Source organism: Patella vulgata, chromosome 3 (assembly GCF_932274485.2).
Source record: "Patella vulgata chromosome 3, xgPatVulg1.2, whole genome shotgun sequence".
NCBI lineage: Eukaryota > Metazoa > Mollusca > Gastropoda > Patellidae > Patella > Patella vulgata.
Genome location: NC_065881.2, coordinates 11,841,868 through 11,913,956, shown reverse-complemented (window position 1 = coordinate 11,913,956; position 72,089 = coordinate 11,841,868). Strand labels below are relative to the sequence as shown.

Genomic DNA, 72,089 nt, shown 5'->3' with positions numbered 1-72,089 from the left:
TAAACACTGTGTATAAAAATTTAAAGTCAATCGGATATTAACTTTGACCTCTAGAGCGTCCACAAGATTTTTTGAAGTGATCAAGGGCCATAACTCTGGCAGTAATTACCGAAAATCGTTGAAAGTCAATAGGCTTCTTTGTCTCATGACCTTAAACACTGTGTATAAATTTAAAGTCAATCGGATATTAACTTTGACCTTTAGAGCGTCCACAAGATATTTTGAAGTGATCAAGAGCCATAACTCTGGCAGTAATTATCGAAAATCGCTGAAAATCAATAGGCTTCTTTGTCTCATGACCTTAAACACTGTGTATAAATTTAAAGTCAATCAGATATTAACTTTAGCCTATAGAGCGTTCACAAGCAATTGTGGACACCGGACCGACGGACGGGGCGACAACAATATACGACGACATTTCAATGTGGGCGTATAAAAACAGAAACAATTGAATCTAATTCAGTTTATGTACATTCATATTACATTATTATATGCGTTGCGACCCATTTGTATCCATTTCTACATATAGGTGCTAAAGAATAGCGATTTACCTCCTTTAATCAGAAATAGTTTCAATTAACTTGTAAATCAAGTGTCCTTATAATTCGCTTAGTGAAACCAAATGAAAAGAGAGAGGAATCCCAAACTAACATTAAACATACATTATACAAGAGCTAAATCTGCCTATTGCAGGTCTTTCTTTAGACCTGAAATGTTATCTAAAGTATTAATTAGATATTAATTAACTTATACAGACCATAATCAACTCACGATGGCATCGCTAGCCTGCGATATTTACTGGATTATGATCCCTTTTGCTGCTCGACTTCCATTTATAATTTAATCATGAAATGGATGATCAAGACTATGTTTTTATCGTACAGACTTTAGTAATGATGATCGAGGCTAGGCCAATATTTCAATCGCTTAATTCTCTGTTCATAGTGGATCAATTTGACTGAAATTTTCAGCAAATTGCCTTTACATTATCTAGTTTTTAACTATTATAGTGAGAACTGCCAGCTCTTTATCTAATCTCCCATAATGTATCTTTAATCAGGAGTCTGTATACTCGTAGTTATGATTAGGATAAATTATTTCCAATGAGTATTAGCATGTTGCACTAATTCTCGTTTCACAAAAAATCGCATCTCACATATGTCACATTTATGGGGTTTCATATTCGTATGTCTTAAAACATGTTTATGTAAAGATGAGATGCACCGAAACGATTTACTGCATATGTCACATTTGTGTGGTCTTAATCCGGTATGGATAAATGCATGAGCCGTTAAATTAGACACGTGTTTGAATCTTTTAAAGCATATATCACATTCGTAGGGACGTTCTTCTGAATGTACGCGTAGATGTCTTTTTAACTGAAAAAGCGTGCGAAAACAACAACCGCAAACATCGCATTTATGATTTTTTTCACCTGTATGAATAAGTCTATGTGTGATGATACCACCTAGTAGGTGAAAGTTCTTACCACATGTTTCACAAGTATGAACTTTTTTCCCTTTGTATAAAGTCAAATGCTTCTGAAAATCTTCATCGCATTTAAATATTTTCGTGCAAACGTCACATTTATAAGCATGAGTCTTTAAATGATGTCGTAAATTGGCATCTGTTGGAAAACAATTACCGCAAATATGACATTTGTAATTTTTGCGTCCCAGTACAAGACACGTTAAAACATGTGTCTGTAAAATTTCTGATGTTTCAAAAGAAGCCTCACAATATTCACACATAAAAATTTTATCATCACTATGAGCTTGCATGTGCTTTAATAATAGTTGTGTATTTTCAAATGACAGATTGCATATTCCGCAAACCAATGCATTATTGTCAGTTTGAAATCCTTCAAGTCCTGTAGACGTGTTTGAAACTTCTCCGCCTTGATTATCCAGTAAACTCAGTTCATAATTTGTGTTAGCTGATTCTGCATCCTCTGTTTCAACATCTTGTGGAAATTCTTCCTTAATGGATAGTACTGAACAATGATTACTTCCTTCACTAACTTCATCATCATTATCTGACAAAGGTTCAGCAAAGTCCACCATTTCTTCTTTGATTGTCGTGACAACAGAATTATTCGTTATCGGACCTCCTACATTATTACTGGAGAAAGACAAAGGTTGGTTGATGGTTGTTATTGGACTTGGATCTGTAATGTGCTGGTTCAGTGGAGTAATGGAACTTACATCTTGTCGGCCTGTCGGATATAAGTATGTCCTTGCTACTTTCATTTTATTTTCCCTCCTTTGTTTATGACTTCCAACTGCAGAACAACTCTGACCTGGTTTACTGGGGTTTTGCGGAGCATGGGAGGATACGAATAGCGTATTCGTTTGCTGATTTGCTGAGAGCTCTGATTGGTTTACATGGCAAGATTGAGGCAGCGATGTAATAACTTGTCCTGTCCGATACCGTAAACTTGACATACCATCATCATTAAACTGTGATCTGGTATTTATTTCCTCTGATCTTGATATCAATGGACCTGATGACGGGATCATTATAACTTGTCCCGTTTGTTTTGGTAGCAGCGAACGTTGGAAAACCTTTGTTCCAGATGAATTTTGACCAATAGTGATCTGGTTTGATGGAGCTTGAGAAGATAATGATACAAGTTTTTCTGGCGATTTCTGTGCTGTCTTGTCCAAATTATCTTGATTGATGGATGGCACCAATAACAATTTCCCATCAGATGTTCGGATAATGTTACACTGTATTAAACTATTCGAGCTAGAATTAGGTTTGGAAGTGGTCGACTGCGTTATAAATTGTCCTGTATGGTTTTGTGACGGTGTGGGTGTTATAATTTTTGTATCGGTGCAAGATGCATTCTGGTCCATGTCAGTTTCGTTCAGTGTGATCTGATAATCCATTGGCTCACCTTTAGTATTTTCTGAAATATTTTCCTCAACTTCGGAGTGCATAGCTTTTCCTTCTAGAATTTTCAGACTAAAGGTGGACCGAGGTGGTTTGGGCTGGACTGTCTGGTCTTGTAATGTTAGTTCTGTACTAAGACTGTCCATCTCTGAGGGCTGGCCTGACGGAGTAGTCTGACACCCTGGATTTGTATTATCGCTAGGATTAGCTGACGGCACTGGTACCGAATCTTCAGACTTTTTTTCGATGTGGTGAGCTAACAAACTAATCAAATCAGCTGCGGTCCGTCCTTTGGTTTGGTCACACAGATTCTGGGCAGGCCTAAATGAAATATTTCCTGTCTTTTGCTGGATGGTCAACGCACTGGGTGTTACTACCAGCTTTCCATCTTGCTTAACGACCCCCAGTGATTGAACCGTACTGTACATGGCCTTAACTTTTAGTCGTCTTTCTACTAAAACCATCTTAAACACCGTTAATTTTTCCTCAATTTTCAAATAGCTTTCGATATCTTTATAACAATCTGTACAGACACTGTTGTTTTTCAGCTCCTCTTTGGCAATCGTAGGATCAAGGGGTGCCATAACCTCCTTTATGTTATTTAACCGATGTTCTGTCAGATGGAGTCTGTATGCGTTGTTGATAACAGGTATGCTGTTCGACTCCTGCCTCAGGAACGAAAATCCACACAGAACACATAAATGGTTTGGTAAAAACAATTTCTCCTTAGTAGCCATCTTGTCAATCAATATCTCATAGCTCCTACATGTATGGAAATTTCAGTGATAATCCTTATGTAATGAATAAGATATAGGCCTTGATATGCCTTGATATTTAAGCAATAAGATGTAGACCTTGATATGTTTTTATTCTGAAAAAAAAAAACAAAATTAAAATAATTAAATCAGTAATACTTATGAATAATATAGGCTACATAACAGTACAGAAATTGTTTTGGTTTTGTTTGGCGTAACCTTAAACAGGCATCATGCAAGAGCTAAATCTACCTATTGCAGGTCTGAAATGTTATATAAACTATTGATTAGACATTACATGTAATTAACTTATCCAAACCATAATTAACTCTCGATGCCATCTGATGGGTCCGATTGTTAACAGATTTGAATAAGACCCGCAGTTCTACGGCTGTTGATGATTAACCATGAAAATGGTTAATAATCAAGACTTTGTTTATTATCATAACAACGATAACAATGAAAATCAAGGTTACAGTGTTATTGAAATGACACTTCCTCGGCTCAGGGTGAAGTACATGTAATTAGACTGCAATTTTCTGCATACTTCCTTTACATATAATCTATTTTTTAGCTACATGTATATAGCAAGAACTGTACGCTTTTTATCTAGATATTCCATAATACCCTTTTAATTTATCTAATTATGATATATAAATCAGTAATGAATAATGTAGGCCACATAACAGTATAGAAATTGTTTTGGTTTTGTTTGGTATAAGCTTAATATCTAATTAGGATGGACGTTAAGAAGTCAGACCTATTCCGTTTCAAAATGTCGGGCAAAATCAGCTTTAAACACTTCAATTTAAAAGAGATAATTTGTACCCGTGTCAGGTAGAAGAATTACATGTATATGCTTCATTGTGGCATAAATGTAATAAATGACAATAATCAATTGTTGGTTTGAAAAATAATTTAGTTTTGCTTATTGAAGTACAATGATGATAATGTGAATGTGAATCACATCACAGTTCTTCAAGAGAATAGAGAATGAAATGAAATGGGGTTTAACGTCCTACTGTTCTGCTCCGACTAGGCTAATGAAGATGGGCATACGCCATATAGTGTGCTATGAGTGAAATTTTGCCTGGACAACGGCACTACAACCTACTCTTATATCGAATTCCATCTGTCAAGGGATCTTTTACATGCACGCCATTGTGTAAGCGGGGCCTCGGTTTTCATACCATCCGAACGACTAGACAGCTATCCTTGTCAGGCCCTCCGTTATGCATCACTGACAAGGGGGAACGACGCCGGAAAATCTGGATGAACTTTGATTGTTCTTTCTCAGCCAATGGAATACTGAATAGAGAAGGAACTACATTTTATTTTTTGTACACTCACAGGGTCGAGAGATGAGGTTTGTTATCTACGGCTATTCATTAGCCCTGTTGGTGCTGGAAAGTAAGACGTTACTACCCATTTCAGTCATCAGTCATTACAAAACAAAACAAACAAAAAAAAAACCGTGCATGGGTCGCGGATGCGTGAAATGGTTAGCCTTCAAAAAAAAATATCCAAGTAGAGTCTAGACTAATTTACCCAGAACACAAATATTATAATCAACGTGTGTACAATTCCGGTATAAAATAAAACCATCTGCTAGATTTTGTAAAGCTGGGAATTAATCTGCATATTCTTACTTTTGTTTAACCAAAATGGGAGAGAATTTTTGTAGACGCCATTTTCATTTGGTTCGGGCGGAATGGTGTCACAACTGGGTGAATATAAGATTTGGACGAGGATCTTGTCTACCCGAGTAACTTTTTTAAAAACCCCCACACAAAACCACACATGGGTAGATGAATATATGAAGTTTATTATGGCCTAAAAATTAATGGAAACACCAAAAAAATGATATTCATCTCATTTAAAGTATCTATAAGTCTCTCTAACTCAATATCATCCAAAACCTTCGACAATGAAAACACGAATTATTTGTCAGTTTTAATCAACATTGGTGTTGTGATTTATCTTATCTGGAGAGCATGCACAATAAATACTATCGATGTAGACTGGAATAACCAGACGCTAGAGACTACCATTGGATTGAGACTTCTGGCGTATTTCGCCGAACATAACTGATTTGAAATTAGAGTAAAAATGGAAAAGATTGAATGTAAAAATGAGTTTATTTACACTCATATTACATTATTATATACGTTGAGACCCATTTGTGTCAATTTCTAGGTCCCAAATATTACCGATTTAGCTCCTTTAAATGTAATTTATGAAACAAACTTGTTTTTGTTTTTTTGTTTTTTTTCGCTTGATATTAAAGATGGGTATTTTGCCCGGGCAGCGGCACTATCGCCTACTCTTATATCGAATTCCAACTGCCAAGGGATCCTTTACGTGCATTCCAATGTATACAGGGGACCTCGGTTTTTCGTCTCATCCGAAGGACTAGACAGCTGTCCTTGTCAGGACCTACGTTCTGCACCATTGACAAGGGGGAAACCACGTCGGAAAATCCAGATGAACTTTCTCGGCCAATGCAGGGATCGAACACCCGACCTCCAGGCTAGCGAGCCAGCGTCTTAACCACCTAGCCACCATGGCTCCCTTTTACCATTGGTACACGAATCATGTACCATAATGCATTTCAGCGCAATTTGTAACAAGGGACTAGATTTTAATACTGAAGTTGTTAGTTTTTATGGACTGAGTTTATTTGCGTACAACATTCACACATAATATATATCTATTTCAGGGCCCTGTTTCACGAAATTTTAACTAAAGATAAAATCCAAATTTTAGTAGATACTTCAACTTTGATTGGCTAAGCACTAAAATCAATCTAATATTATCCAATCAAATTACTAAAATTTGGATTTTATCTTAGTTAAAATTTCGTGAAACAGGCCCCAGGTTGTTAGGTTGATTAGCTAAACTAACTGAGTATTTAAAACCCTACTTGGGGTAAGTTAGTTTAGAGTGTTAGTGTAAATATAGAGTATTTTAGTTAAAGTACCGGTACCATGTATATTATGTGTTGCAAATAGTTATTCACTTTGTAGCTGAGATTTATTTCTATGCTATAGTAATGATGTTAGTTAATGATCTTTGCATTTAGATATTGCCTTTTGTATTGTAAAACTATATATTGAATTGTATATTTGCAGGGTTTTTATTGCTTGCCTAGTTTATTTGAATTGAACCCGTTCTGGATTGTGTCTTACAACAACCCACAGATACCCGCTACAACATAATACAAAGAGACAAAATAAGGTATATCATGCGCCTTAAAATACAAGGTCCATAGCTATATCAAAAGATGCGCGTGCTTTTGTCATTCAAGGGAGACTAATCTGTTTCCAGCACCTTTAAATTGTTTTTTTTTTTAATTTTTTGACTGGTCTTTATAACAGTCCATTCAATTTATGGTGCTATTTATACAGCGAGGTCTGCTGTTTCAACTTTAATTTTTAATGAGGTTCCGTTTACATATTGGCGTGCACGTAAAAGATCCCTTAGCATTTGGAATTCGATATAAGAATAACCGTAGCGCCGCAGCCCTGGAACACTTTCACTTATGCACACTGTGTGGCGTTAATAAACTGGTCTTCATTAGCCCGGCCGCAGCAGAACATTAAGACGTTATCCCCATTCCGTGTACACATTGGCGTGCATGTAAAAGATCCCTTGGCATTTGGAAGTCGATATAAGAGTAGGCCGTAGCGCCGCAGCCTGGACACACTTTCACTAATAGCACACTGTGTGGCGTTAATAAACCTGTCTTCGTTATCCCAGTCGGAACAGAACAGTAAGACGTTAACCCCATTTCATTTAATTTCCCTACTGATTTCCACTGATGGCTTCCAGATTAAATTTCACAACCAGATTAATATTTCTATAATAATCAGAATCAATTTTAGCTGTCTTTGTTTTATTTCGTTAAATGAATTTAGGGAAAATAAAAAAAAAACAATCGAGAATTGCAACACGAGTGACCGGAGCGTTTGTCGCTGTTAGCATACTCAAGGCCAATACGCTAACCATTACTAGGAACCCTATTGACATAGTAACTTAAAGTTAAGCTTAAAATAAACTTTTTAGACTGGTGCCACGGCTGGTGTTTAAACCTTGATCATCTTTTTGCTGGAGGGATGGCGCCAGTTCTTAATTGCTATACCTTCCGGTTTAGCGAACTGGATCGAATGAAACTTAGTGAACAGAATCGAATGAAACTTGGCATATACCCGTTGTAAGGAATACATGTACCAGTCCCTTTTGATACCTTACTCGTAGGTCGCTTAGTTCTTGGTCGTGGCTATGTTCATGTTCGAGAATTAATCATAAGCTTTCCTACCCTTCCTGCACGTTTCTGCACCACCACCACCCTTTGTAACGAAGACCGACCGCCCGACCAAAATGAAGGACGTGGGGTGCGAATACACCCAACTACAATGAAGTAAAAATGAAACAACATAAGTTCTAGCTATACAACAATTGCTAAATTTATGCGATTCTAGACAGGCTAGACTCGAGCTGGTCAATCATTGTGTTCTACCACTTGTGGTGTGGGTAGGATTAGAATCCAGTTCTGTCAGTCCTCCTTTTCTTGAAAACTAAGCCACCTGTCCGGCCTTCGCGTCATGGGATCCCAGCCCGTCCTTGTTCTGTTTGAGGATCCTGTGACAGTCAGGGTATTCGACCCCCCAGCTGTTATTTGGGGCCTAGTCCGGGCCTCTAGAATGCCACAGTGATCATACTTGCGATTATTTGCCAATCTCTGTTTCTGTGTTTGAGCAACGTGATCTCCAGTTACCTCACATATTCACCAAAATGACGCTAGATAGAGGAATGGACAGAGGGACTGGGGAGACGGGCGTATGGACTCACCCGAGTTCAGCCGCTGCCTAGCGTGCCCCTCATCTGAATTCAGCACAGGATCTCGTGGTCTTAAACACCATAAATCAGACCCAGGTTTTTACCCGGTCTAAACAAACCAATATCAATACACAGGTTTTAAACACACAACATGTTGTCTCCACTGTGGACAGCCCCCGCCCCCACCCCACCCCTGCTCGAGGCTCGGAGATTGCAAGGGAGTAGCCTGAGGTATATCTTCATCTAAATTTGGCACTGAATATATCTTAGGATCTTCATCACCCAAGATCAATACCAGGGTTTTAAAAACACAACACACATGTTGTCTCCACCGTGGACACCCCCCTGCCCCCTCCCCCTTCTCGAGGCTCGAAGATTGCAAGGGAATAGTCTAGGGCATCGATCTCTCCATCGAACTTTGACACTGTATATATTCCAGCATCTAAACCACTCAAGATCAATACCTGGGGCCCGTTTCACGCAATTTTAACTAAGATAAAATCCAAATTTTAGTAATTTGATTGGATAATATTAGATTGATTTTAGTGCTTATCCAATCAAAATTGAAGTATCTACTAAAATTGGATTTTATCTTTCGTTAAGATTTCGAGAAACAGGGCCCAGGGTTTTAAACAGAACACGCATATCAAGAAATAGTTTTAAGTACAGAATCATACAATTTTACAAATCAACAAATGCACACTAGCGTATATGTCTACACATATAATAAGGACTTGTTTAAATTAAAGATGCAGTATGTAAGACCTAAATCTGCCTATTGAAGGTCTGTCCTTTGGTCTTGAATGTTATATAAATTATTAATTAGACATTTGTCTACACGCCAAGCCCATACTCAACTCTCAAGATCATAAGATGGTTGTGATTTTTAATGAAATGAAACACGATGGCCATTTAATAGTTTAATTTACAAATGGATAACCAAGACTATGTTTATTATCGTAACAATGGTAGCAATGAAAATCAGCTATTCTCATAAAAACTTCAAATATCGATAACTTTATTCCGAATAAAGTAATTTGACTAAACTTTTCAAAATATTCTCTTTTCATTATCTGTTTTTCAACTATAATAGTGAGAACTGTTAGCTCTTTATGTAAATCTTACATAATGCATCTTTAATAATATTGAAGCCCGGAACACTTATTTATTTTATGGACAATTTTAACTGAACTTAAATTAAGTCCATGATAGAGTATTGGAGATAGAGAAATGGGATTTAATGCTCGTTTGACACAAACTAGGTCATTTTGGGACTGACGTATGGTTCAATGTTATTTCAATAATTCGCTTGCACGTAGGGGTCTTTAGCAGTTGGAGGAAACTGGAGGACCTAGAAAAAGTCCACGAGATTTGGCAGGCGACCCTACTCCTTGTCACATACCAGCGGGGAATCAAAACCACTCCATTTGACTCAATGACAGACCTTCTGATCCAAAGCGCACGTGTTAACCATTCGGCCACCAATCCCCCAGGCATGCAGGATATATAAGTATAACATATTATACTTACAGTATAAATGAAATGAAATGGGGTTTAACGTCCTACTGTTCTGCTCCTAATCTGGGCTAATGAAGACGGACATACGCCATACAGTGTGCTATGGGGGAAATTTTTTCCCAGGCAGCGGCGCTACGGCCTACTCTTATATCGAATTCCAACTGCCAAAGGATCTTTTACGTGCACGCCAATGTGTACACGGGACCTCGGTTTTTCGTCTCATCCGAACGACTAGACAGCTGTCCTTGTCAGGCCCTCCATCCTGCATCACTGACGAGAGGAAACCACGGCGGAAAATCTGAAAGAACTTTCTCGGCCAATGCAGGGATCAAACACCCGACCTCCAGGCTAGCGAGCCAGCGTCTTACTCACTTAGCCACGTGATCCCCCATATTTACAGTATAAAGGAGATATTAAAATAAAATACAAACAAGATACTGAACTATCACTCAGATCAGTATAAAATATAATAATGTATAAAAACAATATTTAGAATTAGAATCTGATCTGTTACTTAAAGATGCATTATGTAAGATTTAAATAAAGAGCTGACAGTCCGCGCTATGTTCAAACCAGATAATGAAAAATGAATATATGGAAAATTTTCTTCAAATTACTGTATTCAGAGCGAACTTATGAGTGATTGAAAATTTGACTAGAAGTAACGCAGATTTTTCATTATCTCCAAATATCTCGACAATTACACCACAATATCTATATATACACCAAGCCTTAAATCAGTTTCAAACATTTATAGTCACTAATCATCCATAAATATTACACTGAAAGATGGTTCCGAATGTCGGCCATAACATCCTAGCACATGTGAGTAAAAAATAGGCTACGTGCCCTTGTTTTGAAAGTAGTCTCGCTTATCCAGTCTACCGACCATTCTATGTTTGATTAACAGGCCGGGATAATCCAGACTACTTTTTTACGAAACATAACAGAAAGCTGGACCAATAAATTGAATTTAGAAACACGCACGTTGGGCAACTCAACAATTGTTATAAGAACCTTGTAAAAGTAAAATGAAACTACTGCTAGTATCATGTTCTTGCCAAACGCAAGTATTTCATAGATATTATTTGTACTAAACCAAAAGATGCCACTCCTAATGGTACAGTTAATGATAAAGCAATTTAAAAAAATAAAACAAACGTAATTTCTAAAGCTGCTGTAATAGCCAATAAGCTAAATATTACTGGTATTCAGAATCGTCAACAATAGATATTTTACAGCTGTAATAGTTGATAGATGTGCATCCCCCCACCCTATATGTATTTTATCTATATCTAATTTATTTTATCTCTTTTTTATTTTATCTATCTTTTAAAATATTTTATCTCTTTTTTTATTTTATCTATCTTTTAAAATATTTTATCTGGTTTTTTTTTTAAATATCAGAGGTGCAGGGCAAGGGCAGCTGTCTAGTCGTTCAGATGGGACGAAAAACCGAGGTCCCGTGTACATATTGGCATGCACGTAAAAGATCCACAGGTAGTTATCACTGTAGGACGTTAAACCCCATTTGATTTCCGCTCATCTAAATCCTGCGCCGATTCCAAGGAATTTTCTCAGCAAACCCTGAGATTGAACCAACAACCCCGCCCTCGCCCCCACCGCGGTTACTTAGTCAGTGCCTTCCTCATACGGTATTATATTTTTTTTTATTCAGTCAACCCTGGTCAAAACCTTCTGATGACTTCAAAGACAAAGTCTGTGGAATATTTCCTTGTGATCTGTTAAAAGATGATATATTTGGAACGAGTTACTTCCCCTTGTTTGATGTCATCACAACAAGTTTGTGTATGGAAGTTGCTGCTCCAGATGTAGGCACGTACGGAACGATTGCCAAGAAAATATCCAAATATCTTAAAGTTGGTGGACATTTGGTTATTGTTGGTGTACTGGCCGAAAACTATTATTTTGTCGGGGAATATAAATTCTTTAACTTAGCTATTACAGAAGAGGAAGTGAAATCATGTTGGGAAGGTGCTGGGTTTTCAATACACAGCTGGAATCTTATGAAACGACCAGACCCAAGTCAATACTCTGATTTTGGTGGCGCTTTTGTTATGCATTGTTTTAAGGAATTTTAATTGGTAAGCATCAATCTGATTAAATCACAGATCCTATTTTGTTTCGTTTTTTTATACATGTAGTTCAAAATTTCTTGTCTTTACTACACTAAGATCTGGAAGTTGTGTTATATTACCAGCGTTCTGGTTTCGATTCCCCGGTTGTACGTGACAAGGTGTAAGGTCGCCTGTCCAACCTCTGGTTTCCCCCCACTGCTAAAGACCCCTATGCCCAAGCGAATTATTGAAATAAAATTGAACCATATGTTAGTCCCGGAATGACCTGGTTTGTGTTGAGTGGAGGTTAAGCCTCATTTCTCTCTCTCTTCCTCCTCCAGAATACCCACAAGAATATTAATTAATATATTATGTTTTTATTGAATAAGAATTAAAATATAAACACATAATTTTAAAAACTTTTATATATCATGCTAGATCTACATAAAATATTTATATCGGTAATATAATAAATTTTATATACAATATATACATACAGTTTATTTATTTGTTTAGTTTTAAAATTCTTACTTGAATTCTTACATCATTTCAAGCTATTTATTCACTGCACATGAAACATTGTTATATTTACAAATTGAAATAAATGTTTGCATGTAAATTCTCAAGACAAAACAAACATTAAAACAGTTTAATAACATTAATAGGTCCCAATTGAAAAAAAAGTAATTTAATAATATTGTATAGAGCGGCAATACTATAGACTGGAAAACAACCCGAAAACACCGGAAAACAACCCGAAAACACCATTTTATACTGAATACCGGAAAACGCTGGAAAAACACTAAATACCGGAAAACACACTAAAAACACTGGAAAATATCCTAAATAGGTAACCCGGAGACTGGCACCCTAAATAGATAACCGGGGGCCTGGTCCTCTGTGTGCCTGGGTTAGGGTTAGGGTTAGTTTCCGGTTTATAGTATAGCCCTTCTCCGGGTTACCTATTTAGGGTGGTTTCCGGTATTTAGTGTGTTTTCCGGTATTTAGTGTTTTTCCTGTGTTTTCCGGTATTCAGTATAACATGGTGTTTTCCGGTTGTTTTCCAGTATATTGTATAGCCTGTATAGAGTAATAAACCAATTTTGCTATTTCAAAAATTTTCTTATCAGACATTTTTACCAAAAGTTAAGAGGCATAACTCTTATTGTTATTTAAGCAGGCGGTTTCAGATCACAATTAAAATTCATGTGTCAACAAAATATTCAAATTCGTATGTAGTAAACTATATACATACTTAACGTAAAATCAGTAGAGGTTTTCATAAACATGTGTTCTAGTTCTTTAAGTAATTTAATATTCCTATCAACTGCCAAGTTCAGGGCAGAAGTTATTCACAATTCAATATCTTTTGTTGAAGATAAAATACTAGTAGGCCTAGCTACTGATAAGCAATTAAAATATTTTCAAAGCCTTTGAAAAGATTTAGAAAAATTTTCTGTACAGCAAATTTTGATTGGTAGGTTAATTTACAGACGACCAATCATAAGCTGTGCATTTCTGATTGTGTACCCTAAAGAAATGTTTGAATAATTTTAATTTAAAAAATGTTTGAATAATATATTTATTTAAAAAAAAAATCTTTGTATAATTTTAATTAAAAGAATATTTGAACAATTGTAATTAGGCAGATTTTGATTGGTAGGTCAATCTACTAATGACCAATCATAATCTGCGTATTTCTGATTGTGTACCCTAAATAAATCTTTAAATTATTTTAATTAGACTGTAAGAGTATAAACATAGTAATTAAGGTGATTATTTGGTATTGTAAAACATCTAATAAATAATAATTGGATTAAATATTGCACAAATATCAAAAAGAGAAAATAATCATCACAAGAGACATTGTAGGGTTTTTTATATACAGGGTGTCTCCACAAAAATATGTCCCCAGACACCTGTTCAACGGTAGGTGGGTATGTGGGGGTGGGGGTGGAGGCATTCATTGAGATAGCGTCAAACAAACAAATGTGGGAATCATTCCGGACATTTTGGCTTCACTCCACGCTAATACTACATGCACCTGAATGAGCAGAAATATTGTCCCAAGAACTTCTCACTTTATATAATTCTCGGGTTTATACTCCCAGACCACACGCCAAATATGATGTCTTCATCTTGGACCCTATATTTCCCAGGTCTTTAGATTCCTTATAAAAATCCCTGCATCAGCCCCATCTTATATGTGACATAATTATTTTTGGGGGATACCCTATATGTATAATTACACAGCAGATATACAATATATATTTATACAACATACAATGTTAACAGAATATAGGTCCAATATATATAGAAATTAAAACCAAATTCAGAAGATACGGGGGGAAGACAGGTGAATAAACTAATACATTGTGTTTTTAGTTTAAAAAATGCCATGGGTATATGCCTTCGTGGTCCCAGTTTTTGCCTTGGTTTCTTAATCATATTTAGAGCTTTAATTATGATAGTTCAAAAGAATAGTCCTGTTTTTGCACAGTGTATCCCCTCAAACTATTCCCAAACTTAAACAGTACTTGCATTTAATAATTGTGATTGATTAATTGGTTTGAATACTAGTATACTGGGCCCTTTTCAAGAATTATTTCAAATTATAAGAATACAGGCTTTTCCATTGGCCTAGCCCTAGAGCTAAAACTTGAGTTTATTTTTCAGTTTTCAGCGAATGAAGCAACAGTAATCTTACTTTAAGGTTTTATGAATAGGGCTCTTGGTATTGGTTATACTCATTTTCATTTAAATAAAACTGGCCTCAAATCCTTCTCGATTAACAGTTCTACTGTTAACCCTACTATATTCCACTATAAATAAAATGCAATCTGATTAAAATACAAATCTAGAATTTGTTTCATTTATTTATACTTTCGATGGCCTCCACAGAAGCAAAACAAAATTTTGGACTATAAAAAACGAAACGAAATAGATTGAAATAAATGCTAAATTCTCTCAAGCATATAATTAGGTCATTTATTTGACTCTTGACTCACTAAAATTATTTCTTAACTATTATTTCTAATGAACAGGAAAAATTAAATTAAAAATTCAAATTGCCTAAAACTTTGACATTTTAAATGACCTGGAAAAATCAAATAATACAATCAAATTGCCAAAAGTATGACATTTTTAATGAATAGAAGACATCAAATCACAAACTCAAATTGCCAAATGTATGTCATTTTTAGTGAATAGAAGAATCAAATCATAAACTCAAATTATCTAAAGGTATGACATTTCAAATGAACAAGAAAAATCAAATAATACACTTAAATATTTCTTAAAATTCCAACCCTCATTGATTTTCATGAAAGATCTTTTTCAAATACAAAACAATTTGATTAAAACACAGATCTTATTTCGTTTCTTTTTTTTTTATAGTTCAAAATTTCTTTTTTTACTTGTCTTGACTACACTAGGACCTTGAAGAGTTGTTATATAACCTGCGTTCTGATTGTTGTGAGGGATCAGCCAATGAAACGGTCTGTTACGACGAAATCTTGGTGTGTTGTGCACGGAACTGTGGGTAAACCATTAGAAACATCAATGCTGATTGATTAATCAATGTCTGACGTCATAGGGTCAAGAGCCGCTCGTATAAACCCTGACGCGACCTTCCACTACAACTGGTCAGATCTTCATGTAGTAGAGGCCATCGAAAGCATAAAAAAACGAAACAAAATATAGATTTGTATTTTAATCAGATGGAATACAAAATAGCACATAATATGATGCAGAGTTTTTGGGGGTTTTCTTTAAAAAAAAACAACATAAATCAAAATGCAACAAAGTAGGTAATGCTCAGAATATACAATGTATATCAAATCTTACGAAGAGATCGTAAATTACAATAAGCAAAGAAAAAAAGACAGGAATACAGAGTTAAGAAAAGAAGCCTAGTTAATGCTGAGAACTTGTATTAAATCTTAGAAAGAGATCGGAAAATACAATAAGGAAAGGAAAGAAAAGGGGGCAGGAATAAGGAGTGATGGAAAGAAAGATTTGAAAGAAATGAAAGAAGAGGGTAAAGCAGGAGATTATATTTCATAATTAATCATATTGAGAATTAGCATTGATTATATATCTTTAAGGTGGCTGGATGTCAACATTACATCTCTCTGCTAAACAGGCTCTTAGAACTCAACTCGCTGATAACCATGCTCTTAGAACTCAACTCTTTGATAAATGAGCTCGTCCAACTCAACTAGCTGATAAACATGCTCTTAGAACTCATCTCGTTGATAAACATGCTCTTCCAACTCAACTCACTGATAAACAAGCTCTTCCAACGCAACTAGCTGATAAACATGCTCTTCCAACTCAACTCGTTGATAAACATGCTCTTCCAACTTAACTAGCTGATAAACATGCTCTTAGAACTCAACTCGCTGATAAACGAGCCCGTCCAACTTAACTAGCTGATAAACAGGCTCTTAGAACTCAACTTGTTGATAAACGAGCTCATCCAACTCAACTCGCTGATAAACATGCTCTTTGAACTCAACTCGTTGATAAACATGCTCTTCCAACTCAACTCGCTGATAAACGAGCTCTTCCAACTCAACTCGCTGATAAACATGCTCTTAGAACTCAACTCACTGATAACCATGCTCTTAGAACTTAACTCGTTGATAAACGAGCTCTTCCAACTCAACTCGCTGATAAACGAGCTCTTCCAACTCAACTCACTGATAAACATGTTTTTCCTACTCAACTCAAATTCTCTGATAACAAATGTCAACAAACATCCTCTTACAAATCAACTCAATAACTGTTTAAAGGGTGTGTGGCTCTATTCTTTGTGACCCCAAAATAGATGAAAACCTAAAACATTCTACTGATGTCGTCTTAAAGGGCGTACAGTTTTATTCTTTAGAACATTAATATAGACGATAATGTGTATGAAAGCACATATTAATGTAATATGAATTATTATTTTGTTGTTTCTGAATTGGGCAGTACTTCCGTTTGGTCTTGTAGGATATGTTTTTATTTCTAAATTACAAATGGCACCCGGAACCATAGAATACACCACAAATGTACTGATTATTAGGATCCCATATTTTTATGGCAAGATAATTAATATTGATTGAAATGGACCAATATTGAATTCTAATCCATGTATTTTAATTTCGAATATTATAGATATAAGATATTAGGATTCTATAGTTTCACGACAAGATAACAACATCAAAACTGATTGAAATTGACCAATATTGAATTCTAATCCATGTTTTTTAATTTCGAATATTATGGATAATATTGAATTAGAGGTTAAGCTCCTTTAAAACTGGCATCATGTTAAAGGTTATAGTGTGTCAGATCATAACCATTTGTTACATTGAGTTGTAAGGATGACAAACTGCCACCTTTAAACTTATTAAAATAATATATTTTATACATATCACAATACATAGATAGACATTAAAAATAACAATATAATATAGTCATTTGTAAAAGTTTAAAACCACCGAGCATTGGTTTTTGGCAGGGGTGGTGGGGGTGTCATACATTGTATTGCGTCAGTTAAGATCAAGCAACAGAAGTGATTGCATCAGACGAACAAGGTATTATGTATACGCTCATTCTACACAATGTACACTGACAACAATCTACTCTGCTTTGAGAATAGATCTCTGCTCTAAATGGCCGCCATATCCAACAATTATTATACTGTTTTGTAATGCGGACCTACTCCGATTCACATCTGAAATGAAATGAAATGGGGTTTAACGTCCTGGGCTAATGAAGACGGGCATACGCCATACAGTGTGCTATGAGGGAAATTTTGCCCGGACAGCGGCACTACGGCCTACTCTTATATCGAATTCCAACTGCCAAGGGATCTTTTACGTGCACGCCAATGTGTACACGGGACCTCGGTTTTTCGTCCCATCCGAACGACTAGACAGCTTTCCTTGTCAGCCCCTCCGTCCTGCATCACTGACAAGGGAGAACCACGCCGGAAAATCTGGATGAACTTTCTCGGCCAATGCAGGGATCGAACACCCGACCTCCAGGCTAGCGAGCTAGCGTCTTACCCACTTAGCCACGTGATCCCCCCGATTCACATCTGTTATATAAAAAATTCTAATTAAAACTTTTCAATTTTATTAAAGGAAAGCAGAATATATACTTCTCAAAATTCTCAAATTATACTTAAGAGTTTTTGACTAAAATCGCTGATATAGGACTTAAAATGTCGGTTATCTAGCTTAGTGTCTGTTCTCAAGCGGAGCTAATTGTAGACAAACAGCATACGTTTAGTATGAAATGCGATTTCAGGCCCATAGTGTGTTTCACTTGCTTATTGTTTTTCTGTGAGCAAGACGATTTTTTCAAAATTTAAGCAATCAAAAAAATGAGCAAAAAACTGACGAAATAGGGGAAAAACCCCAATAAAAAACCTTGTTGGTGATATTAAAACTTTCGCAAATGACTAAGTTAACATAATAAGATTTGAACATATATCACAAACTAATTATGACTATGTAATTAAAAATATATAGGTAAAATTACCATAGGCCAAACCAATCTAATATTTAGTTTATTGAGGTCTTATTTAATTAATAACCCACTGGTTCTTGTCTATGAGGTTTTGTTAAAAACTTTTGAACAGCACAACAAAGTACTTTGGGTTTTTAAATTCATCTCCCCCCAACATCCCCCATCCCACCCTCCTCCAAATAAAATGCAAAATTTTAACAGGTGCTCCCAAAGAACGGGAAATCGAATTGGTGGCCTTAAATAACATTTTATATATATACATATGTACAATGATGTTATACCCTTCTCTATCCATTCTCAAAACATCCAACGTCACTCAAGTACTCTGGGTTCAATAACAACAAAATCATTTGTTTTTGGTAATTTGTTTGACAATCTATCAACTAGTCAAACTGATCTGCAGTTAATATTTGTTTACAGTTTGTCAATTCCAATGTCTTAGTTAAAGACATGTTTATCCAGACACTTGTTGATTGCTAGTCAAGATCAAGATGCATGTATCCAACTCCACATGATAACCGGATGTTGGTATTCCCTTGAAAACATATCACAGTGGTTCTGATAGTTGCTTGGGAATAGTTTAAAGGCCTTTCACACAGAAATAAGCATTTAAAGTAATTCGGATCTGTCAAAAAGTTCTCGGAACTTTATCCACAATAAATGATTTTGTTGGCATTATCCCAGAGGTTGAATGTTTTTTTGATGATATTATATATCAACTACTTCAAACCTCTTGACTTTATCTTAGAACCATATCCACAATCACAACAAAGTTCTCAGAACTTTATTCACAATAAATGATTTTGTTGGTATTATCCCAGAGGTTGAATGTTTTTTTGATGATATTATATATCAACTACTTCAAACTTCTCAACTTTATCTTAGAACCATATCCACAATCACAACAAACTTCTTACCCCTTAACGAGCTAGGATTCATCCATCAAAAATTCAATCATTGCAATTATTCATCTTTTGACAGAAAGAATATTTCTAGCCCTTTCCTTAAAAGCTAACTTTAAATCAAAGAAATCAATCTTTTCATGTATTATTCTCCTCGATAAATTTCCGTCACATATTAAATAGCTTTGAATTAAGTGTAAAATTTTCTTAATAAATAAACCGTCTTCATTAGCCCAGTTCGAAGCAGAACAGTAGGACGTTAAACCCCATTTCATTTCATTTCATTTCTTAATAAATAAACAAATGGAATGACGGCAAACTGAGCACAAAAAATTTTATACCTAGATCAAAAATCCAGTTATTTTGATAGTTTTCTTCAAATAGCAATTTTATCATAAAGTCTGTCATTGAGTCGACTGGTGTGGTTTCGAATCCCCGGTTGTACATGACAAGGCGTAGGGTCGCCTGTCCAACCTCGTGAGTTTTCTCTGGGTCCTCCGGTTTCCTCCCACTGCTAAAGATTCCCTATGCGCAAGCGAATTAGTGAAATAAAATTAAACCATATGTTAGTCCCGAAATGACCTAGTTTGTGTCGAGTGGACTTAATCTCTCTCTCTCTCTCTCTCTCAAATAGCAATTTATCCCAATGCCTCTCTCAAATAGCAATTTATCCCAATGCAGTTTTTTTTGGATTTCAGTTTTCATTTTAATTCAGAAGAAACATTCCTGGAATCAAAGTAAAACCTAATTGACCTTTCTATATATATAGAGAGAGAAATGAGGTTTAACATCCACTCGACACAAACTAGGTCATTTCGGGACTAACATATGGTTCAATTTTATTTCAACAGCGGGATTTAACAGGAGGACCCAGAGAAAACCCACGAGGTTGGACAGGCGACTCTACTCCTTGTCACGTACAACTTATGAGTGATTGAAAATTTGACTAGAAGTAACGCAGATTTTTCATTATCGTAGCAATTATATTCAACATACGATTATCCATTTTATCGATAAATGTTTAAATTTCGCGGATATTCTAATTCAATTAAATTGGGGTCGTGCGATGATCTAGAGAGTGGATTATAGGTTTGCCATATGAATTACTGTCTAAATAATAGTTTATTTAATAAAGGCCGGCAATGGGCCGATTTTGCTCATACATAATGCATCTTTAAACTCTAATTTAATATAAAAGAGATATTATTAATATAATAAAATATCAATTAGAATCTAACCTCTAACTTAATATAAAAGAGATATCATTAATATAATATAAAACCCCATTTCAAATTAGAATCTCAACTCTCACTTAATATAAAAGAGATATCATTAATATAATGTAAAACCCAATTTGCAATTATTAGAATCTAAACTCTCACTTAACATAAAAGAGATATCATTAATATAATATAAAAACAATTTACAATTAGAATTTAAACTCTTCACTTAATATAAAAGAGATATCATTAATATAATATAAAACCCAATTTGCAATTATTAGAATATAAACTCTCACTTAATATAGAAGATATATCATTAATATAAAATACAACCCCATTTACAATTAGAATCTAACCTCTAACTTAATATAAAAGAGATATCATTAATATAATATAAAACCCCATTTTAAATTAGAATCTCAACTCTCACTTAATATAAAAGAGATATCATTAATATAATGTAAAACCCAATTTGCAATTAGAATCTAAACTCTCACTTAATATAGAAGATATATCATTAATATAAAATACAACCCCATTTACAATTAGAATCTAACCTCTAACTTAATATAAAAGAGATATCATTAATATAATATAAAACCCCATTTTAAATTAGAATCTCAACTCTCACTTAATATAAAAGAGATATCATTAATATAATGTAAAACCCAATTTGCAATTAGAATCTAAACTCTCACTTAATATAAAAGAGATATCATTAATATAATATAACCCCCGATTTACAATTAGAATCGAAACTCTAACTTAAAACAAAAGAGATATCATAAATATAATATAAAACCCCATTTACAATTAGAATCTAAACTCTAACTCAATATAAAAAAGATATTATTAAAATATAATGGAAAAACTATTAAAGATACTCGTGATCTTCACAAAAGTGCTTCACATTACAATCAAGGGCTTAAATATTTTAGGAATCCAGCTGTTTCACTGGATAAGGACTAACAATTTTACACCATCCATCTTCAATACAAGCCAAAATTATCGTATTTGATTGTAACAACATCAAGACGAATCATTTCTCACTCTTGCGTTATTATACCGCTGACGAATATGATATTTCTGTTACTATGTCAACTTTATTTACTTAATGTTTGTTTTAAAATATATATTTCCTCGACGGTCGAGATTGTATGTTCATCACCGTCGATAGAAAAAATATATTCAGCCAAAGGGAAACATATTTTGTCACCAAGATATTGTATAAGACACTTAAATTCAAACGAAGTGGCATTTAGTAGCTTCCAGTTTTCAAAGTTTTCCACGGGAACCGCCTGGACCCCTAGTTGACCATTGCGCTTTCTGCGCGCACGACATGCGACTTCGTCTCCCGTGCAAAACCCTTATCCATGTTCTCTGGATCCGCCCCTGTTGAGCAATGGCTGTTTTATCATTTTAATCGGTTTTCACTTATTATAAATGTTTATAGTTTTTATTAAAATAATCTTGTCTTTTTAGATTCCTGCTAATATCAATACTCTGTATAATTGCAGAAATACCAGCTGGGTGTGTGTGTGTTATACCTGATGGTACCTGTACAAGGAAAGCTGTATAGTCATTCGAATGGGACGAAATACTGAGTTCCTGTGTACACATTCGCACGCATATAAAAGACCCCTTGGTAGCTGGAATTCGATATAAGAGTAGGCCGTAGCACCGCGGTCCGGGCAAAATTTCCCTCATATCACACTGTATGGCGAGTGTCCGTCATCATTAGCTCAGTTGGAGCAGAACAGTAGGGCGATAATCCTCATTTCATTTCATTTCACACGGCTGTATGTTTAGGGTAACGATCATAGCTTTTAAAATGATTACGGTATCAAAATTCCTTATAATTCTGTAGTCGTAAAACCAAATCAATAGTTAGCAACAAGGAAATTGTTCACACCATCTCCGATTTCGATCAAACTTTATGTATATGGCTTCTGTACGTGCAAAAATTCAAATTTCAAAGTTTCAGCTATATCGAATTCACGGTTTCTTAGACATGGATATATCAGGGAAAGGGGGTAGGACAGTGTGGATGACAAGTAGTGAACTGGATGTGGGCGTGGCCTGCCTCTGTTTTTGTATGCCGTACCATCGCCATGATTGCTCTACAACTTGAAAACAAGTATGGCGATTATTTTGGGCGTTAATTATTTTTTATTTAATTATTTCTGTAGTTTTGTAATCGGAGTTCAGCTTTAAATCTTTATTAAAATCAATGAACTTTTGACCTTGATGTTGACCACCTGAATGAGGTGACCTTGACTTGACCTTCACCTCACCAACTAAAACATGCATGGAAACGAAAGGCAATACTTCTAATTGACTTCCCATACTCTTCCAGATATTATGGGTTAATTGATATAGAATGACCCTCCTTCAAAAAGATCACTGACTATATGTTTTCAAAAACTCACGCAAATCACTTACAAAACTTTTCTTAATCATTTTTTTCCGGAATTTAATTTTAGCACCGGCTTCTAAAAGCAATTTTACCTTTTCAACAGGATCAAAAAACGTTTTACAGCAATAATAAATAGGTTTATAGCCCTTTTTATCCTTTACCTTTACCTTGGCTCCTGCCTCAATCAGAATTTTAACATATTTTACATCGCCGAATTCAACACTATGATGTAATATGCTCTGTCCTTTCCTGTCCCTAGCATTTACATCTGCTCCTGCCTTAATCAGAATCTCAGTTATTTCTACACATATTATTCTATCAACAATTGAGCTTATACAAAACAATAATGGCGTCTCACCGTAACGATCTCTATCATTAACATGTAACCCCCCTTCTTTAATCAGCCACTTGACACATGGTATATCACCCAAATTACAGCTGATATGTAACAAACTTCTCCGTTTTTTATCCTTTACATTGATATCGGCTCCTTTTGAAATCAAGAATTGCATCTTTTCTATTCTATCAACAGCTGACTGTATACAATAAAATAAGGGCGTTTGACCGAAAACAGCTCTATCATTGACACCTAACCCTTCTTTAATCAGAATCTTGACACATGCTATATCACCCGACTGACAGCTAACATGTAAAGAACTGTTCTTGTCTTTATTCTTTACGTTAATATCGGCTCCGACTGAAATCAAGAATCGCATTTTTTCTATTCTATCAACTTTTGACTGTATACAACTAAATAAGGGCGTTTGACCGTAATCATCTCTATCATTGACACCTAACCCTTCTTTAATCAGCAACTTGACACATGCTATATCACCCCACTGACAGCTAGCATGTAACAAACTCCTCATGTCATGATCCTTTAAATTGATATCGGCTCCGACTGAAATTAAGAATCGCATCTTTTCTATTCTATCAACATTTGACTGTATACATTCAAATAAGGGCGTTTTACCGTAAAAATCTCTACCATTAACATTTATTCCTTGTTTAATCAGCAACTTGACACATGCTATATCACCCCACTGACAGCTAGCATGTAACAAACTCCTCATTTCATGATCCTTTAAATTGATATCGGCTCCGACTGAAATTAAGAATCGCATCTTTTCTATTCTATCAACATTTGACTGTATACAACTAAATAAGGGCGTTTGACCCTTAGCATATCTATCATTGACTTGTAACCCTTCTTTAATCAGCAACTTGACAAATGCTACATCACCCCACTGACAGCTAGCATGTAACAAACTCCTCATGTCATGATCCTTTAAATTGATATCGGCTCCGACTGAAATTAAGAATCGCATCTTTTCTATTCTATCAACATTTGACTGTATACATTCAAATAAGGGCGTTTTACCGTAAAAATCTCTACCATTAACATTTATTCCTTGTTTAATCAGCAACTTGACACATGCTATATCACCCCAAACACAACTTTCGTGTAACAAACTCCTCCATTCATCACCCTTTACATTGGTATCTGCTCCGACTGAAAGTAAGAATTGTATCTTTTCTATTCTATCAACATTTGACTGTATACAATAATATAAGGGCCTATAACCTTTATCATCTCTATCATTGACACCTAACCCTTCTTTAATCAGCAACTTGACACATGCTATATCACCCCACTGATAGCTTTCACGTAAAAAACTTCTCCCTTTATTATCCTTTACATTGATATCTGCTCCTTTTGAAATCAAGAATTGCATCTTTTCTATTCTATCAACATTTGACTGTATACAACTAAATAAGGGTGTTTGACCCTTAGCATCTCTATCATTGACTTGTAACCCTTCTTTAATCAGCAACTTGACGGATGCTACGTGACTATAGAGGCAGCTGTAATGTAAAGCATCTTTTCCTTCATAATCTTTAGCATTAAGATCAGCATGGTTTGTCAGAATGAGTTGTACCTTTTCAACCTGGTCTACAACTGATTGACAACAGTACATTAACGATGTTTTACCTCTATAATCAGTAATATCAAATTTAAAATTTATGTCAAATAAAAACTTAATAACCGACACAGGAGAATAAAGACAAACAGTAGAGAGAAATAAACTGACATTTGGATGAACGCTTAAATTTGTATGTGCCCCCTTATAGAATAATAATTCTGCCTTTTCTCTGGGTTTATAGATTGATATACATGCTTTATGCAAGGGCAATTCCCCTTCATCATTTAGTGTGTTGATCTTATCAAAATTCGTATCTAGAAATTTATCAAGTTCATGTACATCATCAAACCAAAGAACTGCTTCGTGAACTGGGAAGTCAACAACTTGTAATAAATTATTTATTAAAAAAACATGTTGTTTCATGTTAGTACAGGCTTCCTGTATGACCGACGTCCCTTTATTGTCTTTTATATTCACATTACACCCTTTTGATAACAAATATTCTGCAGTTTCTTTCTGACAGTTTGACAAGGCTTCAAGAATCGGAGTTCTTCCATTAGTATCTTTGTGGTTTATATCAGAACCATCATTAACCAATAAAGTAACAATATTCGCCTTATCAACATCTGAGCGACTGGCATTAGAACAACAACCCAAATGAATTGGTAAGCTACCTGAATTGTCCTCGATGTTGACATCAGATTTTAGTTTTAGTAGTAGAGCTGTGGTATTTGTTTTACCCTTTTTTACAGCATAATGAAGTGGTGTGAGGCCATCTTTATCCTTGACATTTATATCAATCCCTTCTTCATTTACTAGATATTTAACAATATCCGGTGCATCATATTCTGAGAGGCAGGCAGAATGAAGAACAGTTTGTAGATTTCTATTCAAAGATTTGATGTCAAATCTGTCATATTTGAGAACATGTGTTACGATATCAAGCTGTTTAGATTGAACGGCCATATGTAACACAGTATTTTTAAACAGATGTTTATATTTTACGACAAAAAGATCTAGTTTAGCAATAGCATCTACATCAGATATTGCTACAAGATCACATATGTTATAGCCATTTTGCGTTTCACTTTCTACATACGTTTCTGTGGCTGTCGATAGAACACGTTCAAGGCATGTCAAACTTCCATGCAAACAAATAAAATGCAAAAAGTTCCCAGCATCATTAAAATCTCCAACTATTCCAAATGGAATAGATGTACAGTGATTCGTGAGGTCATTATATTGTTCTAATTTAACAAGCATTGAAAGAAAACATTCATCTAAGAATGCTTGATGAAATACAACTTCGAAATTGCAATTTTTAAATTCATTAATAAAACGATCAGCAAGGTTTGGGTAGAAATCGATTGTTATTAAATCACATTGTTTACTTGTTACAGTTCGCTTGTTCGTTTCCGTTCTCATCATTTCCATTAAAAGTTGAAAAGGTGCGAATTTTATGGCAAGATCAGTAAACTTTGGAAACATGTGAATGAAAAATGCCTCATCAACAAACTTGCGAAAAATAAAACAGCTATTTTCATCACGTTTATAAAATGATTCTGACCAATTTTCAAAGACCTCCAAAGCTTCAATTAATCTGAAATTCCCCAAAACATCTTTTTGTATTCTACTCACTAGAGACTGAACATCCGATGATGAGCCTGATTGTAATGTTTTAACACTTAAAGGTCGAAGACTAAAAGCCAACAGAAAACATGCATATTTATCTTTATATTCTTTCCAAAACATCTCAAAGTTAGACAACAGAAAGTCATTGAGACTTGTAAATGCAAATATCTCAACTTGTTTGCATGTACTTAATAATTTGCTTAATAATTTAGCAATGCTTGGAAAACCAAAGGTAGTGGCACAAATTTCATTAATTGTTTGAATATCAGAATCTTGCAATTGTTTTGAGTGGTATTTAATAATTTTTTCCCTTTCTTGTCTATTTAAACAAATACTTTCTCTGTGCAAAAATATACAATATTCATTGGAAAAAATATCATAAATATTTCGGACATGTTTACAGTCATTATATATATAATCTCTTATGACATATATCAAGGCGGCGCGTCGCCTTTTAATATTTAAGTAAAGATTGTCGAAATTAACCTGAAATTGAGATATATTTACATTGGAGCGATCGAATCGTCCTAAAATATCGTCCATTATCAACAGCAAATTTCTCTTTTCGGAAAAAGAAATCTCATCAATATCACCGAGTTTTATCACCAAGGGTGCAAAGTCACAGTGATTTTCTAAAAAGTTGGCAGCTACCATGGAACTTAAAACAGATTTACCATCTCCTGTTGCACCGATAACTCCTAAGATGAAGTTGTTATTAAGTACTTTACAGCCTTCGCTGTAAGCTCTTGTCTCTGGATAACTATCTTCTTTAATTCCCTCTAACATAATTTTGGCAGTTTCTGTAAAAATGAAAAAAAGACAGGTTGCTAGGCAACGAAACATATACACACGGCAACAAGGGTTATCGCATATTTTTTATACGCCCACATTTTCATGTGGAAGTATATTGTCGTCGCCCCTGTCCGTCCGTCCGGACATCCACAATTATTTGTGAACACTCTACAGGTCACAATTTTTATCCGATTTCAATGAAACTTGAAATATGGATTTGTCACCCTACGATCTCGGATCATTTTGATATTGGCATGCATCGGACTGTAACTCCATGGATTATGGATTATGGCCTCTGATTGTACGAAAAATCACAATTATTTGTGAACACTCTACAGGTCACAATTTTTATCCGATTTCAATGAAACTTGAAATATGGATTTGTCACCCTACGATCTCGGATCATTTTGATATTGGCATGCATCGGACTGTAACTCCATGGATTATGGCCTCTGATTGTACGAAAAATCACGTTTGTAGCTTGTGAACATTGTAGAGATCACAATTTTTATCCAAACTTGAAATGTATGTTTATAACCCACAGATCTCGCTTCCTTTCGATATTCGTGCATATCGGACCATAACTTCCTGAATTATGGTCCCTGATTGTAAGGAAAATCGCATTTTTAGCTTGTAAACCCTATAAAGGTCACAATTTTTATCCGATTTAAACAAAACGTTCGAATATATCACCGTTACATCCTGAGTTCGAGTTCGAATTTCGTGAAAATCGGACCGAAACTGCTGGACAAAATGGCCGCCACTCGTTCGCAAATAGTGTCAAAATATTGTTTATCAGGGTTGTGGATCCTCTAAAGATCACAATTTTGATCCCATTTAATACAGGTTTATAGCCCAAAGATCTTGGTTCCTGTCGATATTCGTGCATATCGGACTGTAACTTCCTGAATTATGGCACGTTTTTAGCTTGTTCCTCTAGAGGTCACAATTTTTATCCGATTTAAAAAAACGACTGAATATATCATCTTTACACCCTACTGGTGGTTGACTTCAAATTTGGTGAAAAACGGACCGAAACTGCTGGACAAAATGGCCGTTGCTCGATCGCAAATAGTATAACCAGCGGCTGCCAGGCAGAATACGCCTACATTTTGCAAGAGATGCATAGAGAACAAGCTAAAACAAACAGGATTTTTTGTACAATTAGGGGCAATAATCCAGAAAGTTATGGTCTGAAATGTGCAAATATCAAAAGGCACTGCATGAGATCTTTGGGATATAAAGATATACTTTAAGTTTCATAAGAATCGGATAAAAATTGTGACCTCGAGAGGGTCGACATATTCCTGAAGCAATGGCCCGAGAAATCCCGTTCAATCAAACATAACAGCCCCTAAAACTTTGGACAGTGATTTAAGGTATTAAAAACGGTGAAAGTGTTGTTCGGCCCAAAACAGTATTGTTTACATTATATCCGTATGATAGCCTCGTTTGTCACACAATTAGTTTTTCTGCAATAGTCTGCTATGCACTGGTTAATTGGGCATATTAAAATCGTGAGTCATGATGTAACGTTATGTAAACATATTTGGTCCAATTTGGAGCTCTGTTTGGTATTGTTACGCAGTTAGCTATTGGTTGTTAATGGGACTATTGACCAGTCATAATTTAGAACAAGAATTTGCCTTCTTTACAGCAGTGAGAAGTGGGATTAGCTCTAATCAAACGAAACACTGCGAGGAGTATGGAGGGTCGACAACCTTCGTATTTTTACACAATTTGTGTACAAATGGCGCCCATTTTGTTGGGCAGTTTCATTTCGATTTTCCCGAAATTCAAATTCAATCTTCATTATGGTGAAATATTTAACGGTTTTTAAATCGGAAATTTTTTTTTTTTGACCTCTAGAGAATCCGCAAGCTAAAAGTGCCATTTTTCGAACAATCAGGGGCCATAATCCAGGAAGTTAAGTTCGGGTATCCGCGATTATCAAAAGGATCCAAGATCTTATTGTGTAATTGTTTTTAAATCGGATAAAAATTATGACCGCTATAGAGTCCACAAGCTAAAAACGTGATTTTTCGCAAAATCAGGGGCCATAATTCAGGAAGTTACGGTCCGATATGCACGAATATCGAACGGAACCGAGATCTTTGGGTTATAAACTTGCATTTCAAGTTTCAACAAAATCGGATAAAAATTGTGACCTCTATAGGGTCCACAAACTACATTTCAAGTTTCATCAAAATCAGAAGAAAATTGGGACTTCTAGAGGGTCCACAACCTTGATATACCATATTTTTACGCTATTTGAGAACGAGAGGAGGCCATTTTGTCTGTCAGTATTGGGCCGATTTTCACGAAATTCGAACTCAACCATTCTTAGGGTGACAGTGATATATTAAAACTTTTTTTTTTAAATCGGATAAAAAATTTGACCTCTATAGGGTCTACAAGCCAAAAACGTGATTTTTCGTACAATCGGGGGCATAATTCAGGAAGTTACGGTCCGATATGCAACCGAGATCTTTGGGCTGTAAACTCACATCTCAAGTTTCAACTAAATGGGATAAAAATTGCGACGTCAATAGGGTCCACAAGCTAAAAACGCGATTTTTCATACAATCAGGGGCCATAATCCATGGAGTTACGGAGATAAACCTATATTTCAAGTTTCATTGAAATCGGATAAAAATTGTGACCTGTAGAGTGTCCACAAACAATTGTGGACAGACGGACATCCGAGCGGACAGACGACAATATACGTCCACATGAAAATGTGGGCGTATAAAAATATATGGTATGTCAGGGTTGTGGAGCCTCTAGATTTCATGATTTTGATCCGATTTTGATGGAACTGGAAACATATCTTTATGTCCCAAAGATTTTGGTTCCTTTCGCTATTTGCGCATATCAGATCGTAACTTCCTGGATTATGGCCCCAATTGTACGAAAAATCGCGTTTTTAGCTATTTGACCCTCTAGAGGTCATAATTTTTATCTGATTTTAAAACCCGTTTCAATATATCACCGTTGCACCATAATGATGGTTGAGTTTGAATTTCGTAAAAATTAGATTGAAACGGCCTGACAAAATGGTCGCTCTATGGAAGATTAGATAAAGAGGTGACAGTTCTCGCTATAATAGGTAAACACACCGTTGTCATGCAAAATACGCCCACATGTTGCACGAGATGGACAGAGAACAAGTTAAAAAAAAGCGATATTTCGTACAACCAGGGGAAATAATCCAATATGTTAGCGTATGACATGCGACATTATGGAAAGGAACCAAAATCTATGAGATATACACATATCTTTCAAGTTTAATCGAAATCAGATAATTATTGTGATCTCTAGAGGATTTACAAGCTAAGAGGGTGAATTTTTGTACAATCGGGGGCCAATATTGAAGGAATCGATGTTAACCCGCACACTGTTAGTTTAATAATTTAAACGAAACTAGAAAAATGGGAAGTGAAAAAGACTTTAGTAAAATTGCAAAAACAGATCATACATAAGCTTTGGTAGGGGATGGAGAAGCCAAATCCAGATGTAAGTGGTTAAGGGACGATTGTGGTCGTCTCTAACTATTTAATTATTGAACAATTACAAAACGCTTTCCCCAAAGCTGTTCACATTCTTCAAAAAACGCTTCCTGAGTCATGAGAGAGAGAGAGAGAGAGAGAGAGAGAGAGATGGGGTTTAACACTAACATATGCTTTATACAATTCGCTTGCGCGTAGGGGTCTTTAGCAGTGGGAGGAAACCGGAGGACCCGGAGAAAACCCACGAGTTTGGACAGGCGACCCTACTCCTTGTCACTTCCTACCAGGGATTCGAAATCACGCCAGTTGACTCAATGAAAGACCTTATGATACAGCGCTCACATGCTAACCATTTTCCTGGCATTATGAACAAATAGTATAACATTTTTTTGGTCAGTTTTAAAGTTTTAATATCCTACCTTCTGCTTTCAAGAGCTTTGGATTCTTGAATACAGCTTGTTTTGGGGATTTTGATTCTTGACGTGGGGCGCTACCTGGAATGAATATTATAAAAAGGAGAATTATTGTCACATTTTATTCTCACAGATTATTACCACATGTTAATATGGATTACTATCACATGTTAATATGGATTACTATCACATGTCAATATGGATTACTATCACATGTCAATATGGATTACTATCACATGTCAATATGGATTACTATCACATGTCAATATGGATTACTATCACATGTCAATATGGATTACTATCACATGTTAATATAATAGCAATCTGATTAAAACACAGATCCTATTTCGTTTCGTGTTTTATAGTTCAAAATTTCGTATGAAAAGTAAAAAATGTATAAAAGTATAAAAAAACGAAATATAGATCAGTATTCTAATCAGATTGATGTAATAGATTATTATCACATGTTAATATAATAGATTGTTATCACATGTTATTATAATGTTAATATAATAGATTATTTTCACGTGATTTTCTCCCATGATTCTAGCAATAGTGGACATTGAATCTATGTGTTTAAATTTCCACTGGGCCTTGTGACTAACCGAGCAATCCCCCCAAAAAGTATCGGACTGCAAGATTTGACAAGGGCAATCCCAAATGAATTGTGGGTACTTAAAACTGGAATACCAGAACTTTTAACAATATATCACCAACCTGATTCTAGTTGATCTGCAATGTCTGTACAATCTTCTTCCCTTAATGACTGCATCAATTTATACAATGTCCCTGGACCACAAAATAATAATATGTGAAGTAATTTACGGGTTGCAGTTTGTTTTTCTTCCGTACTTTCAATTTGTTCAAATTCCTCATCATCAATAACCTTTTTATTGTAAAGTCTGATTATTAAGGTCCAGGGATTTGTTATTGTATTAATCAGGTACGTAAAGTTTAGCTGAATTCGGTTGTACTCGATAGGAGGAACCTTCCCTCTAACACTTCCTTCATGAGTCTGAGGCACTAAAATGTAAAATAATTCTGTATTAGAATGTAATTAGTTGGTTTGAAAGATTTTTCTGTTTTACCATGAATTTAAATGTTATTCCCCGCTATCATATGGATTACGAATGCCACGAATCCAAACTTTTTCCGATTCGATGATAAATCATAGACGGTTTGTAAATGATGGGTTCTTTGTTTGTATGCCACCCTGACACTTGTACGATTTTTTTCACGGCAATACAGCGTAATGCGTTGTGGCAGGGCGTGCCATTTCGGTGGTAGCCGTGATTGTGCTCTGTTCGGCATTGTACACGCATTGTTCATCTTTGTCGCACAGATAGAGAATAATCAGATGAACAGAATTGGGTCCAGTAAAAATTACTGTATGAAACTATTTTAACAAACCATAAATACAGTATTTACTATTATAATCATACTACCCAGATTATAACATAGTAAATACAGTATATACCATTTTATTTTATGATCAGTAGAGGAATACCGCGTTTTATCAGTGAAATAAAAGTGTTATTCCACTGGCTAGCAGTAGGCCATGTTGTTTTTACCTACGCATTCGTGAAAATATAAGTTTTCTTGCTTCTCGATGAAATAAAATATGTTATTCACTCTAAAACGACAAATAATTATATCCTCTATATAATCATACTGCCCAGATTATAAAAAAAATAAATACAGTATATACTATTATAATCATACTGCCCAGATTATAAAAAAAATAAATACAGTATTTACCATTATAATCATACTGCCCAGATTATAAAATAATAAATACAGTATTTACCATTATAATCATACTGCCCAGATTATAAAATAATATATGTATAAAGTATAAATAAAGTATATAAACAGTTTCTTTACCATTTTCAAGTATTTCTACAGCTCTTGTAAATCCCTCTTCTTGTAAAGATTCTATAAATAGCCTATACGCATGCTCTCCACAGTGTAACAGAATCATTAACATTTTACGCACCACAGCGCTTCTGCCATTTTCTTTCTGCTTGTTGATTGTCTCTATGTCGTCATCGTTGAATACACCTTTACTAAACAGGCGGTCTATCAGCTTATCTGGTATTAAGTTGCGAACCAGAAAGGGTAAGTTTTCCCTGATGTTGGTGTAATCATTCTCGAGCATTGGGCCACCTTGTCTAACCAGATATGAACACCCTCTGACCGACTCTACAATAAAATAAATAATAAATTGGACGCGTTCGAAATTAAATTTATATACGCTCCTATAAAAAAGATATAATAATTTGCTGGTGAATATGTCCTTTTCTAAAGATTCTAGTCCAGCATAGCGTGAAATACGCCCACACAACAACTTTGTCGCAACTGCAGCATATCAGAAAGGAAAACTTGGATGTTGAGCAAATTTGATAAGGATCAGGGAATGAAAAAAAAAAACCCTGTTAAACCCTACATGTATAGCCTCTTTTCAAGTTCACACGGCTTTCGGATATGTGGGAGTAGGGGAGCCAAATATGAAAAAAAATCCATTAAAAAAATGAAATGGGTTTTAAGGACCTGCTGTTCTGTTCAACTCGGCTATAAGTAAGACGAACATACGCCATAATATGTGCTTTTCGGGATAGTTTGCCTACTCTTATATGGAATTCTAAATGCCATGGGATCTTTTACGTGCATGCTAATGTGTGCACGTGTTCTCGGATTTTTTTGATCCCATCCAAACAACTATACATTGCCCCTTGCCAGACCTTCTGTTTTGCACCACTGACAAGAGTGAACCCCGCCAAAAAATTGAGATGAACTTCAACTGCCCAAACTAGAATCGAACACGGGACCTCCAGATTAGCGAGCCAACATTTTACTCACTGAGACACTGCAGCTTCCATCCATTAAAAACTATAGCATGTATCGATCGCGTCACAAGGTTTTTCGGAAAAGGGGCATAACTCCCGAATATAAAGTAGAAGAACGTTGAATCACGACACGGTTCATCCTCTTATAACCCCAATGCTTTACAGTTTTACACCATATTTTAAAAGAATCTGTCAAAAACTATAACGTCTATCTCGTTCACATCGAAGGATGACCCAGGAACAGAGAGACGCAGAACGCTTAATAAATCTGATAAAAATTTGTTAAAAAATAAAGCCTTTATCTAGTTCCCAATGGTTACGATCAAAGGAGATAACTCTGGGACGTCACGGAATGGAGAAAATCAATAGGATTCACCCTCCCATCCCTCCCTCTCAAGACCTCAATGCTTTCCACCAAATTTGTAAAACACCTGTTCAAAACTACATCCTGTTAACAAGTTTTTCGGAAAAGGGGGGATAACTCAGGAACGGAAAGTCAGGGGTTTTCCTTTCATGACCACAATGCTTCACATCAAATTTGAAAAATATCTGCCCAAAACTCTATCGCATTTGGATATCGATAGGGTTTGGTTTGTACTCTCATACCCACAGATAAAAAAAAATATATCTGAAACTACAGCCCCTATCGCGTTCACAAGGTTTTCGGCAAAGGGGAAAGGAATAACTCCGGAACAGAAAGTCATAGAATGCTGAATTTAGGGTATGGCTTCTCATGATCACAATGCTTCACACCAGATTGAACACCAAACTGTCGAACCCTACAGCCTCTATAGTGATCACAAGGTTTTCGACAAAGGGGGGAGTGGGTAAGTCTGGAACGGTGACAATCGATAAGGCTCGTTCACTCATTACCACAATGCTTCACACCAAACATAAAAAGAAGCCGTCGAAGCTATTGCCTCTATCATGGTCACAAGGTTTTCAAAAAAGAGGCCTTACTCCTAACGAAAAGTCGCGGAAAACTAAAAATCAATAGAGTTCGTCCCCCCTATGACTATGATGCTTCACATCAAAATTGAAAAGAATCCGTCACACACTGTAGCCTCTATTCTGTTCAAAGGCCAGTCTGTTAAAAAATGTAGTTTATTGTACAAGGCATATCGCGTTAACAAATGTTTTCGGCAAAGGGGTATAACTCTGGAAAAGAAAGACGTGGAAAGCTGAAAATCGATAGAGTTCGTACTACACCCTCTTTTGACCACGATGCTTCACTCCAAATGTTTGAAAAATAAAACTTCAAAAACTCTATTGCATTCAAAACTCAATTGTTGACGGCCGAGGGACAGGGTGACGTCATAATGCACACACATTGAAATGTGGGCGTATAAAAAAGGGACAACGTATAGTCAGTCATTCGTAAAGGACGGAAAATATGAGTAGACCGTAGGGCAGCCGTGCGGGCAAAATTTCCCTCATAGCAGAACAGTTAGGAGATAAACCCCGTTTCATTTTAATTTTATCTGTTAGTCAACGCCAGCGTTCTACGGACCATTTAAGACAAAACTGACATTGACAAACATATTCAAAACATACAGACCTTTAGTCAAATCTTGCTTACTAGCTGCTGTACTGTCAACCCGTTTCTCCCAGTCCCTCGTCAGTTGTGTTTTTTCTTTTTCTAGTGTTTGTATTCTTTCATCTAAAGTTTTCATGTTTTTTCTTATTTCACCATAGAGTTTATCTACGTCCTGGTATATCTCCTGTTCTGCTTCTCGAAATGTTTCATGTAGCCGTGTTTCATATCCTTTATCTACATGTTTTCTTCTTTCTTCTTCCTGATGGGCAGCACGTTCATGTATTCCACCTTTCCTATAACGATGACTCTGAATAATGTGGTGTCTTTCGTCATAAAGTTGTTGAATACGTTCATCTAAAGCTTCTATCCGTCTTCTATACTCTTCTTCGTCAGTCAGCCGTCGACTTTCATCACTAGAGGAGTCTTTTAAATTGCCACGGGTGTCGGCCATTCTTCTTTTTCTAGCTATACTGTCAATTTATTTCGATCTCGAGCTACCAAATTTTGGCCGCTATGGTAAACAGAATTGTTAAGGCGTCTGGAACAAACTGGATGCGCGAGTGAAGATTTAGTAAGGCGTTTGGAATCCCTTGAAATAAAATTAGGGTTTTTTTTAAAACATTAAGTATAAGTAAACCATTAAGTGCGACTTTGCGTAGCGTTTCTCGCCGCTTTGTGTACGACTCCATTATTTCTTTAACTTGAAAATATGGGACCAACAAACCATACCACTGTAACCTCTGATATGAATTTGAAAATTCCAAGAAAGCTAATTTTAGTTGAAATGCATTGCGAGATGACATCAACGAATTAATATTTCGTTTAAACGAATTAATAGTTCGTTTAAGTGAATTAATCTCTCTCTCGGTTGGCTTATAGGACTCTGTGAGCCTGTATTAAGCATTGGAGTGATGATCGAAAGGACAAACCCTATCCATTTTCATCGTTCCGCAACCTTCAGTTCCTAGCTTACCCCCATTTGCCCCAAAAGTTATAAACGCAATAAAGGCTACAGGTTTTAACAAATTTATTTCAAATTTGGTGTGTATTTCGCAGTTCTGTGTCGATCTATAAAAAAGGTAAGCGTACCTGCGATGACATTCTGACAATCTTATTCTTATATTATAGCAAAATGAAATGAAATGAAATGGAGTTTAACGTCCTACTGTTCTGCTCCTAACCTGGGCTAATGAAGACGGGCATACGCCATACAGTGTGCTATGAGGGAAATTTTGCCCGGACAGCGGCACTACGGCCTACTCTTATATCGAATTCCAACTGCCAAGGGATCTTTTACGTGCACGCCAATGTGTACACGGGACCTCGGTTTTTCGTCCCATCTGAACGACTAGACAGCTTTCCTTGTCAGCCCCTCCGTCCTGCATCACTGACAAGGGAGAACCACGCCGGAAAATCTGGATGAACTTTCTCGGCCAATGCAGGGATCGAACACCCAACCTCCAGGCTAGCGAGCTAGCGTCTTACCCACTTAGCCACGTGATCCCCTATATATATAGCAATATGAAATTTTACCTTAGAAAGAAAAAATTACGGGAATCATCGGAAAATACGTCCAGTTAAAAACCTCAACCACGCTACCTCGTTCTGGTATTACATCAAATCATAAGCTAGCTGATGTTAAAGTTACAATTTCATATTTTTAAATTATATTTTTAAAATGTATTAAAATAAAGCCCTAAAATAGATGGTATCTATAAACAGTCCTACCTTGTTAAAGAATAATCCTATTAATCCTATAATTCACTATTGCCAGTTGAGAAATTGGCAAAATATAATTTTCAACTTCAAATTCAAACGTTTGAAGATAGCTATTCCATAGTGGGGAATAGAAAAACAAGGGAGGTAATTGTGTTATTATTTCCGGTGTGAAGATTTTTAAGTGTGAGAAAGATAACCTATGATCGGATAATAGTGAGTTGACAACCTATTGAGCAAAGGACATAGAAATAATTATGTTTTGACTTTCTTAGAAAATATGAAATTGTAACTTTAATGTATACTATATATATAATATAATCCCTTCAAATGCCTGTGTATTATATGTGTAATATAATATAACATAATATAATATTAGTGGATATCTGAGTCATGTTTGAATAATTTAACATAATCCCCACAACACATTCCTTGCCACAGGTTACAGGTAGAAATTCTAGTTGTTAAAAGGGGCGTTGCCAACATCAAAGGATGACTTCATATCTGTATTTTAACACTAATTATGGTACGCTTATAATTAATAATCTCCCTCTTTCTCGCTCTCCCTTTCTCTGTCTCTCGAAGAAGATATTTATTGATGGCTAATCATATATGTTACAATAATTTTGTGCGGTTGGGTTAAAATAAAACAACTTGTGTTGATATGATTTGACTAAACGATTCGAATTTAGCCTCTATGTATTGAATACAGGGGCAGATTGGGCCATCGGGCGATTGGGCGATCGCCCGAAGGGCCGGTCGTAAAAAAATGAAAAAAATAATTTTGTCCAATTCGTCTAAAAAAAACTTTTTCTGCTGAACATTATATGGGGTGGGGTGGGGGGTATTGGACCGTCCATGGAGCGATGATGATCATGTTGTATGTGGCCGGTCCGGTGGAGTCTGGAATGGGCTGGTATAATAGACTTTCTGGGCCGGGTGTGCTGGGTGTGGGCCGGAATTTGGAATCCTGCATAATAAGACATGATAATTTCACAGGTTGATGGTTGTAAAGTTTTGGCCTAAATTTTAAATTAATCGATTTATGAGATATATTATTTGACAGAGATTATAATCAGATATGCCACCAAATCGCATATTTGGGGTTTATTTTTCAAAATTTTACAGGGGGAGAGCCCCCGGACCCCCCATCCGGGCTCCGCGGTCAGTAAAAGGAGCCGCTCCGACACGGAAGCCCGGGACGGTTCGCGACCCCAATCCTCCCCTGATTGAATATGTCCAAAACGCATCACAAGAATTATATCGATATATCTATATATCCTTTTTGGCGTATCTACAGACTTATATCATAACAACTCACCTATTTACTTCAACCATCTTGTCGTGGCCATGTGAATTATTTCTTCCCCTCTTTTAATTGCGATTTCAGAAGCTGATTTTCTTCCGTGTTACGGTTTATGCAAGGGAAACAAATCTATGTTATTAGGGAAGCCTATAGGGGCCAATAGCGCGAAAGATATCACGATATTAATATGAAAATATGTCTACATATTGTGATCGTTGTGATGATTTAATCACTCAAAAGACAGTTTTTGCCGAGTTAATTTTACTAACGCGATTTGTTGTATGTAGCCATTTCGTATTAAATGCGGACGTTTGCGTTATGATATTGCTCTTCGGAAATTTTGGCAACATATTCCATTATCACCGTGCGCTATGTCGATATATACTACCGCGAAAAGGAATGTGATAACAATGCTTCAGAATAGCAATATCTTAACGCAAACGTGCACATTTAGAACGAAATGACGGCATATAACATGGTGCATTGATTATATTAACTCCGCAATAATTGTTTTTTCAGGCCTGTCCAACCTCGTGGGTTTTCTCCGGGTCCTCCTGTTTCCTCCCACTGCTAAAGACCCCTACGCGCAAGCGAATTATGGAAATAAAATTAAACCATGTTAGTCCCGAAATGACCTAGTTTGTGTCGAGTGGACGTTAAACCCCATTTCTCACTTTCTCTCTAGTAATTCTTTTCCGTTTTGTATGGTGGCTGATTGTATGGAAGCGTATTTGGGTCACTACTTATTGAGATAATATCGCAACACATCGAACTAAAATATGTCAACTTCATGAGTTATATTACAAAAAATCGACTTAATAAGTCGACTCGACGCATTAAATTCACCTCTAAACGACAAAAACTATGTCGATATGTTTACATCATGCCAATAGTCGATTTGACTCTAACTCAACAAGTCATATTTTAATGCAATATATAGACTTAATAATGTCACCGTTTTCAGTTGATGTTTGCTCCTGATGCATCAACACGTACAATTTTACTTGATATCAGTACTAACAAACATTGCGGTTTTATTAGGTGGTCATTCCCGTTAAGCCGTCAGTCATGCAAACCCCTTGAGTCTACTGTAGCCAGGAGAAATTTGATTGGACGATTACAATAGAAACATTTCGTCAAAACCCCAAGATTGTGCTATCAGTACATTGCTTCAGGAATATGGTAAAAGTCACAACATTGTTAACTCTATTGTTCGTCCAAATAGTATTTAGTCTTGAGAGTTCACAAGGTTCAGACTAGTAGTATTGACAAGACAAAGCCGATACTAAAAATAGCACAAACATGTCCATATTGAACTGCAATGTTCTATCCAAAAACATGATAATCCAAAATTTCTCCTAAAAATCTCCCCACGTTTTCACACAGTAATCACCTAGTTCTTAGTTACACTATACACAAGTTTCAAATATCATATTTGAAGAAATCAGAGCAAAATAACCCAGTTGTAGTCACACATGGCAAAAAAACTCTTTTGGTGCTTGGAACAGTAATAAGTGCTGATAGTAAGTCTTTTAGGATTATATACAAATTACCACCCTCAAAGAAAAAAAATAACAAACAATTTTTTTCACCGATGAATTTTCAGCTATGGTAGATATAATTGACAAGAAAGAGGAGAATTCTACAATTATTGTCGGAGATTTTAATATCCATTATGGGGGTGGTGGTGGTAGTGGGGTGGATGGCCGAATGGTTAGCACGTGCACACTGTATCATAAGGCCTGTCATTGAGTCAACTGGCGTGGTTTCGAATCCCCAGTTGTACGTGACAAGGACTAGGGTTGCCTGTCAAACCTAGTGGGTTTTCTCCGGGTCCTCCGGTTTCCTCCCACTGCTAAAGACCCCTAAAATTAAACCATATGTTAGTCTCGAAATGACCTAGTTTGTGTCGAGTGGACGTTAAACCCCATCATTGGCTGCACTTCCATGAATAAGCAATCTCGGGCAATGAAATTAAGCACGTGGTACATAACTGAAAACGGCGACATTATTAAGTCTATATATTGCATTAAAATATGACTTGTTGATTTAGAGACAAATCGACTATTGGCATGATGTAAACATATCGACATAGATTTTGTCGTTTAGAGGTGAATTTAATGCGTCGAGTCGACTTATTAAGTCGATTTTTTGTAATATAACTCATGAAGTTGACATATTTTAGTTCGATGTGTTGCGATATTATCTCAATAAGTAGTGACCCAAATACGCTTCCATACTGATTGGTATCATGTCGTGATGTCGTGGTGTCGCCCTTCATAAGGCGACAACCTGACAACCCGACATCACGACATTATAACCCGACACCACGACAACCCGACATCACGACATTTTTAAGCCGACACTTCGCCGCGACATATCCACCCGACACCACGACATTAAGAGTGTCGTAATGTCGCGTAAAAATGTCATATTGTCGGGTTAAAATGTCGTGATGTCGGGTTGTCGTGGTGTCGGGTTATCGGCCATATTCCTCTCAATTATACTATGATTATGTTCACTGAAAGTTCCCCGAGATTTTGCAGCGTGGTTTCTTCATGTCGGCCGTAGTGCAGGTCAAAGGGCATGGCAAAGAACAGTGTCTAGTATTGTAGATGGTACAAAAAAACAAGCTCCTGTTTACAAATTGGCATGCACGGTTGAAATTCGACGAAGAAATGGCACGGTCCATTGGAAATTTCCGTCATATCACTCTGCATAGCTATGCCTATCTTCAATACTCCGATTGGTTCGGAAAAGTATGGAAATGGAATGGGGTTTAACGTCCAACTGTTCTGCTCCGGGAGCCACAGTGGCTAAGTGAGTAAGACACTGGCTCGCTACCCGCCATATCACTCTGCACAGCGTATGCCTATCGTCAATAATATAAACGATTCTGACTCTCGGGGAATAGATAAATCAATCAACAATCTACAAATATCAACTACGTGTAATATAAACCTTGAATTGAACCAAGAAATTTCAGCCTTGGAAGTAAGAAATGCATTTAAAAAGTTAAAATCTGGAATATCAAATGGCCCAGACTTAATTCTAAATGAAATGTTAAAGGCTTCTTCAGAAATTCTAACAGATCAGTATATAAATTTTTTTAAATTTTAATCTTCGCTTCCGGAGTAATACCTTCAAGCTGAAATCAATCATACATAGTAGTGAACGCTTATGGGTCCATTCACTTTTTTTTAATTGTCTGTCTGTGTTTTCCTGAGTATGATGTCTTGTTCGTGCATTTGTATTTGTGTAAATTTTGCGTGGCGCAGTCCCCTGCACTTACTAATAGTACCAATATATAAAACAAGGTCCAAGGGAAGACCCTGGGAATTACCGAGGTATTGCAGTGGCTAGTTATCTTCCTAAATGCTTCCTGTCAATTATTAATAATAGAATTATAGATTATCTTGAGTCAAACAATATCCAGCTCAGGGTGGCTTTCGTAAAGGTTATCGTACTACTGACAATATATACATTCTCAAAACGATCCTAAATAAATATAAAAGTATGAATCAAAATTATTTTTATCAAGTTTATAGATTTTACTAACGCATTCGATACCATTTGAAGAAAGGAGCTATTTCTTAAATTACTTAAACATGACATAAATGGAAACATCTTTAACATAATAAATTCAATGTATAGCGGTACATCATATATAGTTAAAACCAACAATGGACATTTTAAACAAATAAATTCAGATATCGGTGTTAAACAGGGCTGTGTGTTAAGCCCCACGCTGTTCAATATTTATATGAATGATTTGTAAACTAATATCGATGAGACAGCAGCTCCTTGTCTCGGCGATCTCAAAATATCCCACCTCCTATTTGCAGATGATGTTGTATTATTCTCAACTTCTTCGCTGGGTCTTCAAAAATCTCTTTGGCTCGCTAGCCTGGAGGTCGGGTATTCGATCCCTGCATTGGCCGAGAAAGTTCATCTAGATTTTGCAGCGTGGTTTCCCCTTGTCAATGATGCAGGATGGAGGGAGGGCCTGACAAGGACAGATGTCTAGTCGTTTGGATGGGACGAAAACCGAGGTCCCGTGAACACATTGGCGTGCACGTAAAAGATCCCTTGGCAGTCGGAATTCGATATAAGAGTAGGCCGTAGGGCCGATGCCCGGGCACAATTTCCCTCATAGCACACTGTGCGGAGTATGCCCATCTTCATTAGCCCAGTTTAGGAGCAGAGCAGTAGGACGTTAAACTCCATTTCATTTCATTTCATTTCATTTCATTTCAAAAATCTCTTAACCATCTGCATGAATTTTGTACTAAGTGGAAATAAGAATTAAACCCAATTAAATCTAAAATAATGTTTTTTTATAAATACATCAAAAGATAATAAAATTTTCAAGCGTAAAAATGTAAATTTTACTTTTGGTAAAAATCAAAAACGTCCATTTTCACTTTTGACAGCGTGTTTCTTTGCGAGTGAAATGGGGCCGTCAGATAAGCCGCCCATATAAACCGTTTTTGTTCATGTGTAGGCAAATGGTCTCTTATTAAAATACACTGGTTACCTCTAATGAAAACAGCAGTGCATTTCCGCAGTTTTGTATTGTTTCTGAATATCCCCTAGGGTAGGCCTATATATATATATATATATTCTAAACAGTAATTAAGTAATCTTTCCAAATAATATTAGTAAAAGTTGGTACAATCATATTAAAGAGGTGAGCTCTCATCGGAAACATGGCCATTTTTTTTTTTTTTTTAAATTAAAGGGAAAAATAATTAATATTCCGTGTCAAAATTTGGATCACCGTACAAACATTTCTGTTATTATCTCCCATCCAAACAAGAAGCATATCCTTGATGTCACCATAGTTTGCTCTTTCCACAAACCCTTGATTTTGAGAGTGTCGAGGTTTACCATAAACCATGACAAATCGGGGCCACAATCTGGAGGATAGATGGAACACCAACAAAATGAAAACTATCCAGTAGATGATGGGCAACCTCAGCAGCACGCTTTGGAGTTAATTCTCGTAGAGAAACAAACTTGGTCAAGTGGTCTTGGGCCATGGACTGTATATCAATAAGATCAATTTGTGCGCGCGAGGCGAAATCCTTTGTGAGAATGGGACGTAGCACCACACCCTTGGTCGCTTGTGCTTCTTCTGACATTCCTGGCAGTAGGACTTGAAAATTTCAAGGGCCTCGCTAGTGGCCCTTTTTCACGAGTTCCTCAAAATCACCATAGGCGATGCATACATATACATTTGTAATGTATGAAAAATACACCCCAAAGAACAAAAACCTATATAATTAACCTAAAAGTCCAACGAATGAACTTGGTACTTACTTTGGAATTAAGTTCTCTTGCAAACTTATGTCTTGTAAAGCTCTGCATGATTTAAACTATTAAGTGCATTAAATTTCAACAAGAACACCCATTTTACAGACCTAATGCCCTGAGAAGCATCTATTCTTTCACACCTGACTTGGACTGCATTTTATCACAGTAAGTTATTACAATAAACTATAACACATACTTATGGAAGAACAATTACTGATTTATTTGGGCGACGTTTCGAAGAGTATTCTCTCAAAGTTTTCAAGCAAGTACAGTAACAAATGTGTAGAGCAATTATATATAGACAAGCAATAACAACAATTCAGAAACCATGCATGACAACAACAAGATCAAAGGATTAAAAAACAACATGATCAAAGGCAATATACATATGACGGATTATAGGGGTAAATAATTTTAATTGGACAACCAATCATGACAAATGAGAAACCATACATGCATTGGCCGAGAAAGTTCGTCCGGATTTTCCGGCGTGGTTCCCCCTTGTCAGGGATGCAGGACAGAGGGCTTGACAAGGACAGCTGTCTAGTCCTTCGGATGAGACGAAAAACCGAGGTCCCGTGTATACATTGGAATGCACGTAAAAGATCCCTTGGCAGTTGGAATTTGATATAAGAGTAGGCGATAGTGCCGCTGCCCGGGCAAAATTTCCCTTTTAGCACACTGTATGGCGTATGCCCGTCTTTATTAGCCCAGTATAGGACCAGAACAGTAGGACGTTAAACCCCATTTCATTTCATTTCATTTGAGACTACGTCTCTCTTCTCCATTTTTAAAGTAAATCATTAAATATCGATCGTATTTCAACCTGTTGACGTCTCAGCCATTCGATGTTCTAGAGAGTTGATTATAGGCTTGTCGTGTGAATAAATGTCTAATTGATAATTTGTATATCATTTGAAACCAAAGTAAAGACCTTCCAAGGTCGTGGCTCTTACATAATATACCCTTAAAAAATAAAAGACCTGCAATAGGCGGATTTAGCTCTTACATAATATACCTTTAAAAATAAAAGAACTGCAATGGGCGGATTTAGCTCTTACATAATGCACCTTTAAATATAAATTGAAAGGAGTGGTCTCCGGGTGGTTGAATAAACTTAAAGATAATTTAATTCACAAATTCAAACGGAAACTGTTCTAAACAAAATCTACATTTTTTATATCTCTATGTTTATTCAACACTTATTCAACGAAACATAATCTATCACACGACCATCCGGGTAAAAAGTTAACTGTCAAATATTCTATTCAAACGTCATTTACAATGGCTGTATCTGTATGGTTTGAAAGAAGTGAATAATCTAATTTAATATTTCATTCAATGCAGCTACAGGCAAATCTTCCTTGGTAATGCAAGCATATAGTCCATTATCTTTCAACAGGCAAATGTGATAAAATGGGAGCACATTGAGAAATATTATTATTAGTCCAAAATAATAATACGACAATTGAATTGAACTTGTATTAAAGCTATTATTGTTGAGTCGTGTGAAATGCGTGTAGGGTCACCAGGTCAACCTCATGAGCTGTCTCTGGGTTCTTCATTTTCCCCAACTGCTAAACACCTCTATGCGCAAGCGAATTATTGAAATAAAATTGAACCCTCTCTCTCTCTCTCTCTCTCTCTCTTCAGAAGACTTCTAAAATGCACATTTTAAACCTAGCACTGTAGGTTTTGTTAAATGGGTTGATTTGATAAACTACAAAACTGCAAGCTTTGTTCACTATGTTCCAAACTTGGCCTAAAATCATAATGAGAAAGGGTGAATTGACTAAAAAAGTCTAATTTTCTCAGTTATGCCTGCATGGATTTTTATGAAATTTTCCATGAACGATGCGACCTGTTAGCAACGACTTCTATAATAACTGAAACTAAATAAACATGTGAAATATGATAATTAAGAAGATTCAAACCATCCAAAATCTAATCATTGAAATTGTATCAAATAAGTGAATAGCTTTCAAAAACAGTTTTCTGATTGCATAATGACATAGAATTAATAATGATCGGATGAGAGAGAGAGATTTAAAAATGAGGTTCAATGCCACTTGACACAAACTAGGTCATTTCGGGACTAAAAATGGTTCAATTTTATTTCAATAATTCGCTTGCGCGTAAGGATCTTGGGCAGTGGGAGGAAACTGGAGGACCCAGAGAAAACCCATGAGATTGGAATGGCCGGATGAACTCTGACATACACTGATTAAAGTGCAGTGTGACAATACACGATTAAAGTCTGGTATGAACTCTGACAATACACTAATTAAAGTTTTCTATGTCTCTAGGTCTTGTATGTCTTTATTACAAACACTGCACTGATTATTTATGTTTAAAGTAGTATAAATCTATCATATGTAAATTACACTTTGTATGTATAATAATATTGACTTTGAAGTAAATGTAAATAATTAAATATTGACTCTGAAGTAAATGTTAATGTTAAATTGTATATTGCATGCATATTTGGGTGTATTTATATTTTTTTGTAAATAAACTATTCTAAAAAAAAAAAAAAAAAAAAAAAATTCCTTTAATATAAAAGATTTGTGTCGTTCTTTAGGCTAATTTCATCATAAAACATTCTTTTATTTAGAAATTCCACACTTGAAAGAAGAGTCGAAGTCTGTCATCTACATGAATATTGGCATGTCTCCAGAGCTTGTCATTGGTCGGAAATGGTTTACCACAAGCCACACATTTCAATTGACCTACATGTAGTTTGTGTTTGTATTTTAATCAGATTGGATCACAGGCGACTCTAATGAAGTAATTTGGCAGCGGCCATCACTAATGTTAATACATTATGTTATCCATTATGGACGAGGAACACGACAACCCGATTAACTCACTCTCGCATGCAGTGGACGATGGGTTAGATCTATTTGATAAGGCCAACTTCATGATTGGTCAAAGGTCACGAGATGTAACCACTAAAACAGGGCTAGCGCTAATCCCAACCCTAATTGAGGACCTAACCTACACTCTCGCCAACAATCACAGGCCCTAATCTTATTTACATCTCAGCGACCTTGACGAAAATGGAGCTGGCCTTATCAAATAGATTTAGCTGTAGACTCTGGCAGCCGACCCATACTCGGAAAACCTCGCTAGATTCTGGTGCTCTACAGTCTACAGCTAGATGTAGGGTACTGTTGGGCTAAATCTATTTGTTAAGGACAGCTCAATTTTTGTCAAGGTCGCTGAGATGTAAATAAGGTTAGGGCACGTGACTGTTGGCGAGATTGTAGGTTAGGGTTAGGGTAAGCATTAGGGTTAGGGTTGGAATTAGCGCTAGCTCCGTTTACATCTCGTGACCTATGACGAAAAATTGAGCTGGCCTTATCATTTAGCACTAACAGTACTGTTGAGGTTTGCCAAGTCGAGGGGCCCACAGATCCATTCACTTCTTTTGATACCGATTGCTTGCAATGTCTGTTAGGTCTACCTACACATCTTGTCAGCAGGATTTTCTCATTCTGGACGAGGAACGCAACAACCCAACTAAGTCACTCGCATGCTGAGGACTGGCCATTTATTAGTGGTAGACGTTTCATCTATTTCTTTTTAATAAATATAGCTTGGTTTTCTAATGAGTTTTTCCAAGTAAAATAAGTTTTGAGGTAGCAACACAAAACGTGGAAATACACACAATATCAATAGAATTCTTCCTCTCATTACCGCAATGCTTCATATTAAATTTGAAAAGAATATGTTTAAAACTTTAGAATTTAAGCATTGAACAGACTGGCCAAATCATTTGGTACCGAACTGCAGCCGGATGAGATTCAGCCAAATGAGTGGACAAACTGAGGAATGATTCGCCCGTTTCACCCATCAATTGCAACACCTTTCACCTCACGATTAAACATGGCAGCGACCATGTCTACAAACATTCATGTGATTTCTCGATATGAGTGGATACATTAGCCGAATTTTGGCTCCGATTGGATTTGGCTGAACAATTTGGCCACATCATTCAGCTAATGTGTCCACCGCGTTATCGCATTCACAAGGTTTTTAGCAAAAGGGTTATAGAGGCTACCGATGGTACTGAAGAATGTGAGGAAAGAAGACATTTTAAAAATGTTAAAGCAGATGAAATAAACTTTTGATTCAAATTAAGGTAGAACAGGTTGGTTATACAACAAAGTTTATGGCGATAATTTCAAATTTAAAAAAAACTTATAATTTGATGTCACTCTTTGAATGGATTGGATGCCCCCTGAATTGGATGCTCACCGCCCTCTTTGCACACAACTGAAATAATAACACAGAAACAAAATATTATGTCACTTTATTCCATTATAATAACAGTTGACAGAACTAAATATCTGACTAAAAAAAATTTCATTACGATCACAGTTGACGGGACTAGATAAATGACTAAACAATTTCATTATGACATTTGACAGGACTAGATATCTGACTAAAAAATTGACAGTACTAGTTGTCTGACTACACAATGTAATAAATAAATCACATTTAAAAGAATTGTCTGTGTCTCTTTGTCAATCGAGAGTATTCCTGATGTAAACACAATTCAGGAAACCTGCACAATAAAGCACAAACCACAAACATACAAATGATATAAAAAAAACAGCTGAATTCAATACACGTAGCCTATATTAGAACAATTAGATTTATATTCCCAGGGATCATATACAACAATTAGATTAATATTCCCCAGGAAAGCTACACAACAATTCGATTTATATTCCCTAGAAGATTTACAATAATTAGATTTATATTCCAGAGATCATATACAATGATTAGATTTATATTCCCAAGGTAAACATACAGTGATTACACTTATATTCCCAGGGTAGATATACAGCAATTAGATATATATTCTCAGGGTAGATATACAAATGAAACAGGTTTAAAGACCTACTCTTCTGCTCGAACTAGGTACATGTAGATATACAACAATTAGATTTATATTCCAGAGATCATACACAACAATTTGATTTATATTCCAGAGATCATACACAACAATTAGATTTATATTCCGATTAGAACGATTAGATTTATATTCTGATATACAACAATTAGATTTATATTCTGATATACAACAATTAGATTTATATTCTCAGGATGGATATACAATGATTAGATTTATATTCTGATATACAACAATTCGATTTATATTCTCAGGGTAGATATACAACAATTCGATTTATATTCTCAGGGTGGATATACAACAATTAGATTTATATTCCGATATACAACGATTAGATTTATATTCTCAGGGTAGATATACAACAAGTACATGTAGATATAGATGTCTCCTTTGCATGTGACATCATCGTAATATAAAAGTCATGATGGCTCAGTGAATAAGGTGCTAGCTCACAAACCAGAAGGTCCCAGGTTCAATCCTGGTATGGCCGAGAAAGTTTCCCCTTACTTTCCAGCTTGGTTTGCCCTTGTCAGTGATCAAGGACAGAGTGCCTGGCAAGGAACAACATTGAGAAAGTTCCTTGGTACTTTCCACTTTGGTTTGTCCTTGTCAGTGATCAAGGAACAGCATCTTGTTGATCCTGAGGAACTTTCTTGGCTAACATCGGAAGCGAACCCGAGGAGACCTCCTGGTTAGAGTCACGAGAATGTGTCCTAGTATGTTTGGTTAGATTACTAGAATCCTTAAACGACATATCACAAAAACAACATTTATAAGGCTTCTCGCCCGTGTGGGTTCGTATGTGTATTCGTAGCGTACTATTCTGAATAAATGATTTACCACAAACATCACATTTAAAGGGCTTCACACCCGAATGAGTTTTTGCGTGTTTCTGGAGGTTACTACCATCATTAAAGGTCATTCCACATACATTACACTTATAAGGTTTTTCACCAGTATGTATTCGTTTGTGCTTCCTAAGATAACCGAGAGAAGGAAATGATTTATTACAAACGTCACAGTGGGCGGGTTTTTCCCCTGTATGGGTTGTTATGTGTATCTGTAGACTATGTTTGTAATTAAATGATTTATTGCAAACACCACATTTATAGGGCTTTTCCCCGGTATGAGTCCTTATGTGAATATTCAGTTTACTCTTTTCAATGAAAGCCTTACTACAAAGATTACACTTAAAGGGTTTTTCCCCTGTATGAATTCGCAAATGAATATTCAGATGACCTTTTGATTTACATGAGTGAGCACAAAAGTTGCACAAAAACCCTTTATTTTTCTGTTGCTGTATTCCTACGTGAATGTCATTAGATTGATTTGTATCATTTTTGACGTGACACCCATGATGTGCCTCGAGATCACAGTACTGTGTAAAACTAATGTTACAAATTTTACATTGATGTGACGAACTTGGTTCAGATTCTTCTTTAACATGTATTTTACAATGTTCTTCTAAACCCCTGTGATCGTGAAATATTTCGCCGCACAATTTACATTCATAATAAGTTACTTCGCCACCCAATTTCTCTTCTTTCACAAGTATTTCGCAATATTTTTCTCCTTCAGTTTGCAATTTTTCAAAATGTATTGGACAGTTTTCATCCATATCATCAGTTTTACCACCGTAGACATGTGCTGGTATTGTATTATGGTTGTCACTATCATCGGTTTTCTCTTCTTTAACATGTATTTTATTATGGACTTCTAGGTCACTGTATTGTTGAAAAATCTCATCACATACAACACATTGATGAAAAGTTTTAACATCATTTGATTCCTGTAATATAAAAGTTATAACCTCCTTAGTTTAGCTTCCTGTAATGTATAAAAGTTATAATATCATTTGATTCCTGTAATATATTTAAAACATCATTAGTTTAGCTTCCTGTGATATATAAAAGTTATAACACAGGGCCTATTTTAACGTGCCTACAGACACGGACGTGCCTCGAAATGAAAAATCTGTGCTTGGAGAATCTAAAATCCATGCTTTGAAAAGATGGTATCATGGTATGTTATGTATCCTTGTGAATCTGAAAAGATTGCATGAGGAAATTTAGCAAGTGTGTCATTAACAATCATTGTGATCATCAATCACTGCGTTTGGTTTCAATTCAATTTCGTGGATTGTATGTAAAATAAAGCTGTTGTTGACGGAAGTAGTCAGCTGCATGTTACAGTAAAGGTTCGTCTGCTTTTGGGCGTTTCTTTGGACTGCCAATAATACCGATACGCAGCTATAAATACAAATGTCAATAGTATGAAAATTTTAATTTAGGCCTCAATATTTGACCGTTTTAGATCTTGGGGATCAAAAGATCTTGGTTGAATTCGATTTTGGTGCATCTGCTTGGATTATGTCCTTACATACACAGAGTGTAACAAAGTTTGTGAGATTTATATTGTGATGAATTGAGAACACGGGAGCAAGAATCATACCGATAATCAGCATTCCGCGACCTTCTGTTCCGGAGTTAATCCCCCTGGAAAACCTTGTGGAAGCGACCCCATCGAGTTACCAAACTTTGCCAAAAACCTTGTGAATGCGATATAGGCTAAAGTTTCATATTCGATGTGTAGCATTGGGACAATGAGAGGTTGAGCCCTATCGATTTTCCCTGTTCCCTATCCATATCTTACAGAATCTCGGCGTATCGAGTATGCCAACCGCTTGTTTTGTTTTAAAAGTGTAAGCCTGGTGATAATTCAGGAAGTTATTTATTTCACTTCTGGTGAGCCTTTGTTTTGGTCACAACTAATTGGTCACGATTTCAGAAGGTTTATTCCAACAAATTAGAGCTAATAACGGTGATGGAAGAAGCTAAATTGAGCTACAAAGTCTGTGTGGAAAATCGTGAGTCACGTTTTGGAAATTTTGTCGGAAACCAAAGTGGGGAAACCCAATCAAAAAACTTCCATCTCCGGAAACCGTGCTTCGTCAATAAAACCTTAAAATAGGCCCTGTTATAACATCATTAGTTTCCTGTAATATAAAAGTTGTAACATCATTAGTTTAGCTTCCTGTAATATATTAAAGTTGTAACACCATTTGATTCCTGTAATATAAAAATTATAACATCTGTTTCCTGAAATAGAAAGATATAACATCATTATTGTCCTGTGAAATATAAAAGTTTTATAACATTATTAAAAAAATGCAAGCCAAGCAGTGTACCAGTGGAGAGAGAGAGAGAGAGAGAGAGAGAAATGGGGTTTAACGTCCAAACTAAGTCATTTCGGGACTAACACATGGTTCAATTTTATTTCAATAATTCGCTTGCGCGTAGGGGTCTTTAGCAGTGCGAGGAAACCGGAGGACCCGGAGAAAACCCCACGGTTGAACAGGCGACACTACTCCTTGTCATGTACTACTGGGGAATCGAAACCCCGCCAGTTGACGTGTACCAGTGGAACTCGGGGGTTCTTTTATTTGAAAACCAAACAGTGTACTGTTGGAGCTCCTTTTCTGGTTCCATCCGAAGAATTAAATGCCTTTTTTTCGCCAGATCATGCACTTAACAAGGCTTGGGAATCCCAAGTAACTTTCTAAGCCAATAAATATTACCATTTCTGCTGTAGGTCTAATTAACTGCACTGACATTTTATTTGTGGTTGATGATTTCTTACGTTTGAGTGCTGAAAGGCCGGGAGTAAGTTTAGGTGAGCGCTTACGTCTACATGAGCCTGATTTTGAAGACATAATCTGAGCAGGTGTAGATATGGGCATTGGTTTTGGTGCTATGGCAATCTGTTTTGATATTGGCACAGAATATGATGGACACTGTAATATTGTTACAGGTAATGTTCCTGTTTGATGAATTGATGTAACGTCTGACAAGAAGGTTGGCGGCGTAGTAATACTTCTGCTATTACTGACAGACGACAAAGTACATGCAGGCATTTTTGAAAGTATTGGAGGTAGTGTTGAACACTTGTCAATGTTATTTTCATCACGTGATGTAATACTACACAGAGATGTTTTTTGAATAGTAGTGCCACACAATGGGTTTTCATGATCTATAACCGATGGCTGTGTCAAAAACTTAGCTCGCATTATGTTTAACAAGGCCATTTTTTCTTCTCTCAATCGGTTAAGTATATGCACAATATCGTAATCAAGTTTTTGTAATTTATTTAACTTTGAAAAGCAAAAACTGCAAACATATCGCGAGGAACTGTCATCATTCTGGGGCATGTATCCCAAGACTTCAACTAGCTGTGTCATCAAAGCAAATTCCTTAACAAACAACGACCTTCGACTCTTTTTCGGTAGACTTTCGTGACACAATAGACATTGCTCCATGGGCGCCGCCATATTGTTTTGTTGTTGAAGAGTCGATAGCCTCGAGTGTCCAGTCGCATTGTTTTGCGGGATATCTAGTCACACCTAAATTTAGGCTGTACTCTTGTCTACACAATTAGCTCCGCTTTCAAGAGAACAGACACTAAGCCAGTTGACTGGCATTTTAAGGCTTGAATCGACGACTTTAGTGAAAAACACAAAGTATATTTCGAGAATTTTGATGGCGGCAATTAAGGGCAGAGATCTATTGTCGAAGTAGAGTAGTTAATTAATTCTCTTGTGTGCAGAATGCACGCCGCACCCCGATAACGCTATCCCCGGTTAGTGCTAAATGATAAGGCCAGCTCAATTTTTGGTCATGGGTCACGAGATGTGAACAGGGCTAGCGCTAATCCCAACTCTAACCCTAACCCTGGATCTTACACTAACCTATAATCTCGCCAACAATCACGTACAGTTCTAACCTTATTTACATCTCAGCGACCTTGGAAAAAATTGAGCAGGCCTTAACAAATAGATGTAGCTCGCTATCCCCTTTACTCGCAATAAACAGTGCATTTTTATGCGCACCACATTTTCACGCAGCCCTGCTGAACATAAGGGCGGGCCCAAGCAGAAATGTCTATTTTGTCATGAAAGCCTAGGCTGCCAAAACAGAGCCGACTGTATTTGTCACAATTTCATTCAAATTTCATTTTGTGAAAATCGGACACTAACTTCCAGTTAAAATGGCCGGTCCACTTTACACAAATAGTCACAAAGCATCTGATATATATACCAATTTTGTGGTCCCCAGGCAACAATTTTAGATGAAACTTAATATAGCCAATATGTTAAGGATCAAGGGTGAGTGTGTGTGTGTGTGTGTGGGGGGGGGGGGTCACGGTGGATAAGACACTGGCTTGCTAGCCTGGAGGTCGGGTGTTCGATCCTTGTATTGGCCGAAAAAGTTCATCTAGATTTTCCGGCGTGGTTTCACCTTGCCAGTGATGCAGGACGGGGGGCCTGGCAAGGACAGCTGTCTAGTCGTTCGGAACCGAGGTCCCGTGTACACACTGGCGTGCACGTAAAAGATCCCTTGGTAATTGGAATTCGATATAAGAGTAGGCCGTTTACCCGGGCAAAATTTCCCTCATTGCAAACTGTATGGCGTATGCCCGTCTTCATTACTCCAGAGAGCAGAACAGTACTGGGACGTTAAACCTCATTTTATTTTAAGGATCAAAGGATCGTGGAATAATAAACTATAACACATAGTTATGGAACAGCCACCGATTTATTTAGGCGACGTTTCGAAGAGCATTCCCTCAATATTATCAAGCTTGGTGAGTTCAGTATCGGTGTGCATCGGATTGCAACTTGTTGGATTACACTCCAGTTTGTGGACCCTCTATATATTTTAAGGGTCAAAAGACTCTTTCCCATTCTAGCTACCCCCCCCCCCCCCACACACACACACCCACACACCCCAATATATATTGTAAGGGTCAAAATAACTCGGTTAAGAACAATTCTTTCGTTCGAGAGTTATACCCCGTTACAGTGCCTATTTTAACGCGCCTGCATACACGGGCGTGCCTCTGGATAAAAAAAAACATGTGTTGAAAATCTGAAATCCGTGCCATGAAAAAATGTTATGTGGCCTTATAAATCTGAAAAGAGTCAATGGGGAATCTGAGCTATCATTATGATCATACATGGATGCCTTTCGATTTCTGTTTTAAATTTTTTTATTGTTTACGTATTCCCATCACCACCAAAAGCACGAAAATTACATGACAGAACATCGTCTGGTGCAGGTGACAGCGAGGGGTCGTTTGCCTTTGGGTCCACTTTGAATATTTCTTGTTAATAAATATAAATATGTTAATTCTGTTCTATAAGTGTAAGTGTGATATCTTGTTATAATCAGAAGTCAAATACTGGAAATTTTCACGGAACCCTAAAACACCGGAAACCGTGATTCGCCAATAAAACCTTAACATTAAGCCCTGTCTCATTTAGTCTCGGTCACCCAGAACCTCCTAGTCTTTAACATACGATAGAGACTATGTCTCATTAGCCAAAAACGTTGTTAACAGGATAAAAGAGGCCACAGTTTTTAAATCTTTTTTTCAAATTTGGTGCGAATGATTGGGTTCATGAGAGGATATTCAATTTTCCGCAAACTTGTTTTTCCGCGTTTATATATTCATCAGCATTAATGTTTCCCTTATAGTGCGACCGCCCCCACTGGGGGCGACATTACAGAACATTGTCCCGCTGCTACGACTATCCCACCACACGCACTGCTGACGAAATTTGTTTCAATCGAGTTTTTAAAAAGGTTTTATTTTGAAATCTAGACAACAGGGAGATATGGCCATATTATTATTATTTCCATCGGTCACTATAAATTCCCCGTTCCCGTTCTATTTACCCCCGCCCCCCGCCCTACACACAGACACACCCATACTTACAAGTTAATAATTATAATAATGACTTTATTTTAAAAGAGTTAATGACGTTTAGATCAGGGGGCATGTCTTACATTTTGACCTTTATAACGAGAAACACAGAGGTGTATAAAAGAGAATGTCAGTATAATAAAACATGAAAAAAGTAGACAACTATTTACAACACAATATATTAACAAAATCACAATATTACAATCATAAACCCACACTGCCAAAACAAATAATGTATACATGCACATAGGGGGCTGGATGGCTGAAAGATTAGCTCGTGCGCACTGTATCATAAGACGTGACAAGGGGAAGGGTCGCATGTCCAACCTCATGGGTTTTCTCCGAGTCCTCCAGTTCCCCGCACCGCTAAAGACCCTTATACGCGCAAGTGAATTATAGAAATAAAATTGAACCATGTGTTAGTCCAGAAATTACCTAGTTTGTGTTGAGTAGACGTTAAACCCCATCTCTCCCTCTCTCTCTCTCTCTCTCTCTCTCTCAGTATACATGCACAAAGATCACTAGACCAGGTAGGCCTATAATGATAAAAATGTAAATTATCGGCTAGGAAGTAAATACATGTGATTTGATCTGCAATATTCTTGACAGTCAGGTATGGAATTCGATAACTTGGCACCAGTGAATCTGTTACTATTTTCAGTAACGGACAGATTTGGACGAAGAATTCACATTAGTTTTCAGTCATCATCAGATACCATGAAAACGTGTTTAAAATATTACATATGAGTTCTGTTTAAACCGTTATCTGAAACAATACAATCTGTGAAGTGGATGAATATATTATTTTAATCTATCTTGGGGAGTTTGAGAACAAATTGTTTGAGTGGTTGGAGTTTAAGAACAAACTGTTTGATTGGTTGAAGAGTTTAAGAACAAACTGTTTGATTGGTTTAGAATATATCTAATAACTTAATAAAAAGTACGAAGTTGTGCGGGCTTCTTGTTAAAACTGTTAAAACTGTGATATACAGCTTACCACCTGACAGACGGACTGACGGACATAATGATTTAAATTTAACAGGTTTTAAATCAATGTATATGTACGTGTAATAAACTGCTTACATGTAGAGTGAAATTAATAATTAAATTATATTATGTACATTGAGACAATTATTCCACAGTTAGTGTATATTGTATACGTCTATTGATATTAATTAAGTCATTTCTTTAATGACTAAGATCTAGAATAACGTGTTTTTAAAAGTGATTGGGGTATTAATTAGGGAAGGTGTGATTAGGTCATGAGTTAAAAAATCATCACGGCGTATTTTTCATTAAAACATTTTTCAATATCCGTTATTTCCGCTCCAGTGGTTCCCCCTTGTCAGTGATGCAGGACGGAGGGACTGACAAGGACAGCTGTGTAGTCCTTCGGATGATACAAAAAACCGAGGTCCCGTGTATACATTGGAATGCACGTAAAAGATCCCTTGACAGTTGGAATTCGATATAAGAGTAGGCGATAGTGCCGCTGCCCGGGCAAAATTTCCCTCATAGCACACTGTATGGCGTGTGCCCGTCTTCATTAGCCCAGTATAAGGAGCAGAACAATAGGACGTTAAACCCCATTTCATTTCCGCTCCGCCCATAAGCGTACGGGCTCGATGAATGCTATAGTGGAAGCAGAACTTGTAATGTCCGAAAAAAATGCGGGTTACAGATGAAATAATAATATTTGTTGTCACTTTACCCGTCTGGCCGCAAAGTCAGATTGCCCGAAAGTTAGGGAGCAGCTGCCCCAACCCCCTTTCCCCCCTTGGCTCGTACACCTATGTTCTTGATATTAAGTCATTTATCTTCTAACTAAGATCTAGAATAACGTATCTTTAAAAGTTTTTGAGGTATTACTTAGGGATATTGTGATTTGGTCCGTTAATCATCAAGGTGTATTTTTCATTAAAACATTTTCTGTTTAGAGTTTAAAAGGTTAAAAAAAACTATGTGTGTGTGTGTGGGGGGGGGGTAATTGATGTATAATGTTCTATATACAAAGTGAGGAACGGGTTCGTAATGAAAATAGAACTCAAGGTTCCGTGTACATGTTGGTGGACACGAAAAAAAATAATTGAGAACTTGATTTAATTTTAATTGTATTGGGGTGGTGGATTCTTATTATAATATAACTATTCTACCCCCATGTAATTGCACCTTTTTAGAATTAGCCTTTGATTCAACTGGCGTGGTTTCGAATCCCCGGTTGTACGTGACAAGGGGTAGGGTCGCCTGTCCAACTACGTAGGTTTTCTCCTGGTCCTCCGGTCTCCTCCCACTGCTAAAGACCCCTACGCGCAAGCGAATTATGGAATTAAAATTGGAACAATATATTAGTCCCGAAATGACCTAGTTTGTGTCGAGTGGACGTTAACCCCCCTCTCTCTCTCTCTCTCTCTCTCTCACTCTCCCTCTCTCCCTCTCTCTCTCTCTATTTTAATCTAGAATATTGCGACTATAAAATAAAATAAAACAAAAGAAATGGAGATTAAATTCCAACTTTTCTGCACAGATCGGGATAAGGAAGAAAGGTATACACACACCAAAGCGCCATGTTCCTGGAGCAACGACCGCGAGTTTTACAATCTAAGATATACTGAGTTAAAAGCGAAATCAAGCCTTCTATTGATGATGCCAAAGTGTGTGCTATGAGAGAACTATCGAAGACAATAACCTATTAAAGAAACATTAGGTAAGATGCGATAAAGAGCTGACAGTTCTCACTATAATAGTTAAACAATAGATAATGAAAAAGAGAATATGCTGAAAATGTCGGTCAAATTGCTTCATTCTCGATATTAGCGATTCAATTTTAGGCTAGCCTCGATCGTTATTACTATCATTGTTAAGATATTAAATAAAGTCTCGATTATCCATTTTTACAGTTATTTTATCCACAACAAAACGTATTCAAATCCACTAAATATCGCAGACTAACGATGGCACCGAGAATTAATTATGGTCTTGATAAGTTAATTAATGTCTAATTAATAATTTAGATAACATTTCAGACATAAAGAAAGACCTGCAATAGGCTAATTTAGCTATTGCATAATGTATGTTTAATTAAATATTCGGTGACAGTTTTGAAAATGTTTAGGGGTTTTAAATTATTTGTTTACAGCCAGCGATTTTTGATAATTATTTAATGGCCTTACAAACTAGACCACCTTAAGACAGCTGTATTAAAATATCTAATATTTTATTTATAACCTTGATAAAGGGGAGCCACGGTAGCTCAGTGAGTAGGACGAGGTCCCGTCGTCGGTCCCTGCACGTTGGCCGAGAAAGTTGTTCCCCTTTGTTAGTGGTGCATGGCAGAGGACTTGGCAATGGACAACATATATATAGTCGTTCGGTTAGTACAACTATCCTAAATTATGATTATATTTGGCTTTGGCTTTAAACAATTAAAATCGTTATAAATTGATAACCTTATTTTAAAAGTTTCCTAAATTATGATTAAATTTGTCTTTGAAGGAATGAAATTATTTTAAATCTATAATCTTATTTTAAGCGTCTTATTAATTTTAAACTGTTAAATAAAAAGTTTCCTAAATTATTATCATATTTGGCTTTGAAGAAATGAAATCGTTATAAATTGATAATCTTATTTTTAAAGCTAATTACTATCTTTAAAAAGTAATTCTAAAATTCCTAAATTATGCTTATATTTGGCTTTGAAGAAATGAAATTATTATAAATCGATAATCTTATTTTAAACTTCTTATTATTTTAAAAAGTTTCCTAAATTATGATTATATGGCTCTTAAATTAATTACTGTATTATTTTCTTATCAAATTAAAATAACGGTGATATAGAGTTAATCCGTATAGAAATTGATTAATCTAATATCGTCCATTCGTAAGATTATCAATTTATAACAATTTCAATCGTTAAAAGTGATAATCATAACTTCAAAGGTATATATTTGGATTATGATGAGTTAGAATGTTCCAGGCATATTAACACCCCGTCGCTGATTTTACTGTTCGTCTGTATTATTATAATGGAATCAATTAGATTATCTTGTTAAATGGGCGACAATATGTCTACAAGTCAAATCGTTAACCATTTTAACTACCTATTATGTTCTCATTTAGTTTTTAAGTTTTTAAGCTGATTGAAGGTTAAATGATGATGGATGTGAAATGTATCAACGAACAAGTTGACATTTAGATTTTAAATGATTCTTTAAATTTGTGATTGAATCTTTAAAGGAGGTAAACCTTTAACTCAAAATGTTCCATACCAGTCGATATTAAAAACACGAATTATAATTCAATATTGGAGAGAGAGAGAGGGAGAGAGAGAGAGATGGGGTTTAACGTCCCCTCGCCACAAATATAGGTCCATTTCAGTCTTAATGTTATCTTGTGAAAATAATTATAAGATCCTAATATTGAAAGTTTAAAATCACTACACGAGTTGTGTACTGTAAGGTTTCGGGCGCCATTTGTAATGAACAAAATACGATCATAATATTCAATATTTAAGACACACTGAACAATTTAAAATCAGTACACGAGTCATGTACTCGAAGTATTTCGGGTCCCATTTGTAATGAACTAATATTCAATATTTTAGACACGCTGAACATTTTAAAATCAGTACACGAGTCGTGTAATCTATAGTTTCGGGTGCCATTTGTAATGAAAAAAGAAAAACATATCCTACAAGACATTGCCGAAGTAATTAGTAAATATTCACAAACCACAAAATAATAACTAAAATGCCCTATAGAATTGACTAAGCAGAGGTAGACTGAACAATTGCTGTTTAAATCGGACTGTTAACGTATTTCACCGAACATTGATTAGAAATTACAATAATTGATTATTGTTATTTAAAAACTTGAATATAAATATCTTTATACGCTCATATTACATTAATATGTGCTTTTAGACCCATTTTCGTCTATTTCAAGCTTCCAAAGATAAGAGCCACCAAATAGCAAAAAATATAGCAAGCAGCTTAAGCGAGAGGGAAATTTTTGAAACAGGTTTCAAAGTGTGTTGGTTCTGTTAAGCAAGATCATTTTCGACGTTCCAAAGTAAAAGTTCAGTGCTAAGACCACCTAAAGATAAATTTTAAATGATCCTATTATTAATTAGAACAAGTTTCGCTTTAGGTTTTATATTTTACGCTGACATTTATTATTTTAAATCTTCCTAGTGCTAAAACGGAAAATGTGACCTTTCGACCTCTGTTGTCACAAAGAACAAAGGTGAATTTAGCAAGTTTACATTTTTATGAAAGTGTGATTACTTTCGATCATTTTCAGCTTATATTCATGATACAAGAAGGACTGCGCATTCACATTCAGTGCAAATGAACCCATTTGACCTTTGACCCCGAATATCTCGAAAACGCCCCAACGGCGGACTGATTACCACTCGGGTTGGGTCTGGTTTTGTGCCCATTTGGTGGACACCTCCCCGCGCTGAGCCTCCAGACTAAATGATTCTCAGCAGATTTCAGGGACGGATCTATGAATTTTTGCAGGAGGCGGTTTGCCGGGTTCCTGAGACAATGTATCTTGGAGGGAGAGGTGTCACTCCCCTCGCCCATGAAAATTTTTGGTGTAACCAGAGGTCACTTTGTCAAAACACAGAAACTGGGATTTTACATAGAAAGATACTATCGTCTCCAAATTACATAGGCATACATACACACTGAGGTTTTTAAAGAGAGAAATCCCAAACCCCGTTTGACGTCAATTTTTATTATGAATTAATAGGATCACATTGTGAGTCAATGATGCAAAGCATTAATTGTGATACCACATATATGTCTATATCGTTATCTTTTGCTTTGGATGCCCACCACGACCTACCATCTGATGATAAAGGATAAAGCACACGACCGTGACACTTTTCTTATGTGCTCTGAGAGAAATTTTGCCCGGGCAGCGGCACTATGGCCTGCTCTTATATCGAATTCCAGCTGACCAATTGATCTTTTATGTGCAGGCCAATGTATACACGGGACCTTGTCCCATCCGAACGACTAGACAGCTGTCCTTGTCAGGCCCTTCTTCCTGCACCACTGACAAGGGGAAACCACGTTGGAAAATCCCGATGAACTTTCTTAGCCAATGCAGGGATCGAATATAAGACAGTTGTATTGAAATGTTTAATATTTTATTTATAACAATGTTCCAGCAACCGTTTTAATATACCAATCGGTCGTATTTTCAAAACGTGGGGAGTCACGGTGGCTCTGGGAGTAAGACGTTAGCACGCTAGCCTGGAGGTCGAGTGTTCGATCCCTGCGTTGGCCGAGAAACTGCATTGGGGATTTTCCGGCGTTGTTTCAACTGTGTTATTGGACGGACGGAGAATCTGACAATGGACGTCTTTCGGGTGGGACAACTATCCTAAATTATGATTATATTGTCTTTGAAGAAATGAAATCGTTATAAATTGATAATCTATGCTTATTATTATTTTTAACTACTATTTCTAAAATTTTAAAAGTTTCCTAAATTATGCTTAAATTTGGCTTTGAAGAAATGAAATTATTATAAACTTCTCATTATTTTAAAAAGTTTCCTAAATTATGATTACAAGGGTCTGATGGATAACTGTATCATTTTATCAATTTAAAATAAAGGTGATATACAGTTAATCCGTATAGAAATTGATTAATCTAATATCCTCCATTCGTTTTGTCGGGAGCCGCGGTTTGGAAATATAACATTATCAATTTATAACGATTCTAATCGTTAAAAGTTAAATTAATAAGCTTAAATTGATAATCGTAACTTCAAAGGTATATATTTGGATCATCATGAGTTAGAGTGTTCCAGGCATATTAACACCCCGTCGCCGATTTTACTCCTCGTCTGTATTATTATAATGGAATCAATTAGATTATCTTGTTAAATGGGCGACGATATGTCTGAAAGTCAAATCGTTAACCATTTTAACTACCTATTATGTTCTCATTTAGTTTTTAAGTTTTTAAGCTGATTGAAGGTTAAATGATGATGGATGTGAAATGTATCAACGAACAAGTGAACATTTGGGTTTTAAATGATTTTTTTAAATTTGTGATTGATTCTTTAAAGGAGGTAAACCTCTAACTCAAAATGTCCCATACCGGTCGATATTAAAAACACGAATTATAATTCAATATCCGTCAATTTCAGTATTATTAATATCTTGTGAAAATAAAATTATAAGATGCTAATATTGAATATTTTAAAATCAGTACACGAGGTTTCGGGTGCCATGTGTAATAAACAAAATAAGATATTAATATTCAATATAAGCCACACTGAACATTTTAAAATCAGTACACGAGTCGTGTACTCTAAAGTGTCAGAGGCGCAATTTGAAATGAATAAAGAAAAATATATCCTACAAGACATTGTGGAAGTGATTAGTAATTATTCACAAACCACAAAACAATAATTAATAAAAACCTGTAGAATGGACAAAGCAGAGGTAGGCTGAACGACTGCAGTTCAAGTGGAACTGTTCACGTTTTTCACCGAATGAATTAGAAATTACAATATTTTTAAAAAAAAACAAACTTGAATATAAATATCTTTATATACACTCATATTACATTAATATGTGCTTTTAGATCTATTGTCGTCTATTTCAAGCTTCCAAAGATTAGAGCCATGTTAAAGGACAATATTGGTGTGAGTCATTATCACATATGTGATAGAACTGGGTAAACACGTTCCAAATATAATTTTAACAAAGAGATCATTTGGTCTTCGGAGGAACTATCAATAAGCAGAAATTCGCCCGTGTATCTGTCTTTGCTAGTTACTTCAGTCGGTTATATAAAAGGGTAACTCCTGTTTTCCTTTTGCTTTCGTCACTTCCGTTTTCTTAAATCTTCCTTACGCATCTACCGTAGCAATGGTATCTGTGTTAAAATTATATTTGGAACGTGTTTAACCAGTTCTATCATATGGGCTGACACCAATATTGTCCTTTAAACTTCAAGACAAATATAGATTTTCAGTCGATGCATAATCAAGGAATACGCCCACAAACAGCAAAAAATATAGCCCGCAGCTTAAGCGAAAGGGAAACTTGGAGTTTTTACAAAACTAATATGGACCCTTCCTTCAAGAAAACTAATCTCTATCGTCTTCGCAGATTTTGCCGGACACGTAATATTCCTCTGGAACGGAAAGTTCTAGAATGCCAAGAATCACCGGGGTATATATGGTCTTAATGTTTGGCACCAAATGATTCGACTGAAATATAATAGGCTTCAGTCCTAATGATTCACACCAAATTTGAAAAAAAAATATCCATTAAAAATTATTCAGTGTTTTCGGAAAAGGGACATAACCACAGGCAATTGCTAAGGCTTGTCCTCTCGTGACCCCAATGGTTCTCAGCAGATTTCAGGGATGGATCTATCAATTTTTGCAGGAGGAGGTTTCCCAGTTTCCTGAGTCAGTTTCTCTTGGGGGGAGGGGTGTCACTCCTCTCAGCCTTGAAAATTTTGGAGTAACCAGAGGTCACTTTTTCAAAACACAGAAACTGAAATTTTACATAAAAAAGCATACTATTGTCTGCAAATTACGCAGGCATACATACACACTGAGCTTTTTTAAAGAGAGAACTCCAGTACCCCGTTTATTATGAATTAATAGGATCAAATTGTGATTCAATTTCATTGATCCAAAGCATAATTAAAATTATGATATCACATATATGCCTATATCATTATCTCGCGCTTTGAATGCCAATACCATCCCACCATCTGATGATAAAGGATAAAGCACACGACCATGAAACTTTTCTCATAAAAAGTGTTATTTTAAAAAAAAATTGTGTTAGAAACACATGAAAATATCTTCATCGCACATAATGGGAAAAAGGGATTATCTTTCATATTTCTATTAAACAAATTTGTAGCTAATCCTAAATTATTCAACCTGGGTTTTAAAATTTTCTGTGTATCCATTTAAATTGAAACCATATCATCACATAAAGCAATCAACTGAACAGGGCTTAACGCAATTTACGGCTGTTTTGAGAAGCTAATTACATTTAGTCGTTAATCTGTGGGGAGGTTTTAAACACAGATCATCACAGTTTATCTTACCCGAGAACATCAAAGGATGCCGACAGTTAGTCATTTGTCCCCACTTCACAGGTAATCCTCCAACAATAGCAGCGATTAACGTTTTTACTGCCCGATTACCTCCCCTTTAATTGGCAATACAATGACGTCATTATGTTTAACGCAACGCATGCATGTTAAAAGGCTAATCGCTTACTTGCTTACAAATCGCCTCGAATTCTTATCCATTCTTTCACGCGTGAAGAGCACGTGACGTAAATTATTAATTAGCAGTAAATCTGTTAATTCTAACAAGCTAACTTCACAACTTAATCTGTTAGCTTTTTACATTAAATGAAATTTCGTGTGTCGGTTTATTTTATTTGTAGAAGTTTTTTTATTTTCCATTTAGGTTTTGTTTAATAGCTATGGTTTAAGTGTGATTCTTTACCTTGCTGTTGTCCTAAAGTGTTTTATAAATAGTTATTTATGATTTAATTAAAACCACGCGATCTGGTTAGTCTATAGCGATCTGCTGGTTAATCTAAAAGTCGTTTGATTTTAGAATTTCCATTCTTTTTAAAATGAAGGAATAAGTTAGCCATTTTATAATTAATAAAACATAAGTTAGCCATTTTATAATTAATAAAACATAAGTTAGCCATTTTATGATTAATAAAACATAAGTTAGCCATTTTATAATTAATAAAACATAAGTTAGCCATTTTATAATTAATAAAACATAAGAAATCCGGAGTTACACGTAGGCTATACAGACCTTGTCACAAGAAAAACATTCTACATATTCCATAAATAAAACAACGAAATAAACATAGTTTATTTTTAAATTAGCATTTAAATGGTTTAATTATATCCGAGACAAAAAAAATCCAGATTGGAATGAAATGAAATGGGGTTTAACGTCCTACTGTTCTGCTCCGAACTGGGCTAATAAAGACGGGAACAAAAAAAAATAAAAAAAATAAAAATAATCCAATATGAAATGATTATACAGAGCGCGTTAGACCATAAGGTCTGTCATGGAGTCAAGTGGCGTAAGTTTGATTCCCGGCTTGTACGTTACAAGGAGTAGGGTCGCTTGTCCATCCTCGTAGGGTTTCTCTTGGTCCCCCGGTTTCCTCCTACAGCTGAAATATCTCTACCCGTAAACGAATTATTGAAATTAATCGGACGTTAAACCCCATCTCTCTCTCTCTCTCTCTCTCTCTCTGTTTAAATGTCGAACGAGGTCCTGGCAAGAAACTGCGTCTAGTTGTTCGGATGGAACAAAAAACCGAGGTCCTGTGTACACGTACATTGACGTGCACGTAAAAGAATCGTCGACAGTTTGAATCTAAAATAAGAGTAGGCTGCAGTAGCGCCAATATCCGGGTAAAATTTCCCTCATAGTACATTGCATGCCGTATTATGTCCGTCTGCATTATGCCCTTTAAAGATAGCCAAGTTCATACCGAAAAGTGAGGTCTTAAACCCCATTTCATATCTTTTCATTCAGTAAAATTTAAAAAATACGTATATAATGCCTTAATATCAACCCTTTGTTCATGGCTTCATAATGGGTTTTAAATTTTACTCAATTTTACCATGAAATTATAAAGAAAATCCATTAAAATTCGTTAATGTATTTCCATTTATTGGTGTGAAACGATTTGTGAATCTTTTTACAAGGATCTGATGTTTGGACTACGATAACCGCTTTAAAAGTAAAACTCTCGGCCAAAGTAGGGATTAAAATTGTGTTAATTTATACAAGGGTTTAACGTATTTACAGATGAAATTAGGGGATTCTATTCATAAGGTGTTCGAGTCGTGTGTTTTTAATTGTCAAAGTTTCAAACGTGGGAATTTTTACAACTTTATCCTAAAATGTTTCAAGTAAAATTTAATTCTGTGAGTAATGGCACGAGTTCACGTGCTTACATTAGAAATTGGATATACACCTTCAATTTAATACTTTGAATAAATAAAATATAAATTCTATAACAGTAAATACCCAACATATCCTCATTTTAAACACTTTTTACGTCGATTGTTTTGAACATAAATTTACATAAAAAAAATATTTTTTAAATATATACACTTTTAAATATAAAGAATATCAAGATCGGGATAATAATGTCATAAATGTCGTTTCGGCCAATTCAATAACTGCAGCTATGTATTTTTTACTAAAATTTCAATGTTTTGTGTCAAGCGTTCGAGGTATATATTGCATACAGAAGTGACATCGTCGAATATGAACATACAGGTCGAATGAAGCCACTGTATTTGGGGCAAAACGGGTGGCTTCCGATAAAAAAAAAACTATGTTTAGTTTTGTGTCAAGCGTTCTACATATTCCATATTGAAGTGGCATCGTCGAAGATGAACATAAAATTCGGATGAAGCCATTGTATTTTGGGCAAAATGGTGGCTAGCAATAAAAATAACCTTACCTAAGTTTAGTTTCTATTGAAATAAACAGTTAATAGAATTTTGCTCTTCATACGTTTTTATGGAATAACAATATTATAGGTCAACTCGGTCCATACATGGCCTGCACCTACAATTAATACGAAAAATTATTCTAAATTCGTGTTTAAAAAAGAAATGAATAATGTCCTTCAGATTAAATCTGTTACTGAAAGAATATAATCACGAAATTTCTAATGTGTTTTTTTTTTGTTGTTTGTTTCTAAAAATTTGACAAATACAGAAAAGACATTCCTCAATATGGTCCAACTCAGAGTCTTTTAAAGTGTTTTCTTTCTGAAATGCATTGACAAGTGTTACTCGCTATACAAAATCCGCAAAAACTCAAACAAAGTTATCTAATAATTCTATACTAAAATAAACTTCATTCTTTAACGAATTTAAATTGCTAGACAATCAAATAAAATATGACAATAGCTGTTGGTCACACGAACTGTCAATGAATGAAATTAAACGAACAAAATATGTGATTATTTACAAGAACTCTTCAACGGATATTAGAAACAAAATCTTAAGAAAGAAGGAAAAAAAAATAATTTGGTGAGAGGCAATGATTATGATGTCGATTAAAGTAGCTAATTATTTTTAAGAACCCTTTAAAAGAATTTAGAACTTTATTTATCAATGGACAGAAATTAATTTTAAGGGAGAAGGAAAATAAAAATAAAAGGTTGAGAGGCAATGATTATGATGTCTATTTAAGTGGCTAATCAACAATTACCGGTAACAAAAGGTGAGTGGGGTTTATTTTACCTGGATTTACCTTGGTTGTTTTTTTAGCTTTACCAATAAAAACACCAACTCAATCAGTTGATTGTTCTCTGACTGTTCGCTTGGTCATCTCATACTATTCACCCTATTGTCCCTTACTTAAGGCTAATCCCCTTCTGCCCGAACACCCAGTCCTACATAGAGATAGTTCATATAGTAATTAGAGAGACTTATTGATTGTGTCTATCCGTATCGTCATCAACAGACCATACCTGTAATTAAAGAGCTATTGTTTTAATAAGAAAGGCAGGTAATAGGATGTTTTGACTTTATTTTAGGGATCAGTCCAAACCCCTTCTAGTATAAAACTCGTGACACGCTCTTGTTTTATTAACACTTGAGTTTTAACCGTCACCCGTGTAATATCTGGACTCGCATCTCGCTATTTTTGTTATTCTGTGTTTATAGTTTGAGTTACATCTCGTAAGGAGTAGAAAGTGACAAGTCGTGTGTTTTAGACGAGAAATACGTGCCTGGTTATTCTAGGATATAAAATACCAATCTACAATGTTACTAGAACATACAACATCCAGTATTCTACCAGTGAACATGCAGCAACTTCAGCAGAAACCCGTCAAGAAAAACGCCTTCTCTATCGAGAATCTGGCTATAAGTTCCGTTAATGAAGTAAAAACAGAAACGCCAGTCTATCCAGTGATTCAGACGACACCGTTGGTGAATTATCCTGTTCAAGAAATTGGCCCCAGGTCCGCCATCGTGCAAGCCTTCATGAAACCACCTGTCAGAATTTTTCTCGGAGAATCAAAACCCGTGGAATCGTCCCGACAGTGTCCGTCACCCATCCGTTCTGATCCAGCTACGACTCCCGGTAGAAAACGACGATTTAGTGATTTGGAACGTTTCAGCACAAGCACACCTAAAGATGGAAGTAGCATCAGTTCTAGCACGGAGTTTACTGACAGAAGTTTGAGTCCAACATCTAATATTTCAGGTAATTTATACTTTCTTTTATATACTTGTTGCTTTATCCGGCATTTAAAGGCAACGAGATATCTGGAATTTCATAGTAAGACTCGTATTTTCTTGAATTATCAAAATGGTTTTAAAAGAACAACATCACATAACAGCTATTTAAGTCTATAACTGTGTTTTTTTGGGTTTTTTTGTTTTTTTTAATAATCGTTACCTTATCCGGAATTTTTTAACAGGCAACAAGCTATCTAGGATTTTATATGAAGGCTTGTATTGTCTTGAACTATCGAAAGTGTTTTCAAAAATACAAAACAAATAACAGAGATCAATGCTATAAAATGAATGCAATATTTTAATGGTATTACACACATTCTAAACAAAAAGAACAAAAACGATAATTAAAATATAAATTCGGGGCAATACCCCACCCGACCCCTTTCACTAAAAATAACATTTTCAACCTGTTGTTTGCCTTCATTATTCCAGTTGGAACCGAAATGTAGGACGTTAAACCCAATTTCATTTCATTTCCAAATTAAGTAATTTAGCTATGTTGGAAGAGAAATGTAAGAAGTTCAAAAAATTGTTGTTAATCGTTTTCCTTTGACTATATTTCTATACATCAATAATAGATTGTTTTATGTTTTTCAGATGATGATTTAGACGGAGGAAGACGAAAGAAAGCAAGAACAGCTTTTAGTAATGATCAGATCCATCAATTAGAGAAACGGTTCCAAGAACAGAAATATTTAGCTGCTAGTGAAAGAACAGAACTTGCGGAAAAACTGAAATTATCAGATCAACAGGTACAGACATTTAAATATACCCATATTGGTCAATGGTGGCACTAAAGGGGGGAGGGGGTCACTGGCTTCTTATCCGACTTTAAATTCTGGGCAATGTTGATTTGGACATTTATCGATTATTTGATAACTTTGCGATCACAAAATCATGTCGGACGTGTTCCATCAATTTTGACTGTCTAGAAGTCATTTGATAGATTGGCCAATGGCGGTGCCAGAATTAAATCCTGTACAATATTGATTTGGACATTGACCGCTTTGCGGCCACAAAACCAAGTCGGTGTTCGTCGGCGTTCCACCCCCTCTAGACACACTGAAAAATCATAGCGACGCCACTGCCTTGGTTCCGGCAACATTTAATCTGTTTCAGTTCAATTATAAAGTTAGTTAGGTCGTTGTTGTTGGGAGAGTTTGTTTTTGTGAGAAGGCTGAGCAAATTTTAACACAGTCGTTGATATCATGGTTAAAGAATAATATCTTAATTTTTAATATTTTATTCTTCAGGTTAAAACTTGGTTCCAAAATCGACGAATGAAAGAAAAGCGCCAGCAGACGAATAAAGAAGAACAGGGTCGATTATTCCCCTTTCCTACTGGTGGCGTTGACGTATCTCAACTACACGCCATGGGTCTACCTTACCCACCACCATCAGCACTCAGAAATTACCCACCAACATCACTTCCTATTTCACCAAATACAGCCTCGCTCCCACACACCTCTACACCCAATCAGCAATCGATATTACCAGAACCGGGTCACGTGATGAGATCTGGTCTGTGTCCTCCTATGATGTCCCCGATGATGTTCCCTAGTTATCCGATGTTTGGTATGCCCCCTGCCATGGCACCAAGGATGGGCCACAGACCAGCCATGCCGTTCCCTATGTATTAGATAAAACGACACAAAACTGAGATAGAGAGAGAGTTACAGACAGATGGAAGTGACGTTTTCCAGACTAAACCTGTTCCATTTCACGAAAACCGCGAGGGAATTGAGATACAGACTTCAGAATTCCATTTCACGAAAACCCCGAGTGAAATGAGAGAAAAAACTTAAATATAGTGTGATTACTCCCAATTGTGATCTGCCATTTTTAAACCCATTTGTTGTCTAAATAGTTTGACCTCCAAACATCTTTTTTTCAAGCACGCTAGTATATACCGGGATACATTTTTATTTGATCAACGTTCAATATTCCATACGTTTGTGATTCTCTCTCCCAGTAACCCCTAGTGCAATAAACTATATGGTGTAGACTTGATCTAACCAGATGCAACAATTGGTGCTTTATGTATATTAATATATTTGTTATTGGTTGTGTGTGTATATATATGTATGTATATATTATAAGGATTCATGAGATGTATTATTATTTGTTATAATTTCATGGTAAAAATTAAAATTTTGTAATGAAAAAAAATGTTCTTTTTTTTCTTCTGATTTATGTGGACGAATGGTTAAGTACAAATTCAAACTATACAACTATGACCATACATGTATACAGAAATGAAATGGGATTTAACGTCTTTCTGTTCTGTTCCGACTGGGCTAATGAAGACGGACATACCTGACGTGCTATGACGGAAATTTTGCCGGAACAGCGGCGTTACGGTGTAGTCTTATATCGAATTCCCAACTACCAGGGGATCTTTTACGTGCACGCCAATGTGTATTTATGCGAAGCCAATGAAGAGAGGATAAAACAGGTGAAATGTGGTCAATTGTTGCCGCGGAATTTTGTATCCTTTGAATGCGGTATATTGTTGTTCTTTCGTTATCCAGAATAGTTGCGCAAGTGCAGTATTACGGAAAAGCCCAAATAAATGACGAATAGGGATATTGCAAGTTTACAGAGATTTGAAAATAAATTGAATGGCGTTATATTAGAATATATCGTCAATAGTTTTAATCCCCAGAGGCGGTCCTGTTTTGTAGTGAAGGCATATTTAAAATAAAAACAATTTGGGTGCGCACCCTTTCACCCTCCTCTCCCCCCCCCCCCCGCATGTACATATGAGGTACAAGTTTGGGTTAGGCCTATCTCATTCAGGTGGTGATTCTCATATTCCACCGTGCAGCTCCAATTATGAACATATGTACCACGAAAGAAATGAAATGGGGTTTAATGTCCTATAACTCTTCTGCTCCGACTGGGCTAATGAAGACGGGCAAAAGCTATACAGCGTGCTATGGGGGAAATTTTGCCCGGAC

General features: G+C 36.0%; 6 protein-coding genes and 1 long non-coding RNA gene across 7 annotated transcripts in view; 2 read left to right on the top strand and 5 right to left on the bottom strand.

The window, feature by feature from the left end:
* LOC126816157 (uncharacterized) overlaps positions 1–5,358 on the bottom strand; it is a 6,698-nt gene extending 1,340 nt beyond the window's left edge. Inside the window, exons 1-2 of the mRNA XM_050542390.2 lie at positions 5,300–5,358; positions 1–3,766 (exon numbers count right to left, since the gene is read on the bottom strand). The exon at positions 1–3,766 is cut by the window's left edge and continues 1,340 nt beyond it. Coding sequence (XP_050398347.1) covers positions 1,095–3,632 — 2,538 coding nt within the window. The 5' untranslated portion in view covers positions 3,633–3,766; positions 5,300–5,358 and the 3' untranslated portion in view covers positions 1–1,094. The remainder of the gene's footprint in view (positions 3,767–5,299) is intronic.
* Positions 4,866–11,732, top strand: LOC126816253 (uncharacterized). Its single transcript, XR_007678288.1, has 3 exons — positions 4,866–5,060; positions 6,782–6,887; positions 11,686–11,732. It is a non-coding gene; the product is annotated as an uncharacterized LOC126816253 (long non-coding RNA).
* Positions 11,733–21,406: 9,674 nt separating this feature from the next.
* On the bottom strand, positions 21,407–24,276 carry LOC130012252 (putative ankyrin repeat protein RF_0381). The gene has a single exon (XM_056099684.1). The coding sequence runs from the start codon at positions 24,270–24,272 to the stop codon at positions 23,133–23,135; it is 1,140 nt and encodes a 379-aa protein (XP_055955659.1). The 5' UTR covers positions 24,273–24,276; the 3' UTR covers positions 21,407–23,132.
* A 71-nt stretch (positions 24,277–24,347) lies between these two features.
* Positions 24,348–25,247, bottom strand: LOC126815316 (putative ankyrin repeat protein RF_0381; the record flags this gene model as incomplete). Its single annotated transcript, XM_050540885.2, has 1 exon — positions 24,348–25,247. A coding segment is annotated over exon 1 (780 nt), but the record flags the coding sequence as incomplete, so codon positions are not given.
* A 766-nt stretch (positions 25,248–26,013) lies between these two features.
* On the bottom strand, positions 26,014–36,321 carry LOC126815335 (uncharacterized). Its single transcript, XM_056099991.1, has 6 exons — positions 35,824–36,321; positions 33,304–33,621; positions 32,137–32,442; positions 31,426–31,500; positions 26,759–27,505; positions 26,014–26,018 (listed from the first exon to the last, which is right to left on the bottom strand). Exons 1-6 carry the CDS (start codon positions 36,251–36,253, stop codon positions 26,014–26,016), a joined length of 1,881 nt encoding a protein of 626 aa, XP_055955966.1. The 5' UTR covers positions 36,254–36,321.
* Positions 36,322–48,457: 12,136 nt separating this feature from the next.
* Positions 48,458–52,273, bottom strand: LOC130012292 (oocyte zinc finger protein XlCOF19-like). Its single transcript, XM_056099878.1, has one exon. It carries the CDS (start codon positions 50,677–50,679, stop codon positions 49,678–49,680), a length of 1,002 nt encoding a protein of 333 aa, XP_055955853.1. The 5' UTR covers positions 50,680–52,273; the 3' UTR covers positions 48,458–49,677.
* A 16,216-nt stretch (positions 52,274–68,489) lies between these two features.
* LOC126816207 (homeobox protein vab-15) lies at positions 68,490–71,219 on the top strand. The gene is made up of 3 exons (XM_050542496.2): positions 68,490–69,094; positions 69,727–69,881; positions 70,383–71,219. The coding sequence occupies exons 1-3, from the start codon at positions 68,650–68,652 to the stop codon at positions 70,767–70,769; spliced, it is 987 nt and encodes a 328-aa protein (XP_050398453.1). The 5' UTR covers positions 68,490–68,649; the 3' UTR covers positions 70,770–71,219.
* Positions 71,220–72,089: the final 870 nt, after the last annotated feature.

Coding starts and splice junctions, on each gene's coding strand:
- LOC130012252 (XM_056099684.1), bottom strand. CDS start 24,272: ATGCGATTCTTAATTTCAGTCGGAGCCGATATCAATTTAAAGGATCAT.
- LOC126815335 (XM_056099991.1), bottom strand. CDS start 36,253: ATGGCCGACACCCGTGGCAATTTAAAAGACTCCTCTAGTGATGAAAGT. Junction 32,443..33,303: donor TGTAGAAATACTTGAAAATG/GTAAAGAAACTG, acceptor TTTACATTTTAG/TGCCTCAGACTCATGAAGGA. Junction 27,506..31,425: donor AAAGCTCTTGAAAGCAGAAG/GTAGGATATTAA, acceptor TCATTTTTACAG/AAACTGCCAAAATTATGTTA.
- LOC130012292 (XM_056099878.1), bottom strand. CDS start 50,679: ATGGATGAAAACTGTCCAATACATTTTGAAAAATTGCAAACTGAAGGA.
- LOC126816207 (XM_050542496.2), top strand. CDS start 68,650: ATGTTACTAGAACATACAACATCCAGTATTCTACCAGTGAACATGCAG. Junction 69,095..69,726: donor TCCAACATCTAATATTTCAG/GTAATTTATACT, acceptor TATGTTTTTCAG/ATGATGATTTAGACGGAGGA. Junction 69,882..70,382: donor TGAAATTATCAGATCAACAG/GTACAGACATTT, acceptor TTTATTCTTCAG/GTTAAAACTTGGTTCCAAAA.